General features: G+C 37.6%; 3 protein-coding genes across 3 annotated transcripts; 1 reads left to right on the top strand and 2 right to left on the bottom strand.

Moving 5' to 3' along the window:
- Positions 1–6111: 6111 nt before the first annotated feature.
- LOC121244007 (splicing factor 3B subunit 1-like) lies at positions 6112–10255 on the bottom strand. Its single transcript, XM_041142056.1, has one exon. It carries the CDS (start codon positions 10102–10104, stop codon positions 6295–6297), a length of 3810 nt encoding a protein of 1269 aa, XP_040997990.1. The 5' UTR covers positions 10105–10255; the 3' UTR covers positions 6112–6294.
- Positions 10256–20108: 9853 nt separating this feature from the next.
- Positions 20109–21988, top strand: LOC121243913 (protein ASPARTIC PROTEASE IN GUARD CELL 2-like). The gene has a single exon (XM_041141972.1). It carries the CDS (start codon positions 20308–20310, stop codon positions 21823–21825), a length of 1518 nt encoding a protein of 505 aa, XP_040997906.1. The 5' UTR covers positions 20109–20307; the 3' UTR covers positions 21826–21988.
- Positions 21989–23583: 1595 nt separating this feature from the next.
- On the bottom strand, positions 23584–59688 carry LOC121244752 (helicase-like transcription factor CHR28). The gene is given in 15 exon segments (XM_041142959.1): positions 23584–24789; positions 26041–26250; positions 26607–26644; positions 26647–27175; positions 28178–28399; positions 33830–33942; positions 33945–33959; positions 45456–46356; positions 46453–46530; positions 46602–46673; positions 53252–53617; positions 53696–53886; positions 53968–54084; positions 54266–54308; positions 59632–59688. Coding segments are annotated over 15 exon segments (3057 nt in total). The 3' UTR covers positions 23584–24684.
- Positions 59689–60085: the final 397 nt, after the last annotated feature.

The following is a 60085-nucleotide window of genomic DNA, read 5'->3' as shown; positions in this document are numbered from 1 at the left end:
AGATTCATAAACATGAAACAAAAAATAAAAATAAAAACATATATTAGAAATGTAAAAATCACGCACATTAAAAGTACTAACCAAGATGAGATTGGAATCAAGATAAGAGTAATCATTGGGTCCTTCGGAAGTTAGGATTATGATTCGACATATGACATTGAGATTATAAAAGCTAAAAAAAATACAAGCAAAATAGTGTAGGCTACCTCTCCAAGGACTGATATTTCACGGCATGACTCTTCTACCACGCTAATATATCAAAGTCTCGTGCAAATGGTTGAAGATACGCTGACATGTATCTGTCTACCTCCGACTGAGCCTTTGTAGAATGACGGACTATGAGGTTGTGCTCCAACCTCTCACCCCAGTTCAACCTATGTTTTTTCTCAACTCCAGCTTCTGGAGGAGGTAGAAGTAGGTGTACGTGTCAGAATATTACCACCCCTGAAAATGGTAACGGGTAAACTCATCAAATAATCTAACAAGGGCTTCCTTAACTCTTGTCGCAATAAGCTCTACCCATGCATTCCCGTGCACAATTCTCAATCCGTATACCATGCCATCAATCTTAAATTGGGGGTTAAGAACAACAACCACATATAACAAAATATTAGATCTACTGAAATCTCCCAAATACTTGTCATACTTCATCCTCGTCATCAATATCATCTCCCGCATCCAAATATGATCACTAATGCACATGTCATCCAATTCTTCTCTTACGCTACATATTTACTGACAAAAATGAGAAGATGTAGGGGACAAAGAACTAGATAGCATCGTTGTGACCTCATAGAAGCCAAATCTACAAAAGTAACAACCACCTCTCAATCATCATCAATAGGCTTCCCCAATCCCTTGTGCTCATCAAGATATCTGACATATTGAATGTCTTCATCACCCAATAATGTAAAGACTGACTGATATTCTTGGTAAGCCTCCAACATCAAGAAGATTGATTTCCATCTTGTAAGAACATCAATACAAAAGCCCTTCTTGGATGATATGCTTGCAGAACTCACAACAATCTTGAATTTATCTAATCTAGTAGGAGAAGGTCTCACAAATCTCACAGCAATTCTGACTCGGGCAATCGAGTCATCAATATCTTTCAAACCATCAGTCACAATTAGATTCAGAATATGTGCAGCACATCTGACATGCAAATACTCACCACCCATGATGTCTATTTGCCTCTCTAAGATAGGTCTTAAGATGTCCCAATGCAATATCGTTAGACGAGGCATTATCAAATGTAACGGTTACCACTCGTGCCAACCCCCACTCCTTTATTGCAGCCTACAAGACCCTTCCAATCGTCTCACCCTTGTGATCGAAAATTTGATAAAACTTTAAAAAAAAATTATGTAATGTCCAATCACAATCAACAAAATGCATAGTCAAAGACATATAATTAAAATTTTGGATCAATATCCAAGTATTGATGGTGAGGCAAACCATTTGACCCGTCAATTAGCCCATCAACAACTCTTTCTTTGACATATATTGTTTATTTTTATCATTTGCCACCATGTGGCGAGAATAAAGATTAAACCTAGGTTCCAATTACTTAGAATATGTTTGGAACCATTTTCCCTCCACAAACTGAAAATGTAACTCGTTAATGATGACTATACGAGCTAGGTGTCTCGTACACTCCTCGGGATCATACTTAGTATACCCCTTTAACGTTGCACCCTCAATACTCCCATCTGCCATTTTTTTAAGTTCAATTTGTAGTCTACATTGACTCTTCTCTTATAAAGATTTTAATATTGGACTTTTCATTCATTGTTCTTTTTTTTAATTGGGATGTACCATGTCTCCTATAGTGACATCCATACACTTTACCACAATAGTTACACTTAACTTGGGAGTCACCACCTTCTAATTTAGTAAAGTGGGTCCATACTTTAGAAACAAGTTTCTTGCTTTGTTGGGGCAAGGGGGCAAGGGGGCAAGCCCGGCAACCGCAAGGCAAGGGTCAGTAGGAAAAGGTGTTGGGGTAGGGGTAGGGGGTAGGGGTAGGGGCAGGGGTAGGAGAGCTAGCACTACAATCTGACGGATTTTCCATTCCCCAAAACTGACAAAAATCTGAAATGAAGCAACATCACATCAAGTTCAAACAATTAAAACTATGCAACAGACAACAATCACTCAAGTTCATTAATTAATGCAATATTTTCATAAAAGGATCAACATAGGATCAACACAAACCTGAAATCTGTGTACATACAAGTGGAAAACATGTTTGAATGCACTTAATTATAAAATGAGGTTTATAGATCTATTGGTTCAAACACTTAAGAACACATTGTGGTTGTAACAATCTGTCTATTCAAGTTAACCTTTAGTTCAAACAAGTTACCAAAAGTATACTGTAGGATTATAGGCAGCTTTTGAGGCGTACTGAACGCTTTATGATCACTATACTGTGCTGCTAAGAGTCTTTTATGTATTCACTTGTCAGAAAAATGACTTCTATATTCATTTTTGTGTTGATATGTTACTTATCCTCAAACTGCAGTTATTTGTATCATTAAATAACTCTCTGCAGTCGGCTTATGCATATTTATGTTGTCTTTACTTTAATCGGTGATAACCATGATTGATAAACAGATACATGGTGAAAATTATGAATCTTGTTGCTCAAAACTTGCCTGCTCCAGTTCTTCATAACTCTGGTTTTGCAGTAAGGACTTATTTTCGTATAAAATGATTTTGATTTTCTTCCTTGGCAAACAATTAATTTCCTTGGCAAACAAAAAGAAAATTAATTTTCTTTCAATTTTCTTCCCAGTCTTCCTTGGCAAACAAAAAATAAATTAATTTTCTTCTAGTTCTTCATAAATTAATTTAGGAGTTTCAAAATTGAAACCCCTAAATTAATTTAGAGTTTCAGATTGGAACCCTAAACTAATTTAAGATTCCAACCCGAAATCCTAGACTATAGAGCTTAATTAAAACTCTAAATTAAAACTCCTAAATTAATTTAAGATTTCGGATTGAAATCCTAAACTAATTTAGGACTCCAATATGAAACCCTCGAGAATTTCACATCAAAGAATTTACAAATTACAATCATATAAACACATACACAAATCAATCCTCCATAGTACATAATTCACAATCTCATCCTCCAACTCCTCAATTTAATCTCATCCTCCATAATCCATATCCCATAAGTAAAAAAAAATTTAAAAAAAAAAACTATTAATCGGGATTTAGGAACGAGCCACGAGCAAGGGGCACTTACCTTCGACGACAGACAACAACGACGACGGCGTGCGACGGAGCAGGAGGGAGAGAGAGCGATGCCGAGGTACTGGAGTCTGGGTAAGGTCAAAGGCGTTCCCTTTTACAGAGTAACATAGATGTGTGTGTGTGTGTGTGTGTGTGTGAGAGAGAGAGAGAGAGAGAGAGAGAGATAGAGAGAGAGGAGATGGGGATCACGGGACTCGGTAGCCAAGAAGGGGGGACTTAAAACCTATCTCAAAACAGAGTCGTTTTGCCATGGACAAAACAGCGCCATTTTTAGATGAATAGTTTTAAAAATAAACTCCAGTCATCAAAACGACGCCATTTTGTCCATGGCAAAATGACTCCGTTTGATAACTGGGGTATTTTTTTTTTTAATTATATATAGGGAAAAACTTCTTTGCCCACTTAGTTTGACCGCTGGTCAAAAAAATTTCATTTTTTTATTTTTTTACGTAGTGATTAAGGAAGTAATTTTAAGTGTATTAATATATTTTTTTATTTTTTAAAAATATTTAAATATATTAAAAAATGTGAAAATAAAAAAGCAAAAAAAAAAAAAAGCCTAGGTGGCACACCCAGCAGTAAATGCTGGGTAGCAAAGTACCCTTGCCCTTATATATAATATAGATGTCTGTTACTCTGTAAAAGGGAAGGGCAGGGGATTTGCGGGGTAAGGGTTGAGGTCATCCCGCCCCGATGGGGGCACCAGATGTGTACGGGGGCACCCACCCCTCGCATCTGGCGGACAGGGGATCATACAGGGGAGGGGCAGCAGGGTGTAGGGTCCCGCTGCCCACCCCTAGTAAGAGCATCTTCATTGGTTTGGTCAAATGAGAATGATAGCCAAAATTTGGATAATCTGTGCCAAAAAGACCCCACATTAGTTTGGGCATATCTAAAATAATTTAGATTTCAGCTACACTGCTTAGCCAAAGATAGAATACTACTGTTGGTTCATCAAATATTAAAATACTAATTTCTCACTCCAAGCAAACATTAAAATACTTGTTTCTCACTCCAAGCAAAAATACTATTTAGTTTGTAATTAATAAATTTAGATGGAATTTTATATAAGTTTATCAAATATTTGTTGTTATTAGCATTAAATGACTTTTGAAAATATGATTTTTTTAATATTAATTTAATTAGAATATAATTATTATTAACATTTAATTGGTAGAACTACAAAATGTGATAAAAATAAATTAAATAAAAAAGTTATTAAATTAATATTATTTTATTATTATATAGAGAGTGAATGGATAATTCAATGTGAAAATTAAATTTAAATGAAATAAGTAATTGTAAAAAGTATTATATTGATTAAATTTTAAATAGAAAAAAGCTACTTGCTCCCAGGACGGGGACACGCCACGTACCCGGGTTCCTAGTAAGCATTATTTAAACAGTGCGTTTGCACCCTTAGTTAAACGGTGTGCTTCTAAAATCGAGTATTGTTTCTAAAATAAAACTTCTGAAATCAAACTCAAAAGTAGCACGAAGACGAGACAATATCTTGGGTGAGAGAAAAAGAGAGTAAGTCGAGAAAGGGACTCACCGTAAGGGATGCGACGGGCTGGGGTGGCTTGGGTTTGTCCGGCGGCCATTTTCGTGCAGGTGGCGACATCTTGGAACGGCTGGCAAGGTGCGGTGGTTCAGTGGGTAAAAATCTCTGTTTTGAGTGAGAAAAACAGATGTGTTGGTGTTGCCGACGCTTTGGCTGGGTAGTGGCTTTCGGTGGTCGTCTGAGGGAGGAGCAGCGACGATGGTTGGCTTGGCTTTGGGGTGGCAAGGCAGTGGCTCAGGTGAAGGGAGCAGTGCTCTGTTTTCGGGAGCCAAAGTAGAGGAATAACGACTGGGCAGTGCAACGAGGCATCTCTATGGTGGTTCTCGGTTTGGTGGCAGAGTGGCAGCAACTGTTCTCGAGGCTTCTCTACGGTTCGGTTCTCGGGGCTTCTCTACGGTAGATGCTAGGGTGGCAACGCCTGTTGGTGCATGCATGCAAGAGCGGCGCCGTGGATCGGTTGTCGATGGCGGATTTGTTGTGATCGTTGCTGCGTGAAGCTTGTTGTGCATGCATGCAGACGTGGGTTGTGAGGAAGAATTCGAATGAGGGAGGAGTGAGACATGGGTTGGTGCTTATCGATGAGGTCTGTGCAGCATTTGGGCTGTTGACATTTGGTGTGCACGTCCAGGTGCTTTTGTCGACATAGTCAGTGGGGGAGTGGGCAGTAAAACAGAGCATACCCACGCCGTCACTCACTTGATGCCCGTTGCTCAGATAGCCAAGGAAGACAGCACGAAAACGGTGAAGACAATGTGAGACGATGAAGGCATCCTCGATTTTCTTTATGAGAACGCAAAAATTAGTTTCTGAAATAGAGTTTGACACCTGGGTGAGGTTTTTGTAATCAAATCTTTTCCTTCTTTTTTCCCTTTTTACTTTTTCTTTACTTCTTTTTTCTCTTTTTACTTTTTCTTTAAATAATAATATAAACTCATACGATTCCAAGGCGGGTACCTGTAGCAGAATTTATAGTCTAATATCATGATTTTAGCCTTAGATCAACTACATGATTTTAGCGACTAATTCAGTAAAATTTATAGTCTACTATCATGGAATACATACGTGTGTGTATACATACGGGGTTTTCAAAAAACTCGATCAGGCGGAAAAACAATTCTTGACACTTGAAATGTAGTACGACACAGAACAAACAATATAAAAAGAAAATCAAAGGTACAACAAACACAAAAATGGACACCTGACAAGCAAGTGAATTAAAACCATGAATTAGAACACCACCAACACAGCGGCTTACTTATAAACAAGGGGGAAGTAACCAAAGATAACAGACTCATTATTGTTTTTTATTTCAAGTATACATAACAGACTCATTATGGTTCAATACACGTACAGCCTTGGAAAAAGAATACATCAGCCAGAACAAGTAAAATACCTAACATCACGGAACAGTCCATATAGTCACATTTGATTCTACCTGCCACCTTAGTAACAATCTAAACAACATCTCAGACAAACATCATCAACTCAGGCCTACTGTATACGTTGTTCTGCTCGTCCTCCAGCACCGGATAAGCCGCCACAAGAGCATCTTGTGCTCCAATATAAAGCGAGTTATAAATCTTCCAGTACACCTCCCTAACCTTGCGAGCAGGATGAAACAGCCCCTGAAGGCAGTAGTTTAGCACAACAGCAGCACCCAAGGCCACCCTCATTCCTTCAATGGCTTCCATTACAGCATTTATCACGTGCGGTGAAGTCTCAAAAATGTTTGGCCACACATAGTTGAGCAAGTGGATTAAAGCATCCTCACAACCCAAACCAGCAACCCCCAAGGCCATGTGCTTAACAGCTGAAGCCGCAGTCTGCCTGTGAACCAAATCCCTATCCATGAGGGCATCCTCAAGTAATGGGGTCACCGCATAGATGTAGTCTTTTCCCATTTCCCCAATATACTCGAACAGAAAAGAGAGGGATTTCAGGACACCATTTTGCACATTAAGCTCTGGCACGCGATACTCATTCATTAAAGCTGGAAGAACTGTAAAGGGAGAACAGGTTTCAGCAACTATAGCAATCGCCACAGTTGTGCACACACGGTTCTGCCGCTCCTGCACCTTGAGATTATTCAACAGGGTGGCCAGGACATCCTGTGGTCCAATGGCTTTGGCAATATAGCCGAAGGTGTTCACAGTAGCTCGCCGTATACCCTTCTTGTGGGCCTTAAGCATCTCGAGAAGCTCAAAGCAAATCCTCATCCACTCCCTAGCCGGAACAAACTCAGCCCCACGGTCAGCAATCCGTCCAACAAGGTCAATGCAGTTCTCCTGGACTTTCTCGTGCCTATTCTTCAAAATTGGTGTCAGTCTAGGAAGCAAGTCCTTTATAGGAGGAGTCATCTTCGTCATACCAATAACATTGACAATCGCCTTGAGAGCTCCTAGGATAGATCCCAGGACCTCGGGATACTCCTCTCCCAGATACTCATACAGTACAACACCAAGGTGACCCATCAGTTGTTCCTCCTGGCACTGCTTCATCACCACAGCAATCCTTGATATCAGATCCGCTGCTTGCTGTCTCACCTTTGCGCTCTTGTTATTCAACCGCCATTTTATGGTGCCACAAATCTGGGGAAGGTACGGTTTCACTCTCTGCCCAAGTGCATTCACAACCGCACCAAAACCATTAAGCATCACGTTGGCATCATCACTGGTCTGCTCTTGGAAGGCATAAAGGATTCCATCAATAAGAAGTTCCTCCAACCGAGCATCGATATCGGATGCACCCAAGTTGGCAACTACCTTCTCAATGGTCTCCATAACCATTCGTCTGTACGGCTCACTCTCATCTTTAAGATCCTCCACAATTCTCCCAACTATATCAGCAACACCGACTTTGTTTGCTATCTCCACGGTCGTTTCCACGAGCTGCCTGTAGTTTCTCCTATCCAAAGCCATCCTCCTGACCCAGAAATTTTTGAAGAACTCCGGAAGAATATCGTTGCGAATGTAATCAGCCTCCACACCCTCCGTACTCACACACTGCTTCACCACCTTCAGAACAATCTTCTTCATTTCTTCATCGGGCGACTGGAACTCGCGAATCAGAATAACCATAACTTCCTTGGTGTAGTAACTGGCATATAGTGCATCCATGAGCGGGATGATAAAACCGATGGCTTTTAAGAATGCAGCCAAGACTTTCCCACGGTGCGACCTGATACCCTTCCACAACGGCTTCAACACCGAGTCAAAGCTCTCAATACCATAAGGGGCAGCAGCCTCGGCAAGAGCAGCCAGAGACAATGCAGTGATTGTCCTCACCTTCTGATTCTCGTCCAGCAGACCGTGCTCTATAATCTCCACAAGAGACCTCAGATGAGGAAGCACGGCACAACCAATCAAGATGGCAATCTGCTGAACAATCTTAATCCCCGTGTGCCGAGCTTGCCACGATTTCTTACTCTGACACACCGCCTTTAAGAAGGGCAACAGAGCAGGAATCCCGAGAGCAGAAGCAACAACGCTGAAAGCTCTGGCAGTGGTGTTCCTCACATACTCATCAATATTATCTATATCGGGACGCATGGCCGCAATCATGGTGGCCAAGCCAGCGGCTTTACTAAGATTGGAAATAATCTCTCGCCCTTCAACGCGCGCATAATAATCCTCATCAATCAACAACGGTTCAATCACAACAAGAATCTTATGCACGTAAGGACGTACCAGCTCATCCAACTTATAGAGCACCCTGTCGATCACCTTCACCAAGAGATGCCTCTCCTGATCTTCCAAAGTGGGTTGCATGAGAAGCGGCAGGATCCGGTTAAACAACGGCCCGGCCCCAAGCTCTCTTGCCTTATCCGTAAGCTGCCGCAATGCCGTTTTCCTCTGTGGGGGCGTCCCATTCTTGACCTTAAGCAGGAGCTTCATGATCTTCCGCTCTTTCTGTTCATCGGGGGACAACTCCTCCTCATCATCCTCGTTCAACAACGCCCCAAAGTACTGGTAATCCTCGGGCTTCATGAACGGCAAGCCACCTGGGGCTTCCTTGGGCACATCAAACTGCTGCCCGCGATTCTCTTCGGGGATGGAATACAGAGGAGTCCCCAAAGGAGTGGGGGTCGCGAGCAGCTTCCTTGCGGGAGTCCTAATGGGAACATAGGAAGCCGGAGGCTCCAAAATCTTATAACCCTCCTGCGGAAACATGGCGTCCAACTCCTCGTCCGTCAGTGGCCGGTTCCTCTCCTCGATGTCCTTCTCCCACCTCAGCAAATTGTACTGCTCCGGGGTGATGGCACCACGCAAATTGATAGCCCCTGGCGTCGGCGTTGCTAGCTCAACACCACCGACAGGAGTAATCCCCGGTGTAAACGACGCTGCAGCTGCTGGAGTGGCCCCTGCCATTGGGGTTGCACTGCCCATTGTAGCAGGCGTCTCGTCCCACCTCGATCTCTGCCGTTTTGGGGTGGGCGTGGCGAGGCCCGAGATTTTTGGGGTGGCGTCCCAGGTCATCCCCGCCGGGGTCGCTCCCGGAGTAACCCCACCGGCCGGGGTGGCATCCGCCAATCTGCCAGGAGTTGGCGTCTCGTCCCACCTATTTCTCCTCCCCACTGACGCGGATGGGGTGGCATCGCCCAACCTCCCAGGTGTGGGAGTCGCGTCCCACCGCCCCGGAGTAGCGTCCTCAGGTAAATCCCAATCCGACGTAGTTTTCGGCTTCTTCGCAGCGGCAGCCCCATCGTCCTGCGACTGGTCCCACCTATTCCTCCTCTTGGGACCCTTATCCTCCGTAGCCTTATCAGACTTGGCAGCAGACTCCTCCTCTTCCTTCTTCTTCGCAATCCTCTTCAGTGTCTCCTCCTTTTCCCTCTTCAAAGCCTCCTCCCTCATAACATCTGCGTAGGTTCTCACGGAGGGGTCCGGAGTCTTCTCCCCCGCGGCGAAGGCGTCGTGCCTCTCGGGTGAGATCACCCGATTGAGTCGCCTCTTGCGGTAATCGTCCTCGCGGTCGATGATGCGCTGCGGCTTCTTGAAGCCCCCAAATGCGTCGTCGTTGTCGTCTTCGGCTCCTGCACCACGGGGCATTTCTTTCAAGAGGGATTTGGGGGCGGTGTAAGAAGCGAGCTTGCGGGCGACCTCGTTGTCGATGGAGTCGAGGTTCTCATCGTCGTCGGTGACGGGGATGGAGGTGACGTAGGAATCGCGGTCGTTGACGCCATAGAGATCGGTGTCGAACGTGAGGGAGGTGATGGATGCCAGCTGCTGCTCCAAGCGCTTTCGCTCTTCCTGGGTCTTGGCGATGTCCGGGTCCATGGCGTGTGATTGCTCGATATCCAAACTGAATTTTTGGGTGTGGCAATCGGAGTGATAGCAATTAGGGTTTTGAGAAGAAATTAGGGTTCAGTGGAATCGGAGTGACCCCCCTTCCCGTAACTGCGCTAGAATGTGAGTTTTTAATTAATTAATTAAGTTACAAGGCTAGGCTTGGATGACGGTGCCCATGGTACGAAGTTTTAAATTTGTATGGGCTGGCACAGGAGGATGTGAGGGTCGAGTCGATCTTGTGGAATTTGATTTGATGGGTTAGGCCAGAACCCAACCCTTTTCTCTGATGATAAGGGCTCAGTTGTTGAGTTTCATTTTTGGGAGGTTTGTTAATGTGTGTTAAAGATGATGAGAAGGCCCAATCTAATGGTTTGTGAAACCTTGGTTGACTGGCTCACGTCCGGTTAATCAACGAATGCGAGCAACAACTACGCGAAATAAATTAATAATGCATGCAGCTGATCATGTCGGGGTTTGATTCGATTTTGGATAAATTTTAAAACCAAATTAGTATATTTTGATTTTATAATTTTAAAAATCGATACCGCACCAGTTACTCTCCTAAACCAGTACTTCCGATTTTATTGGTTCCGGTCCGAGTTTCTTGTTTTAATCAAGTGTCAATTTGTCATTAAAAACAAATCTGTTATAAAAAAAAAAACTGCTTTAAAAAAATATGTTATATAAAAAAATATGATATGCAATATAGAGACAGTAAAGAACGAGGCTACATACCTGTATCAAAGTTCTCAATATCATCCATTAAATTGAATCGGGATAAAAGAAGAACGAAACGAATTTTGTACACAAATAAGAGCTTCTGCCATAAGTAGAGATAAGCTACTGCGAAAAGGATCAAGTACTCAATTTGATGTGCTAAAAGTCGACTCAAAGGCCATTGTAGATATCGGAACTGCAAGAACATCCAGCGCAACTTTTGAAAGCATTAGGGTTGTACAGAAACCAAAGCCACCAGCCACCACCGATGCGAACTGACCAACCACGTCAGGAACCGGCTGGAACTTGTGGAGAACCGGTCGGCGTGCGATGGCAATTTGAAAAAATCGACGTTCAGCGGTTCGATCCCAGTTTGAGGCTAGACCAGATCGTTGAACCGACCAATATAATAAAACCTTTTTTTAATATATCCTTATCGAAACGACGTCATTCCACTTAATAAGTATTACAACAGATAATGGAAACGACGTTGTTTGACATTAAACCAAATGTCGTCATTTTATTAAGAACGTAAGAATGCGTCTTCTTCTTCCCAGCCTCTTCTTCCCAAATCCGATTTACTCTACAACTCTCTCTCTCTCTCTCTCTCTCTCTCTCTCTCTCTCTCAATTATAAATAATCGCAGCTAGGGGAATCGACGCCGACCGAGTACTACCAGAGAACTACATCGATTGGTTTCCTCCTCCCCATCAACCGATTACGATCGGTGGCTCAGCATTTTTTTAGACGATAGTCGGCATCGATTTTGCCAAAAAATCGCGCCGACGACGTCGGTTTTCACCCCTAAAAGCATGTGGTATCTAATGGAGTTAACCTTCCACCAAGTCAACAAGTCAAATTTAGCACCATCTTCTTTACATTTTTCAGAAAAATATCTCTCCATTTCAAATTTACTCTCCAAAGAGTTTTCTGACTCCAAGCATTTCTTAAATTGAACCGATTTAAATGACCAATATCTTCTACCTGACTAATTGAACTTGCAGTACTAGTCCATCCTTCGCTTAATTGGCTTATAGTTTGAAATTGTGCCCTAACATCACCTCCGTTATTTTCACAATAACTAGTATTGTAATACAAGTCAAGGCATCTTTAACCTGATCCACCAACATAACAATATTCGAACTATTATCAACATACATTTCTTCGAAACAAAATGCTAGACATCGCATTTTATGTCGAGGAGTACTACAATTTGCTAAGTACTTCGAGTTGGAGATTGTATTAAAATGGAGTAGCCAAAAATATAAGATGGTGGTATAGGCCCTCTCTCTCTCTCTGAGTTTTCTTTGAGATGGCCCTCTGATTTCTACCCAAAACCCTATTTAATATCATAATCAGATAGCAAAATTCATCAAGATTCAGGACAGTGACTCTTATTAGTAAAATTCATTGAACTGAACTTATATATACATTCTTATATATTAGCAAAACTCATTAGAATTCAGGACAAGTTGACTGAACTGAGCTTATATATACATCCAAACTATTAGCAAAATTCATGACTGATTCCAGATCCAAATATAAAAGTACGAGTGTTAGAGGCTTAGTTAAATGGATTTTCTATCGAGCTATCAATGACTTATATATAATACAATGAATCGTGATACTGATACCCAACATTTCCAATCTTAGTTGTTTATAATAATTTCTCACCAACCAAACAGACAATAAAAAAAAAATCATTGAAAAAATGAACCAAACAGGCTGTGCGAGAAAATATATATGTACAATAACAAAAAAATCATAAAACAAATATAAATACATCAAAAAATCAAAAAAATCATTTCCAAAGCCAAATCATCACATAGACTATGAGCGACGGTGCAGGAGAGAAATTTCCTAAATTTAGAGCAGAAATAATCGTCCAATATGAGGGAGAGAAATGTGGGAGAGAGGATTCAGGAAGAGAAAATACCGAAGAGAGAGGGGCTGCGTGGTTGCGCCTGCGTGCGAGAGGGGCTATATGCGACGGTGCGAGAGGTGAGGGGACTCAGGGAGGGCTGTGTGAGCGTGGCTGCATCAGAGACTCAGAGTGACTCGGTGAGGGAAGGACTATAGACTGGGAGGGCTACAAAGCGTCGAAGGTTGATTTACCCTAACAACATTGGAACGGAGTCATATATTAACCTAAAAACGACGCTGTTTCAACTAGCTGGGTATCTCTTTTGATGACCGATTCACTAAAACAATGTCATTTAGGCTACGTTTGGATAGTGAGAATACCTGAGAAGTGTTAAGAATGTTTATGAATAGTAGTAAAAAAGTAATGAAAAAGTAATAATAAAATATTAAAAAGTAGGTGAAAAGTAATGAATAGTAGAAAAGTAGGTAAAAAGTAATAATAAAGTAAAAAATAATAGTGAGAGTACCTCAAGTACTCTCACTTGCCAAACATATGTTTTGGGCAGCTAGGCTTTTTTATTTCACTAGGTTTTCTGGCACGCTGGGATTTTTTTTAATACATATACTTATATAAATATATACATATTTAATACACTTTATATACATACATATATGATATATATACTATATACGTACTAAAATTTATAGTATATTATACTACAATATTTATACTTGATATATATATATATTTAAATATTAGTAATACATTAATACTATTAGTAGATAGTAATACCATTGGTATAGTACTATATATGTTAGTGATAATAGTATTATTACTAATACTATAGTCTATAGTGGTAACATATATGCTACGAATAATATATTAAATGATGGTTAGACACACTTTTTTACATGAGTGTATATGATCAAATGTATAGAAATGTATTTATCAAAATTAATATATATTATAATACTAAATAACTATAGACTATACCAATATTAATAGTAATACTAATGCTAAATGCTATATTATAGTGATATTAATACTCAATATAGTTATATTGATATTGTCATATTAATACTAACATATTAAGTTAACTATATTATTATACATATATTATACTATAACTCTTATAATATATTAATATATACTAGTACTTTAAATTATACTATTATAGTGTTACTACTAGTACTACATATAGTATATATATATATATATATATATATATATATATAAATATATATATCTATATATTTATATATTATAGTGATATAGTGATACTAATACTATATGTTATACATTATGGAATATAATAATACATTAATACTAAATTATTACTAATACTATATACTATACTATTAGTAATAATGATATTAATACTATATATAGTTATAGTAATTAGTATAACTATATAATAGTATTAGTATTAATATAGCTATATAATAGTATTATTTATAGTGATTTAGTATAACTATATTAGTATAAGTTATAATGATTTGGTCTATTCATATTAGACTATTAGTATTAGTATAAATATTAGTATAAGTTATAACTATATCACTGATAGTATTAGTATACTAATACTAATAGTATTAGTATTACTATAGTAATATAGTATTAGTAATAGTATAACTAATACTATAGTGATTTATATAGTAATTTATATATAGGCTTAAAGTGAATTACTAATAGTATTAGTATTAGGCCATAAAATGTAATTAATATACTAACGTATTAGTATTATAGTATTACTAATGTATTTATCAAAATTAAAAAAGAATATGTTGAGAATTTATTAGGCTACAAAATGTAATTATATATATATTTTATATTTAAAACATATGATCTAATAAATGTTTATGTTTAAGATTAAAATTTTATGTTATAAATTATAATATAACATTATTTTATATATTATTATAATTTATTTATTTTATATATAAAAATATATGTAATATTAAAAATATTATATATAGTATTAAAAATTAATTAAAAATATATAAATATGCAAAATGGTCCGGTCCGGTCTCAGAAGACATAAAATCGAGATTGGACTGGTATTGATCGGTTTTAAAATAGGAGGAACCTATCCCAAACTGAACCAGCCGATCCGGTCTAGTTTGGGCCGGTTCATCGGTTTTTCGGTTAATTTTTACAGCCCTACTTACAAATATATTCAAATAAACAAGTTCCATACAAGCATTTTATAAATTTTAAAAAAAAAAGTTACACTAATAAAAAATAATTTTTTTACACTTTTTTTAGGTGGAGTTCAATTTTTTACAAGAGCTTGTATAGAATTTTTCTATTTGAAGTTTGTGTCAATCATTTCTCATATAATATATAACATAAATGAAATATTGCATATAAATGAAAAAAATAGTACTTATAATTAAACTATAATATGTAAAATGCAGAAACACTAATTACAGTACCTGATGATGTGATCAAATTCACATCTCAAGAAGGAAAAAGGAAAGGAAAAAAGAAAAAAGTAAGTTGATGATGATACGGAAGTATAAGTTTTTTTTTTATTTTTTTATTTCAACTATTTCTGTATTCATTTCATCAACTATTCACGTGTTACATCTTTTTTCTTTACAATCAAATTGTACACAGTTGCTGAAAATTCCTTTATCCAGCATTGTTCTTCATCAAACTTTAAGTCTAACTTTGCCAACTGGTGAGCCACTTCATTCCCTTCTCTTCTTAAAAAATCAACAGTCTACTTCTTCCTCTACTATAGTATATTCTTCATATCTTTAATGAGTTGTCCATCCCATGCTTCATTTCTCATATCAGCCCTCACAGCATCAATGACCTTTTTTACATCCCCTTCAAAATCGACCTCATGAAAGTCCAACTCATTACATAAGCACATAGCCCTCCATAAGGCATTACATTCAGCCATAAAGAAGACCTGTAATAATCTCTACTAGCACACATTGAAGCTAAAACATCCCCATTACAATCCCTTATCACAATACCTAGACCCATCCTCTGTTGAGTTAGCACCATTGCAGCATCGAAATTAGTTTTGAATCTATCACCATCTAGTTTCCTCCATTCCACCTTTTCCACAGTCCCATTTCTTCAGACCACAATCCCTTCTTTTCTTTTATTTGTCAGCTGAAATTCATCAATTAACCATGCAGTAGCATTCTGTACCACTACTCTGGGGCAAGAAAATTTATCTTCAAAGCAAAATTTATTCCTTCTTGACCTCACATTCTTCATTATTACCACCACTTTCTCTACTTTATCTTTTGGTAGATTTCTATACATGACTTCTGTCCATATATAGCTGTAAAAAATCCAAGCAGCTATTCTTTCATTTATTCACAGGACTAGCATTTTATGCCCACACATCATGACAACTCCATAGAGCATGTTCTTGACCACATATTACACCATGCGGTATACGTTGGATATATACAGGCCGCATGGTGTCTTGGGGTCCATATATATAAATTATGCATTCATGCATGTATCTGCACACGTACAGCATGCAAGCGGCTTTGCAGAAATATTATCATGAGCTAGCTTCTTTCGTTGTATTGCTTTCATGATAGAAAGAAAAGCAAAAGATTTTTCATGCTGATAGCTCGCAGCTGCTGGCTAGTGTACTCTGAAAATGACACCGCGCGCATGCACTAGCTTGCTAATTGCTAGCTTAATTATCTTCACGCCCGAGACTTAATTGAATGATATCGAGACACATGATATATATATATATATATATATATAATATATGTATTAATTCCCTCATGGAATTTATTGATAATTTGATATGAAGGTTTAAATTTGCAGAACTAATATGCAGAGAAAATTATATCATCGCTTGACATGATCTTGCTTAATTATTATACTATCAACAAACCTCTATCATTAATTATTAAGAAGTGTTTAGTACGTACGTGCACTTGCATGTATAGCAAGCACATATATATTAATTATTGGGAGAGAGGGAGATCAGAGAGAGAGGTAATTATTAAAAAAATAAAAATAATAATAATAAGATCAACTACTTTAATTTTAGGCGCTAATAATAATGGTTCAATTATTGGGCTGGAGGTCATGCAGTACATGCATGATTACCAGCTTATTAATTATATTAATGCATCGATCATGTACTAGCTAGCTCCCAACTACTCTAGTTTTTTATTTTGTTTGTGATATTCCCACTCAGTATATGTAATTACTAGTGTTCTAGATCCTTCCTCTTTTCTGATCTATCCTGTCTGCATTATGTTGGGTTGGTCTTGTCGTATTTCGGAGCATTAACTCATTTGAAAATCCTCCATATCTCAAGCTTATACGTACTGATTTCCCACGATCTCTGATATTTCATTTTTTTTAATTGCATAACAAACTATATACATTAATATATGTGTCACTATTTTCAATTATATGTGCGTACGGGACAAGAAGTGGGAATATTGGTGGAGAGAATAATTAATTATATAAGCTTCATTAATTGATCAGCTAGCTCGCTCTCTTTCCATCACATAATTATAAACCTTTTCATTTATTTCTATGGATTCTGATCATCTTCTCAGCTTGGTGCATCGTAACTTTATTTAATTTGGACTGATCTCCAGAAGCTAGCATTCGTTCGTGAACAAACAAATATATATATATATATATATATATATATATATATTAATCTTGCTTTAACACTGTGGTATCCATTAATTATGGCTTTTGCCTTAAGTACCCTATTAATATAAACTAGCTAGCTAGCTGCTAGGTGCATGCATATATGCAGTACTTGCTAGTCACGATCTGATTTTGTTCTAAACAGTGATCTAATTCCGGTCGATCGATCGAGTAAAGATGGACTTAATTAGCCATTGATCATCTGGTGTTGGAAGTCTGATCGATCAGAACCAATAATTAATTTATGGGACGCCGGCCGCCCGCCGTGCAACGTGTGAATGATCTAGTACTGCATGCTTTAAGTTTATGAGATATTTGATATTCCCGGCGGCCCGGCCAGCTCATGTATATATAAAGCCTTGATTACGTTTTACATATACAAATCTGATCTGTCAACTTAATTAATGTTATTATATATAAATTACAAGCTAGCAATTAAGCATATATGCATGCTGCATTAATATGTCAAAATGAATGAGCTCAGCCGCCATTATAGAGTTAAAATATCAGATTAAGCAATCTTTGCTTTTAAACTAACATCCCACTCATTGAGGAAAAAGGTAGCACGATCGATCTTTAGAAGTTAGTGTTTCCGCCACAAAAGAAACATAACTTTCCTTGAGATAAGCCGCCCAAATATAAAATTGGAAAGAGAACTATTTGCTAGCTAGTGATCATCATCGATCATTTCACTGGTTAATTTATAATATGATCAGAAATAATAATGTTTACATATATATTCAACCATGCATAGACACAACATAAAAAACCTGCAGGCCGAAACGTACACATGCCTTGATCATCTGCTGAAGCAAGGAGCTGCATGGAAAACAAAGAAAACCGAAAATCTGGATACTGGTTCTAGCCAGAGGTTATATAAATATATATATATATATATATATATATATATATATAGATATATAGCAATATCCTCTCAGTCAATAGACACCAGATCAGGTCATGTAAGCAAAGCACAATATCATGATTGCAGATGGTGCATGGTGAAATAACCTAAAAAGTAAATCCTTTATAAGGTACAAAGAAATTTAAAAACATATATATGTGTGTGTGTGTGTGTGTTCACGTGCAGCTTAATTCCATAATATGTTGAATAAACATATATAATATATATATATATATATATATGGTTTAAATTTGTAAAAAGGCTATTGATCTATTAAATATTTAAAAGGAGGTTATATCTTTTGGTTTATGACAAAAGAAAGAGATTACTTTTGCGAACTATATATATCTCACAAGGGTACGTACGTAGTTAATGTTACCTTTGTACCTAAGATTTCAAGGTGTTATTTGGGAAGGCTGGCTAGCTAATTTATAAATATCATAAACTTCAATACAATATATATATATATATATATAATATTATCTCTAGCTAACACTGATATATAAATCTATATATATATATATATATTTTATTTGGATCATAGAAAGCTAGCTAGCTAGCTTCTTAATTATTTGGATCCAAGAAAGGCTAAGATCCTAATTCAGTACCACTCGACATACAATTATTGCGAAAGAGTTTCACGTACGTCGAACTTGAACAGGAGTCAATCTTCATCATTATACCATGTTCATGTTGGATGCAGTTCACGAACAGTACTACTAAAGTCACATCTATAACTACGTACTACTATATATTAATATTAACCTTAATTAATTGCAGTGCTTAATTCTGATCATCGATTGATTGATCTTGAGACGATTGATCATCTCAAGGTCCAATTGATCTTGTGCAAAGTTTCATTTTGGTTTTGGCATCTTTATTGATCAAGATCAATTAATTGAGGTACTCAAGATCAATTAATCCTAGTTGTGCTATATATTTCTCAATTCATTCATATATATATATATATATATATATATAAGCTAGTACGCTTCAAGTATATTAATTAAATTGCATCTACCTAGTATTAATTCATTTCCAATTCAAGGAAAATTAGTAATCATGATATTGTAAAAATTAAAAAGAAGTCTGCATGCATGACAAATATGGATTTCTCAGCCTTAATTTTCTTTAATTCTTGATGGTAACATCTAATTTGTTTATCTTTAAAACATCTGAAACATATTTTAAATATTTTAAACAATGTACGTATATTGTTTTTTTATTAATTAATTAAGTATATTAAATCTCTACCATATATACTAGTTAACGTACAATTATATATATATATATATATATATATATATGATATTCATCTCCATCCCAGCTTGCTGCATGCACTTTATAAATGTTGAGACGACCCGGCACTTTATATATATATATATATAAAGGGGTCATATATAGCTTCATATATATATATATATATATATATATATATGTTGGAGTAAATATAATATTGGTAGTGATCAATTGATGAGAACTTATATTTACGAACCAATTAATTAAGTGGCCTGGATGCATGCCAGGTGGTGGCCGTGGTTGAATCATTTCCATCTATCCTCTTACGTACATTCGAATCTGATCTAATTAAGACTTAATTGGAAGACATATAAAGAGACATAAAAATACCTTTTAAAAAAAATAAATAAAAATTGGTGCATGTATGATTAATATACAGACCAATTACTCCATTTCATGCACCCCCGTGGTCAACATTAATATCATTGCTGTTATAAAGTGAAAAAGGATATATATATATATATATATATATATATATGAGATTATTAGCAGTACTACTAGTACTGATCTCCTAAAAAAGTTGAAGGTAGGAGAGCACGAGACATTAATCCAAAAACTAGATTAATACAGATTAAAGAAAAGAGAAACACATGAGTCAGAAACCATGCTGCAGTGCCCGGCCCCTCGAACCTTTTTTTTTCTCTGTATATTCCAAAACCACAAGTCTATAAATCCACCCCACCACCAAAACCCTAAGTGCCTGCCCCAGAAAAAAATAAAAATAAAACACACTTAAAGCTAGCTAGCTATGGATCAATCCTCACCAGCACTTCTACTCGTGGTGGTGGTGGTACTGTTGTTTCTCCACCTCCACCTCCCAACTGGCATCGCCTCCACCGCTTTCACTTCCACCCCCGCCTCTTCAGCAAACCATGGAAACACAATACCTGATGATCATCACTCTGATAATTCCCAACACTTGAACGTAAAAGAAATCATGGCCGACACCAAAGTTATTTCACAACCCCAAGAACTTCTGGAAACCCATCATGAGACTAGCGACGGAAAATGGAAGCTGAAACTACTTCATAGAGACAAAATAACAGCAGCATCCCTCCACCACAACTTCCACGATCGTTTTCGTGAGCTCATGAAACGGGACGTCAGTAGGTTCACTAGCCTTATCCGCCGGCTGACTATTAACGGCACTAGTAGTACTAGTGATGACCCTTATCATCATGAGGTACTGGAAGAGAATTTCGGGTCCGATGTGGTTTCCGGGATGGACCAGGGAAGTGGGGAATATTTCGTTCGGATAGGAGTTGGTAGCCCTCCAACAAGTCAGTACATGGTCATCGATTCTGGCAGTGATATTGCATGGGTTCAATGTCAGCCTTGCAACCAGTGTTACCGCCAGTCTGACCCGGTATTCGACCCAGCAGATTCAGCTTCCTTTGCCGGAGTGTCCTGCAGCTCCGCTGTTTGTGACCGTCTTGAGAAAGCTGGTTGCCATGGGGGTCGGTGTCGATACGAGGTGTCCTACGGTGACGGTTCCTACACCAAAGGAACGCTAGCACTTGAAACGCTGACGTTCGGAAGGACAGTGATTCGGAATGTGGCGATCGGATGCGGGCACACAAATCAGGGAATGTTCGTAGGAGCGGCGGGGTTACTGGGACTTGGAGGTGGGTCTATGTCGTTTGTGGGTCAGCTTGGTGGTGAGGCAGGAGGTGCCTTTAGTTATTGTTTGGTGAGTCGGGGAACGGAAACATCGGGGTCGTTAGAGTTCGGGAGAGGAGCGATGCCCATGGGTGCAGCATGGGTGCCTTTGATCAGGAACCCAAGAGCCCCCAGTTTCTACTACGTAGGACTATCGGGTCTTGGAGTGGGAGGCATGCGGGTACCCATACCAGAAGAAATGTTCCGGTTAACAGAATTGGGTTATGGAGGGGTTGTAATGGATACGGGAACTGCAGTGACAAGGCTGCCAACAATGGCATACGAGGCGTTTCGTGAAGCCTATATTGATCAAACCCGAAACCTCCCTCGGGCAACTGGAGTGCCCATATTTGACACATGCTATGACCTATCTGGGTTTGTGTCAGTCCGGGTACCAACAGTATCATTTTATTTCTCGGGTGGGCCAATCCTGACCCTTCCAGCAAAGAACATTCTAATACCAGTGAATGAGGGGGGAACTTTTTGTTTTGCATTTGCTCCATCTTCATCTGGACTTTCTATTATTGGGAACATCCAGCAAGAGGGCATCCAAATAACCTTTGATGGGGCAAATGGATTTGTGGGATTCGGTCCAGATGTTTGCTGATGATGATCGTGATCAAGTGAAGACAGGCAGCTAGGAGTACGTACGTACGTACTAACTATATGAATTTTGCTAGTTTTATATAGTTATGTTCGTGTTAATTTAGTGCCTGCAGGTACGTAGTATATATATGTACATCTACACGATCGATCGAGTATTATTATTACTATTAAGGTCATTAATTAATATCTAATGTGTTTGTGAAAATTTTGCTGGTCATGATCATCGGTACGTAGTATATTAATTCCTAGCTAGCCTGTTATCATCAAGGGTAGTGATCAGTGTGTACATCATGAGAATTATATATATATATATATATATATATATATATATATATCAAGGTATTATTAATTAATGCTTGTTTGTCGCTAACTACCAGCTTTCTAGTTAATGATATATTTGCATGTGGAGTACTACTGTGCTTTGCTCCTTTTTCTTTTTTCTTTTTTAATTTTTCAATCCGTAAGATGTAAAAACAATATTCTAAAGTTATAATAATAATGTTGATATTAATTCAGACGAGTTATTCAAAGTGGTAGCTTTGATTAAACGGCGGTATAGTCAAAAAAGACCTCATGAACACATGATTCCCAGCTGAAATCAGAAATCTGAAGACAAGCCAGTGCCCAGGCCAGAAGAGAGGCTGATCAAAAAAGAGGAAAGGAAAAAATACGATGAGGAGGATGGTCAAAAGAATATCCAAAACAAAAGTTATTTACTTGGGTATTAAAGCACCCTTTAGGTGCCATGCGAGGATCCAATATATCCCTTTTACCCCAGAGTAAACAGTCTTTATTTATGGGTGGATATGACCCTGACACTAGTCATTGCTTGCCAAGGCCAACTCCACCTTTCACCACCTTTAATCTTTTCTTTATATTCATTCCCCTAAAAGAGAGAGGCGATCGAGGAGGGGCCTCTCTCTCTCTCTCTCTCAATGCTGTTCATGTCTCTCTGTAGTGTTTGAATCATGAGACGGGGGAGCCACCACCAAATGTGGACACGCGAAGCCATCAATAGGGGCTTTTTACAAAGGCATTCGCTTTGTCCCATTTTGCAAGCTTGATATTAACCTACATTTACTTCTCACCTCTTCCCTTTTTCTAATAAAATCGGGAGAGATTAGCAGTCTTTTCTAAGAAAACGATGTACTTCATTTAACCGGTGAACACTAATCTACCTTTTAACCCATCTTGGGTATTGCGAGAACTTTAGCAGTCTACAAAAGTGGGAATTTGTTGATGAAATTCGTAAAAAGGGAATCGATAAAAGCAAGGTAAGCTTTGCTCAGCAATTTGGCATCATTAGAGATGCATATACTTTCCGGTTTCTGACTTTAGACCATTGCCCATAACCATTTGCCCCAACTTTCCTTGCCACGCCAGAGCACTCGGACAAGATCATTAAGCTTTCAAGTCCTTTCATCACTGTCAATTTATTTCTCGACCGCATCAAACCCTTCAAGAGGATAGATTACCAAAATATAACAAAAGTCCTTCTGAGGACGACTCAATAATGCTTTAACAAATTTCAGAGCTCATTCTAACATATCTTCGAAAGATACAATTTGTTTCAATGAGTTAGAAAGCTCAAAACGGTAAAAGCAAGTCGTCTAAGAAATGTACACATTAAGAGGCTACAGCAAAAAACCCCGTATATGCAATACTTTTCTAGAATGAGCCTAGAATTTACGCACACTAACGTTAGATGCTTAACTCATGCAGACTGGTATGAACAAGATCTCGAAAATTGACACATTTCTGCCTGATGTGCTTCATTTTCTTTGAAATATATTTCCTGTATTCCACACTAGAACGGCTCCATTACATTACCACAGGGAGAGAGAGATTATATACAAATGGTGGAAACCGTAACACACTCGGTCAAAGAACCAACGATAAAACTTGGGGGCAGATGTGAACTTCGATCTGAGAATATTACATCTTGATCAAAGGAATAAAAAAAAATTAAAAATTAAAAAAAAAAAAAAAAACATGAAGAGCCAGAGGAAAGCTGGGAGTGCCAGTGAGTGCAGGTTCAGAGTCTTGGGCGTTTTCGCACTCTCATCAGATGGAGACCAACCTTCCAACTTGGTAGAGCCCACATCCCCCTTTACCCCACTCTCCCCCATACATAGATGTGGGCACTGGGCATCTCGTAATTTTCATAGACAACTAAAAAGTTGCGAAGAGAAAAATGTACCTTGACCGAGGGGACAGTGGAGACCACCAGCCTTCTTTATTTTCTCTTCCCTCCCTTTGGGTCCTTCAAATTTCAATCCAACCTTTGAAACAAAGCTGTAAATCCCTTGAAATTATACCCATCAACGGCATCCCTGAGAGTTCCATATTTTCCGCAAGGCATTAAGAAAACAGCAGCCAGATTGGAAACCCTTAATATCACTAGCCACTTGGAAAATCACAACTTGTGAGGGAGAGCAAACCATCTGAGCGCCTTCCTATGCCTTCGTCATGTGCAATACAGAGGCAACGAGATTATACAATATTAACATTAACAAATAGAAGAGATTAACTACATAATATAGATCTTTGGTGTGCTGATAAATTAGTTTAGAATATTTACAGGTGGCTTTAACTCGCAATGTTTACCATCAATTGGAACAAAAATACCCTTCATGGGCCTCAAAACTGGTGTAAGTTACCATCAAGATGCACCAACTCATTAAGCCGGATGAGCCACAGGATAAGCAGGACCTATAAGTGCAGCCATATGTCATCTTGCTGTCACGTTCACCGATCAAGATTCAAACTTGACTCTCTTGGAAACTTTGTTTCTTCCAGACAAATGCCAAGAGAGAATAATTACCAAAATCCAGAACGAGGAGGAAACAGGAACATGTGTTCAGACCATGAAAAGATACTTAAGATCCTCCACCGTTAGGCGAGTGGCAAAGCCCCCACTTTGGTCTTCACCAAAAGCAGACGCAACCATTTTTCTCTTCTCTTCCTATAAAGCAAGGTTAGAAAGAAACAAGTTAGAAAATTTATCAAATGATTAAATTCAACATTTCTTATTGTCTTAGACTTCTGGGTAAATGGCAATTTAACAGGTATTAGATCACATGATCAAGAATTCAAACCCTTACACCCACTCCACCTCCATTCAAAAAGTTAAAATCTCACTTGTTAAGCCCATTCACTAAAAAAAGTCCAGAATCACACACAAGGGAGGGTGTGCAAATATTGATCAAACAAATAATTCACCATTCCCTATCTACTTCAGCTTTTGGAATAATCAGAAATGCAACATATGAAGATAATCACTTCATCTCCCTGCTTGTAATCATGCACATGTTTGACCTTCTCACACCTACCAACCCAATATCTGACTCCGAGCAATGTCAATTTACCCAACAACAGAGGCAAGAGTATTTCAGATTGTTGTGCCTGCACACATAATCCAATGCAAGAACCTTATTCCATAATTAAAATCTAAGATGATGCGGCAAGTCTGGTATGATGAAATATTTGCCATATTGACCTATATTTGTCTCCAGTAGGGTAAATATGATGACTTATTGAAAGATTATGTTATGCTAGAGTGATGAGTTCTGGTGAGTTCAGTTCTTAAATGAGATTGGTCAACACAAATTTTTTTTTTATTGATACTGTTTGTTCGGAAGAAAGTCCCGACTAATCCCATGGGTGCATAGGCCCTTAGGAAGGAGTTTTTCGTAAGTGCACCTCGGGTAATTCAAGAGGAAATTCCTTTAGTCTTGAGAGTGTGAATGCAGAATTTTGAACCCAGGATGTCCGGTTTATACAGCTCGCCCAAGACCACCACACCACTCCTTGGGGTTAAAACTTCTTTTTTAAATCAGACCACAATGGCACAATTTAAACTTCTAAATTCAATTCTTGCCTCAGTTCAGTGACCTCACTAATTAAAACATCTAGGCCATTCCAACAGAATCATTTCAAAATATGAACGGCAGATACAACCAATGGAATTTCTAAGGCATACCTTCTTTACATACACAACGACTATGTAATCACCCCCTCATATTTTAGAGCTACCCACTTTTTTATCACATTTAGATTGCTACTAAATAGGAATGAAATTTAAAAAAAGAAAAAGAAAAATTCCCAATTCTGCACCTTTACGACTTTTACTGAATCTCTCCTGAATCAAACCAACACTAATAAAAGAAATCTAATAGTTGGAGACATGATGAATAACCAGTACATCATGACATACCTGGAGAGCTAATATTCTATCTTCCACCGTATCTTTGATGGTGATCCGCGTTACAGTAACAGGACGAGTCTGTCCAATCCTATGTGCTCGGTCAACAGCCTGGTCTTCGGTAGTTGGATTCCACCAAAGATCCAAAAGAATGACATGGCATGCAGCAACCATGTTTAACCCAAGGTTTCCTGCTTTTAATGACATCAGCATAACAGTCACCTGCGACAAATTATCAGTCATTCAGCTACTGATAAGTACCACTCAGGTTAAGGCAGTAAGAAACAGAAGGGAAACAACCAAGTATGAGATCAACAATTTGTGATACTGATTTCAGGGGAAAAAAAAAAGGAAAACAATTTCTGATACCAAAGTACCACAGCAATGCACATTTAACAGCAGTATTGCAGTAATCCCATACACCTGAACAGAATTTTGTTAGCGTTTAGAACTGCCAGATAGATCAACTATACCCACCTTGCCAGAGAAGACAGTTGGGGGGGGGGGGGGGGGGGGGGGGGGGGGGGGGGGGGGGGGTGTGGAGGGGGGTTGTGGTGAACACGAGTTAGGGGCCAAACCTCTGGGTCAGTGTTGAAATCCCTAACAGCCCTGTCCTTGCACCCAGAGTCATTGTGCCATCAAGCCTCCTGTATTGTATACAAAACTGGTTCAGAGAAATCTCCACCAAGTCCAACATGCTAGTCCACTGGGAAAACACAATTGCTTTTATTGCTCCTTCAGCTGGTGCCTTTGAATAAACTGTTGTGTGCTTTACAGCACTAACACTTGAATGGAAATTCTCTGCATGTGCCTTTTCTTCAGACAATGAACTTCCATTGCATTCCATGGAACAATTCATTTTACAATGTGTCTGCAGAATCTCAAGAACAGCTCTGATTTTAGATGAACTATACTCATTCTGCAGAACTAGTGAACTCTCGGTGAACTGAGAATTCATGGGACTACCATCAACATTGTCAGAAAGACAACTGCTCAGAGTAGCTTTGGAAAAAACAACATCCGAACCAAGTTGTTCCTTACATGCAGATGCAGGACACGTATTATCATCACCTGTCAAATACTCTGATACGCACTGATAGCAGAAAGCATGGCCGCACATGGTAACAACAGGGTCCTCGGGTGGATCCTGTAAAAGCATCAGATACAAGGAAGAATTAGATAGGAATGACAGGTGATGAAGTAGATTAAAGACTTTTAGACATACATATATATAGGTATATAAAACATGTAAATGCATATAGGTATATAAAACATGTAAATGCATATAAAGATGTCTTCGTCACATCTAACTCAAGTTCACTTAAAATATGCTAGAAAGAGAAAAGACTGATCTACAAGGGTTGCTTAGAGACCATAATCTAGAAAATAAGTGAGTTTCAATCCAGGACATAAACATTAAAACCCTAACGCCAATCATAAACTAGTCATGATTATCACCAATACTTATTCACCAAATTACCTAGAACGCTAGTTAAACCCCTAAATAAACAAGCTCAAACCTTATAAATTAAATATAAAACTCATTGTAACAATAGACCAAAAATCGGTTCTCTCCATATTTTACTAGGTTGCTAAAATTCCTTACTAAAAATAGAAAGAAAATTATAGACCTGTGAAAATAGTCAATAATTAGCTAAGCTTCTTCATTCTCCTTGTAGCTCCTGTGCCACATGTTCCTTGAAGTGCTTCCATGATGGATATGGTCAGACTATGTGTTTCTTGGACGAACTCTAATCAATCATAGTTGATGAAAACAACCCACTTTCAATTCAAAATTGGAGCACCCACATATCTCTAGTTATTTATATATCCTTGAAAATAGGGCACTCCTTGCCGAGGGCCTGTGCACCCCTGAGATTAGTCGGGACACTGTTCCTAGACACCCGGTGCCGATCAAAAAAAAAAAATATGGCCCTTTGAAAATAGGCAATATCAATCTACAAAAACCTTTTTCTGATAAGTCAATCTACAAAAACCTAGTATAAACCATAGCAACAATGAGAACATTCCAACCTTGTGTTTCCAAGTGGATGCAAAGAGTTTCATCAATAGACTCTTACAAGCCACATTCCACAATTCACAGAAACGAGTAAAAAACCAATGTATTTTATTTTAAGAAAAAACTCACATTGCATACTTGACAGATGGCAAATGAAGTTTCCAGGCAATTCAATAGATTAATCAGCATGTCCCTAGGCAGTTTCTTTGCCATTTCAAGAGAATCTTTTCCAACAGAGTCAGATTTATAATCTTTGACAAGAAATGGATGGTCACAGGCCTGACGGAGGCGCAAAAGCATCAAAAGAATATTTGCGTAATTCTGATTCACTGTGCCAGCAGCAGCATATGCCTGCAAAATGTAGATTCATAATTTCAAGTTAAGTGGAGATTCAGCAACGGGCATCACATAAACTAGAACCCATTCTTTACAAAACCAGAAAACAGAAAGTTAAAGGACTTCATAGCATTGTATTGGTATTTAGTTGAAAAAGAGTCTAGCACCATTTAAAATATTCTGACATTAGAAGCCTCATTTGAAGACCATGATACACATCAAAATTGCAGTAAGTATCTAAACTAAAATGCCTGTGTTACTTCATTCAGAATAGTGTGTTCATTTAACGACATCATAGTCTCTTCTATGACCCTTTCTACAAATTTCTTTCTTGACGTATGAATGATCTTACCACTTGCTAAAAATTATAAAATCACGTGAGAAAATAAGCTCATATAACTAATCCAATACTCCTTTAAAAATGGTTCTTACATTAACCTTTACAAGCATTAAACTAAATCCAAAACCTTTTTTTTTTACCCGGCCTAAAATCCAAAACTGTACAAGAATATTGATTAGAGAGCCCCTAAAACTATAGAAAGGCATAGTTAGACTATAAAGGGGGGTATACAAGAAATACACCTAATGACAGAAAGAAAAGAGTAAGAAATCACAGACATTAAAGCTAGAGAGACAGAGTGGCTGCCATCCACTCGTAGAGTGTATTGAACAAGAACTCCTTGAGGTGATCTATTATTCTCAGAGTCTTGGAAACTCCAGTGATTCATTTCCCTCCATATGCACCACATCAAACAACACCGGATCATCTTCCACAATGTCTCACCGTGTTGGCTCTCAAACCGCCCCTTCCAACATGCTGAAAGATCTACCACATTTCTAGGAATTACCCAACTAAACCCAAACAAGTTAAGAACAGCTTGCCATTATGTGCTAGCTACATCACAGTTTAATAAAAAATTATTGACAGACTCCACATCCTGCTTACACATAGAACAGCACTCCACTACCGTGACATGTCGCTTCCTAAGATTGTCCTAAGTAAGGATCTTTCAAAATGCAGTCATCCAAACAAAGAAAGCAGTTCTCAAGGGGGCCTTGCTCCTCCAAATGGTCTTCCATGGGACGATATTGTTGTCATTGGGTAGTAGTGCATTATAAAAGAACTTGATTTGAAACACCCCTCTCTGATAAGATCTATCGCATATTGTCCTCGCCACCCTATCCTAATAGAGAGTATACAGCCTAACATAGGAGGTAAAGGAATCAACCTCCAAGTCTTCAGCCACTCAAACAAACTCTAATTTTTCTGAAAAATAAATGCCGCTCAAACAAATTGCAGTACTTGCCATTGAGGAGAACCGTTTGAAATCCGTAAGTTGTTTGCCACCAATGTATTCTGTTCCCTAGCAATGCTAAACAGGCCCAGGAAACCTCCAAGTCATGAGCCACTTGCTAATTTTTTTTTCTATTTAAAAAAAAAAAAAAAAAAAAAAAAAAAAAAAAACCCTCCACTTCCCATTGAGGAGAGCCATTTGAAATCCGTAAGTTTTCTGCCACCAATGTATTCTTGTTCCATAGCAACGTTGAAAGGGTCCAGGAAAGCCCTTTTAATAGGCTACTTGCCGTAACATACATCATCCCTTAACTTAATCCTAGTTCCATCCCTACCACATTTAATGTACCTCGAAAATTCTTTTATCTCTTATTCCCAAAAAACCAGGGGTGGTTGAGGTGAAAGATTATCACCCCATGAGTTTGGTGAGTGGGATGTACAAAATCATCTAAAAAGTCTTGGCGAACAGATTAAGCATGGCGGTGGAGAAAGTAATATCAAAGCCCCAAAATGCCTTTGTGAATGGGAGGCAAATACTTGATGCAGTGCTTGTTGCCAACAAATGTTTGGATCATCGACTCAAGTCGGGAGAGCCAAGGCTTCCTTGCAAGCTAGATATGGAAAAGGCATACAATCAAGTTAATTGGAGCTTCTTACTCTATATGCTAGAGCGATGTGGGTTTGGGGTGAAGTGGTGCTCATGGATCAAACATTGCATCTCTACTGCACGCTTCTCTATTTTGATTAATGGCATAACAAGCGGTTTCTTTCAAAGCTCACGGGGATTGAGACAGGGGGATCCCTTATCCCCATTACTTTTTTTTTTTTTCGTAATGGAAGCAATTAGCAAAATAATCGACGGTGTGGTGGAGGGTGGCTTTATATCCGGCTTTTCACTGGGGGAAGCCAATATTGGCTCTCTCAATATTTCTCACCTCTTATTTGCCGATGATACCTTGGTATTTTGTGAGGCCAGCCGTGATCATATTCGTGCATTGAGGGCTCCCCTTCTATGCTTTGAAGTCGTTTCCGGATTGAAGGTGAACTTGGGCAAATAAGATGTAATTCCGGTGGGACAAGTGCAAAATGTGGATGGTATGGCTTCTATCTTGGGATGTAAGATATCCCATTTACCAATGAGATATCTTGGCCTCCCGTTGGGTGCTCACCACAAATCGTTATCCATTTGGAATGATGTCCTAGAAAAGATGAAGCGGAAACTCGCTAGTTGGAAGCAGATGTACTTATCCAAAGGTGGCAGAGCCACACTCATTAAAAGTACTCTATCCAACCTACCGACTTATTTCTTCTCTTTATTTCCACTTCCATCACTGGTAACTTACTGCATGGAGAAAATACAACGGGATTTCCTATAGGGAGGGATGAACGACGAGTTTAAATTTCATTTGATAAAATTGGCCACCATTTGTTCCCCAACTTATCAAGGAGGCTTGGGTATCCAAAATTTGCAGCTTTTTTTTATGTCAGGGAACCTCTCCAAGGCAGAGCCTTTCGGACCTACCCCTGCAGAGTAAACTCCGGTCCCGTGCACCGCACCCGCGGAAGAAATTTGCAGCTTTTTAACAAGGCATTGTTGGGTAAATAGCTATGTCGATATCCCTTAGAACATCGAGCTTTGTGGAGATCAGTTTTAGACTCAAAGTATGGTACAGCATGGGGAGGTTGGTGCTCAAATTAGGTGATTGGACCCTATGGGGTAGGGCTCTGGAAGCACATAAGACGTGGATGGAATATCTAGCTTTACCCATTTTGAGGCAGGTGACAGGTCCCGCATCAAATTCTAACATGACATATGGTGTGGTGACAGGACACTTAAGGAAGCCTATCCAGACTTTTTTGGTATAGCAAGCATGAAAGAAGCCTCGATCGCAGACCTCCTTCACTATTCTAACGGCACCCCACAGTAGAGTGTCACATCCCTTAGAGTTGTCCATGATTGGGAAGTTGACGCAATCTCTGAATTATACACCCTAGTCTATTCAGTCCCTATGAGGGGGGTAGGTGAAGACACTTTCTTGGCGCCCTCGGCGAAAGGGAAGTTCACAGTACGTTCCTTCTACCAATCTATCTAAGCGTAATGTAAATCCATTTCCGTGGAAGAGCATTTGGAAGACAAATGCATCATTTTTTATATGTACAGCTTCTTTGGGAAAGATCCTCACTATTGACAACCTAAGAAAACACCATATCATAGTATTGGATTGGTGTTGTATGTGTAAAAAGAGCAGAGAATTCATCAATCATCTACTAATGCATTGTGAAATTGCCACGACTTTGTGGAATGACTTTTTTACTAGGGTGGGTGTAGCTTGGGTGATGCCAAGAACAATGATTGACATCTTAGCTTCATGGAGAGGTCTTCAAGGCACTTCTCAAATTGCTACAATTTGGAAGATGGTTCCAATATGTCTATGGTGGTGTCTTTGGAGGGAGAAGAACAAGCAAAACTTCTAAGACCGTGAGCGGTCATTGGATAAACTTAGAACTTTCTTTTTTAACACCTTGTTCCAATGGTCGATTGTAATTGATTTTAATGGCATGACCATTCATGAATTTCTTGTATCACTAGAACATCACTCCTAGGCGTTACTCTTGTATATGACCCGTGTACTTGGCTTTGCCTATTCTTATGATCAATAAAATTTTATTTACCAATCAAAAAAAGAATCGTTCTTTCATAAACGAACCCCACAGCTCTCATTCATTTCATTAAAGCACCAACCACCCCACTCACTGCCATTACTCCTTAGGTAACCTTTATCAATCGCATAGTGCCAGAGCCACTATCCCCAACTAATGAATGTCACCGATCTTCTAACACCCAAACCAAAATAAGGGAACAAACCTTGGGCCAATTCAGCAGATGAATTTCATTTCCCCCTTTACTGCCCCATAAGAAATCCCTTTTATAGTTTCTCAACACAAAACACAAAGTATGTGGGGAAGTTTGGAAGAGTGCTCTTAACCATTGTTACTTTGCCTCCCCTAGATAAATATAACCTCTTCCATCCAACCAAACAGCGTTCCAATTTCTCTAATATACCCTCCCAACTAATCTTGGCCTTAAAATAAACTCCCAATCTTAGGCCAAGTACATCACAGGCAACAACAGGATACCGGATTGAGAACCCTTAAGGCTATGTTTGGATGTTGAGATGAGCTCAGCTGAGCTCAATTCTTTATGAATAGTAGTGAGTTGAGTAGTAGATGGAGTTATGTGGGGCCCCTCTAAACTGAGTTTAAAGTGTGTTTAGATGTTGAGATGAGTTTAGTACTTTTTATGGGAAGTTGAAAAAGGTTGTAGGTCTCACGTATAAAGATGTGTTAAGTTGAAAAAGGTTGTGGTCCCACATATAAGGAGGTTTTGAGTTGAGATGAGTTTAGTAATTTGAGAGTTGAGTGTTTGGATGTTAGACTCAGCTTAAAATTAGACAGAGCTCAGCTGAGTCTTACAACCAAATGCAGCCTAAAACTCTAACTTTAAAACTTCTCCAAAAAATAATTTTTTTTAGTAAAAGGAGAACTTTATTAATGAGAGAAGTAGGCATAGCCCAAGTACATGGGACATATACAAAAGCAACACCTATGTATGATTGTCAAAGATACAAGAAAGTCATGAATGTTCATGCCATTAAAATTGATTACAATCGACATCCAAAAATTAAATTTAAAAACTAACTACCTCAATTTGCTCAACATGCATCCTAACTTCAAGCATAATGGTGAAGCAATCACAATTTAGAGATCCTAAAATTTCATAGAGATGACCACTATTACTTCCTAAGTTTCCACATGCATACCATAGCATAATGAAACAAAGGTATGGTACAAGTGCAATGATGCAAACTCACCAAAATGATTCAATATAAAATAAATTACTTATTAAAAATAATTACAAAAAAAAATCTTTCTAATATATATTTTACTAATAAAAAAAGTGCATATTAGAAGATCAATTTCATTTGCTTCCACAAGCAAACAAAGTACCTTTATTTTGCTAGGCTTATAAGCTCATTGAAAATAGCGTACTTGCTAATTGAAGTATCCAAAGTTAATTCAAAAGAACATAGTCCAGCACAATCATAACCTATTCTATAAATAGGGAATAAACAAAATGGAATGAGAAAAACCTTGAATTGAGAGCGTGAGTCAGCTTCTAGCTTGGTGTAGAAGGCCCGTTCCTCGGTTGAGAAGTTCACCTTCGTCAAGTGTACTGTTTTTGGAGGTAATTTAATTATAGGCTCCCATCAATTAATGACCCTAGACGATAAAAACTAACAGGGATCAGCACCAAACAGAAAAGTTGTTGGTTTAAATTATATATAGCACATCAGCAACAAAATATGTAGAGTATAAACAATGCATGCAGTTCTTTCCTCATAAACGCCTCCCTATTCCCTCATTTACCCCTCCACATAATAGGGTCGGTAAAGAGAGTTTTGAATATGTTGGCGTGTTTAAATTATTAAATGACATTGATAACTGAACAATGGCTATAGGGATGTAAATGAAAGGCTACTCAACTCAGCTCAGTTAAACTCGAGCTCTGCCCAATGCAATTATAAATACTCCACAAAATTAGGCTCATATTAAATTATACAAACTCACAAAGACTCACTCGACTCTAATACTATAAGTGAACAAGCTCATATAAAGCTCAACTCGACTCGTTAATTCATTCATTATATTACTATATTTATACATTTATAGTAATAATATATAAAAATGAGTTATATATGTATAAAGTTTATTAGAAAACAAACACAAACATATAACTTACTAACAATGCATATTATTGTTATAACTCATAATAAAGTATGCGTCTATTACTTATAAAAAAAAAATAAAGTACACGTATACAAAATTAATAAATGTTATATAAAAATGTAATCGCAGAACGTTATATATAAGTATTAACATACTAATTATACAATTAATATATCAATATCAATATATTAATCTAATTTTAGATAACATATTCTAAGTTTTTCAATACCGGTTTACTCTATCAAAAATTGAAGTTTGTGTATTAAGGCCTTCAGTTGATTACAGTTGTTGTCCACTAAATGATAAAATCCTTTTTCTTTTATTTTTTGATAAAAATGATAAAATCCATTTGATTGTATTTCTAAATTATAATTGTCATTACATAGAAAAAAAAGTGTATTTATCTTTGTATAATTGATTGTATATTTTAAATAATTAGTACCATTTTACTATTTTTTTTAACTTTATTTCAGTTTTTTCTTAGAATTGAGAGATTAAAATTCTAAAAAAATGCTAAATGAGTAGAATCAAGTCATGGTGTATGGGATCCTGGAAGGGAGAAGTTGTTGCTTGTTATAATGATTCTAATAGGACTTCAACTGTACTATTGACTAGTCCTTTTGGAGTATATGCCTAGATGTGGCTAGGGCACTATCTTAGAGCGTTACACCATATATAAGCATCACCTAGTCTAGCTCAAAGAGAACAAATAGAATGTCACAAGGCGCTAGCTATTGTCAATGGACAGCTTTGTTGTCCATATTTGTTTCCATACTTGTTTCCATATTTGTTTCCTTGATTTACTCTTCAAAATACAGTTTATATAATAGAGAGAAACCACAAGGCCAACGATTCGGCCATTCACACAATATTTTGACATGGTATCAAGAGCTGGTTGCTAGGGTTCTTCTCTCGCTTAAATTTTTTTCTCGATTTCGTATTTCGGCGTGTGTTGTTCTCGGTGCAGACATGAAAGCTTCCTTGTTTTCGGTCTTCTCCTTCTAGGTTGGTGTTGTCAGCACCCTCTGTTTCTAGTTTGAGCATTCTTAAACACAAGTCTCTCCTGTGTTCCGGTGAGGTCTGTGCTGTTTCTTGGTGAACCCGACGTGAAAATCTCTTTTTTTTGCCACTTTCTCCGACTTTCGGCACGTCCGGTTTGCTCAAGTCTGTTACGTATATAATTTAGGTCTTACTATATTAAGAGTGTATAGCAGAGATATTTAGAGTGTATAGCAGGGAAATAGACTAAATTGACTTAACGTGTATAGACATTTAACGTGTAATAGAGAAATTGGCAGGCTAAAATTACGCTGAAATATCTAGCAAACGTTGTAACTCTTTTTCTATAAATAATGAAAGAAACCTAATGAAAGAGGTATTCAGACCAATATTGACATGGTATCAGAGCCACTTACTCTGATTTCAGTCTCTGTAGTCTTAATCTTTGGTGTGCGATTTCCATCGCTATTTGTGAGAATTTTGTGAGTTGGGCTCTTCAATTTCTGGCAAATTTTCTTTCAGAAATAGCCTCTTGTGGTTGTGTCGGCACCTTCTGCTTTCGGAGAAGTCTCTTGTGGCTTTGTGTGGTGATTTCGCCACTTTCTGAATTGATTGGTGCCTATTGGCACTTTCTGAGTTGCTTGTGGAGATTTTTGGCACTTTCTGAGTTGCTTTCTCAGAAAAGTGTTTTCTCTTTCAGTTGTTTTCTATTTTCGGCACTTTCTAGGCTGAAATTCTGAGCTGTTTCTGCGTTGCTCTCTGGGTTGCATTTTGGTTGCTTCTCTAAGGATTGCATCTCGCGTGGGTTTGTCTCTCCTGGGTAGAAGTGGGTCATTTTGATTGCTGGGTTTCTTTCTGCAATTTCTGGGTCATTGGGCAGCAATTTTTTTTCCCTTTCGTGGGCAGAAGTGGGCAATCTTTTGTATTGCCGTGGGTCATTTCTTCTCATCAATCGTGGGCCATTTTTTTTCGTGGGCCGTGGGCCATTTTTTTATCTTGATTTATTTTCAAGTGAACAATAGCATTTCGTGGGCCATTTTTCTGGGTTTCCGTGGGCCATTGGTTTTGGCACAAAGATTTGATAGTTCTGCTATTTGATTTTCGTGGGACATTTTGCCGTGGGATTTACTTTTGGGTTCGATTTCCTACTTATTGATCATGTCTATTGAGAATACTATTGTTCGTTTTACTGGAAAGAATTTTCCTACATGGGAATTTCAGTTTAAAATATTTTTGAAAGGAAATGAATTATCAAATCATATTGATAATTCTGCTAAGGTTCCCACTGATGAAAAAGAATTTGCTAAATGGGAGGTAAATGATGCTAAGGTAATCTCTTGGCTATTGGGGACGATTGAGTCTCACCTTGTGACCAATCTTCGCTGTTTTACTACAGCTCAGGCTATGTGGGATTATCTTCACCGTATTTACTACCAAGATCATAGTGCTCGGAAATTCCAATTAGAATTGGAAATTAGTAATTATAGTCAAGGCAATTTACCTATTGCACAATTTTATTCCGGTTTTATTAACCTTTGGAGTGAATATTCTGCCATTGCTCATGCTAAGGTTCCCACTATGGCCCTCGCGGCTCTTCAAACAGTTCATGCTGAGAGTCAACGTGATTAGTTTTTAATGAAGCTTCGACCCGAATTTGAGCCCGTTCGCGCTGGTTTATTGAACCATGATCCGGTTCCTTCTTTGAATATTTGTTTGGGAGATTTGCTGCGTGAAGAACAGTGGTTATCCACTCAGATGGGAATGACTTATGGAAAGGACTTTTCTGAGACTGTGAATGTAGCATATGCAGCACAATGGAGAGGGAGGAACAAGTTGCAATGTTTCAGTTGCAAGGAATTTGGTCATATTGCTCGCAACTATTCTAAGAAAGTTTGTAACTACTGCAAGAAAGAGGGCCATATCATCAAAGACTGTCGAATAAGGCCTCAAATCGCCAATCCCAAGCTTTTCAGGCTGCTGTTCAGTCCTCTGCTTCGTCTTCTGCGCCGCCTACTGTAAGTTCTGATTCATCTGTTCTCACACCAGCAATGGTCCAACAAATGATTGTGTCTGCTTTTACGGCCTTAGGCCTACAAGGTATGAGTACTAACTCAACTTCTTGGATTGTTGATTCTGGCGCTTCTAATCATATGACTGGTAATACGACGAGTCTTCATGGTGTTCGTAAGTATAAAGGCACGCAAAATATTCAAATCGCTGATTGCAGTACTCTTCCCATTACTGTTGTTGGTAATTTGGGCTCTTCATTTCACGATGTTTTTGTCTCTCCTGGATTGTCTACCAATTTGATTTCTGTTGGACATTTGGTAGATAATAATTGTGATGTTCACTTTTCTCGTGGTGGTTGTCTTGTGCAGGATCAGGTGTCGGGGACGGTGATCGCGAAGGGGCCTAAAGTAGGACGTTTATTTCCCTTACAGTTTTCTATTCCTAATGTTGTTTCTCTTGCTTGTACGGCTACTGCCAATACTAATGAAGTCTGGCATAAGAAATTAGGTCATCCTAATTCTGTTGTCTTGACTCATCTTATGAAACATGGTTTGTTGGGCAATAAAGACTCATTTTCTTCTTCTCCTGCATCTTTTGATTGTGCTACTTGTCGTCTTGGTAAAAGTAAAACTTTACCTTTTCCAGCGCATGGTAGTCGTGCTTCTAACTGTTTTGAGATTGTGCATACTAACGTTTGGGGTGTGAGTCCTGTTATTTCTCATGGTCAGTATCGTTATTTTGTGACGTTTATTGATGATTATAGTCGATTCACCTGGATATATTTTCTTCATTCTAAAGCTGACGTATTTTCTGTCTTTCAAAAATTTGTTGCGCTTGTTGAGACACAGTTCAGTACTTGTATCAAAACTTTACGCTCCGACTCAGGGGGGGAGTACATGTCTCATTCTTTTCAAACTTTTCTTCAGCAAAAGGGGATCATTTCCCAGCGTTCTTGTCCTTGTACTCCTCAACAAAATGGAGTCGCTGAGCGTAAGAATCATCATCTCTTAGATGTCGTCCGTACTTTGTTGATTGACTCTTCTGTACCTTCTAAGTTCTGGGTAGAAGATTTATCTACTGCTGTTTATTTGATCAATTGTTTGCCTACTGCTACTCTAGATTATGATTCTCCCTATTTTCGATTATTTGGCATATCTCCTAAGTATCAATCCTTTCATACCTTTGGATGTGTTTGTTTTGTTCATCTGCCACCTGTTGAGCATCACAAGCTTGCTGCACAGTCTGTCACATGTGCCTTTATGGGATATAGTCCTACTCAAAAAGGATTTGTTTGTTATGATGCTCATGCAAAGAAATCCCGAATCTCACGAAATGTGATTTTCTTCGAAAATCAAATATTTCTTTCAGTCTCAGGTTATTTCTGATCCTCCTATTACTCTCCTTCCCGCTTTTGATGATGTGTCTTCTTCTATCAAGCGTTTTCAACCAGGTATGGTGTATCATCGTCGTCTTCCCCCTTCTTCAACGCCCCTTCCAGACACTGATCCATCATCTGATTCTGCGGTTCCTATACCTCAGCACTCTACACGAGTTACACATCCACAGATAGGTATGGTTTTCCTCACATCTCGCTTACTGCCACTCTCGACACTATTTCTATTCCTCACTCTTATACCCAGGCATCCATCCAAGCATGTTGGCAGCAGGCCATGCAAGAGGAAATCCAAGCTCTTCAAGACAATCACACTTGGGATCTTATAACTTGTCCCTCAGATGTCAAACCTATTGGTTGTAAATGGGTGTACTCAGTCAAGTTTCGAGCTGATGGCTCACTAGACAGATATAAGGCCCATCTCGTGGTTCTTGGGAACCGACAGGAGTATGGTATTGATTATGAAGAGACATTTGCACCTGTTGCCAAAATGACTACTGTGCGGACTATTTTGGCACTTGCTACATCGCAAGAGGGGTCTCTCCGGCAGATGGATGTGAAGAATGCTTTTCTACATGGGGATTTGAAGGAAGAAATCTATATGTCCCCACCTCCCAGCATGTTTGCTACACCCTCCTCAGAGGTTTGTCGGTTGCGCCGATCCTTGTATGGACTGAAACAGGCTCCTCGTGCATGGTTTGATAAATTTCGCTCTAACCTACTTGATTTTCATTTTACTCAAAGCCAGTTTGATTCCTCTCTTTTTCTTCCCAAGACTTCTGCAGGAATCGTATTGCTTCTCATATATGTTGATGACATTGTGATTACTGGCTCAGATACTGAGTTAATTAAGCAATTACAACAGCACCTCAAAGCCTCCTTTCACATGAAAGATCTTGGTCCCCTGCAGTACTTTCTTGGCCTTGAGGTGCAGTTTACTCCAACTGGTACATTGTTACACCAGCACAAATACACATAGGACGTTATTTCATTGGGTGGTCTCCAATCGAGTAACTCTGTTTTTACTCCCTTGGAAGTAAATCTTAAGCTTCGTCAGGAAGAAGGAGAGTTTCTATCAGATCCATCCGTGTATCGGCAACTTGTTGAGAGTTTGAACTACTTGACGATTACTAGTCCTAACATTTCTTTTGCTGTGCAGCAAGTCAGTCAGTTTATGCAAGCTCCCCGACATCTTCATTTAGTCGTTGTCCGCCACATTCTCCGATATTTGAAGGGCACCTCTACATGCGGGTTGTTCTTTCATAAAGAATCTTCCTTACAGTTGGTGGGGTACAATGATGCTGATTGGGCCGGATGTGCGGATACTCGTCGCTCTGTTACTGGTTGGTGCATGTTCTTAGGCAATGCACTCATTTCTTGGAAGAGTAAGAAGCAAGATAGAGTTTCCAAGTACTCTACTGAGTCTGAGTATCGTGCTATGTCTTCCGCATGCTCTGAGATCACATGGCTTCGTGAGTTATTAGTTGAACTTGGTTTTCCACAGCTGCATCCCACTCCTCTTCATGCTGATAATACTAGTGCTATTCAGATCGCCGCTAATCCTGTCTTCCATGAGCGCACAAAACATATCGAAGTCGATTGCCATTCCATACGTGAATCCTTTGACAAACATGTGATTACTCTCCCTCACATTTCCACTGAACGTCAAACTGCAGACATATTCACTAAAGCTCTTTCTCAGCACAAGCATCAGTTCTTAGTTGACAAATTGATACTTCTTGATCCACTAGCATCAATTTGAGGGGGGATGTTACGTATATAATTTAGGTCTTACTATATTAAGAGTGTATAGCAGAGATATTTAGAGTGTATAGCAGGGAAATAGACTAAATTGACTTAACGTGTATAGACACTTAACGTGTTATAGAGAAATTGGCAGGCTAAAATTACGCTAAAATATCTAGCAAACGTTGTAACTCTTTTTCTATAAATAATGAAAGAAACCTAATGGAAGACGTATTCAGACCAATATTGACAAGGTCTAGTTTCTCTATTGTCGCAGCAGAGATTTGTGGGATTTTTTTGGTTTTTCTGTTGTCGCAGCAGCCTCTAATGGGTTTTTCGGCTTTGTCTGTTATCTCTGGTGACTTCCCGTGGGCTTCTCGACTTGGTCTGGGTGCAGCAACCCTCACGTGGGATTTTTTTTTCTCGGCTTGGTCAGTATCTTTTGTGCTTTCAGCTTCTTTGTTGATTTTTTTGGTGACTTCCGAAACTTCCAGTTTATTTTTTGGTCTCGGTTGATTTCCGTTGCTTTTTCTGTTTTGCTTTGTCTTGGATTCATTTATTTGCGATGGACTTTGCACTATATGTGTCAAGTTTATGGGCACAAACTACTCTACTTGGGCATTTCAGTTTGAACTTTTCCTCAAGGGAAAAGATCTTTGGGGTCATATTGATGGCACGAATGTCGCCCAAACATCCGATACTGACAAATCCAAAGATCTCAAGGTTTCTCCTTCACGGGTTGTACTTGATGCTCGAATTATGTCTTGGCTTCTTGGTTTGGTGGAACCACATATTGTTATCAACTTACGGGCTCATCACTCCGCTCAATCCATGTGGAATTACTTGAAGAAGGTTCATCATCAAGCTAATGATGCTCGTCGCTTTCAGTTAGAACATGCAATTGTCATGTTTCAACATGGTAGTCTTTCCATCCAAGACTACTACTCAGCATTTCTGACTCTTTGGCATGAATATACTAATTTGGTTATAGCGGATGTTCCTGTTGCCGCTCTTTCGACTATTCAAACTCTTCACGAGACTAGCCGACATGATCAGTTTCTTATGAAACTACGCCCGGAATATGAATCTGTTCGCTCCGCTCTACTGAACAGATCGCCTATTCCTTCTCTTGACATTTGTTTTGGTGAGTTACTTCGCGAAGAACAACGTCTTAGTACTCAAGCTATTCTGGAGCAATCTCATGGCAGTTCTGGGACGGCAACTGTGGCTTATGCTGCCCAAGGACGAGGATCACCTATGACTTCTAAAAATTTGCAGTGTTTATGTTGCAAGGAATATGGGCATATTGCTGCCAATTGTCCTAAGAAATATTGTTCTTATTGCAAGAAAAAGGGTCATATTATCAAATAATGTCGCATCCGCCCACAGAATCGTCAGGCTCAAGCATTCCAGACTTTTGTTACTATTCCTCCTACAGCGACTTCTGTAGCACATGGCTCTTCCTCAGATGCTTCCTCTGATCTTGCACCTCCTGCAGCAAATTACTACACACCAGAAATGGTGCAACAAATGCTAATTTCGACATTATCTGCGATGGGATTTCAAGGTAAAAATTCTCCTAAACTCTGGTACGTAGACTCGGGTGCTTCTGATCACATGACGAATACTCCCACAACTCTGCGTCATGTTCGACCCTATGCTGGTCAATCTACCATTCAGGCTGCTAATGGCAGTTCTTTGCCAATAGCTGTTGTCGGAGATGCCTCTTCTACATTTACTGATGTGTTTCTTGCTCCTCAGCTTTCCACGAATCTTATTTCTGTTGGTCAATTAGTTGATAACAATTGTGCTATTAATTTTTCTGGTGATGGTTGTGTTGTGCAGGACCAGGTCACGAGGGAGCTGATCATGAAGGGACCTAAAGTGGGGCGCTTGTTTCCACTATTTTTATATGTTCCAACACTTTCTCCAGTTTCTTCTATTAAGTATTTTGCTTGTAATAATATTCCTGATCTAAGTATGGTGTGGCATTGTCGTTTAGGTCATCCTAATACTCAGATCTTTTTTTTTTATAAGTAAAATAAGTATTATTCATCCATTCAACTGTCAATTACAGAGTCAGAATATGCCCTATTTATGTAAGAGCATTAGAAACTAAGAAGTCATAAAAATCCATGCCATTAAAGTCCTCAGCAATGGCCAAAGTACAAAGAGTCCTAAAAATAACATTTTCAGCTCCGCCCTAGATCTCTCTGTCTTCATCCCAATACTCAGATCTTATCTCATGTATTACACTCTGGCTTTCTTGGTAATAAAGAACGTTCTTCTTCTTTATCTCTTGAGTGTGATTCTTGTAAACTTGGTAAAAGCAAAACTCTTCCATTTCCTTTGCATTCTAATAGAGCTTCTCACTGCTTTGATATTATCCATAGTGATGTTTGGGGACCTTCCCCGGTTAGTTCACATGAAAAATTTAAATACTATATGACTTTCATTGATGATCATAGTAGATTCACTTGGGTTTATTTTCTTCGCTCTAAATCTGAGGTTTTTCGTACTTTCACTGAGTTTTTAGCGTATGTCAACAATCAATTTTCTGCGACTATTAAGACATTACGCACAAATTCTGGTGGTGAATATTTGTCTGCTGAGTTTCAGGCATTCTTGGCTTCTAGAGGTATTATCCATCAACGTTCATGTCCCGCGACTCCCCAACAAAATGGAGTAGCCGAACGCAAAAATCGTCATCTTCTTGATGTGGTACGTACTCTCTTGCTAGAATCATCTGTTCCATCCATGTTCTGGGTCGAGACTCTGAAAACTGCTACTCACTTGATTAATCGTTTACCTTCCCAATGGTTTACCTTCCCAATCTTAGAAAACTGCTACTCACTTGCTTGTTTGCTAAGCAACCTAGTTACGATAATCTCCGTATCTTTGGTTGTGTATGTTTTGTTCATTTACATCCTCGTGAGCGACATAAATTAGCTGCTCAATTTGTTAGATGTGCATTCTTGGAATATAATGTGTGTCAAAAAGGATTTGTTTGCTATGATCCTACATTACATCGCACACACATTTCTAAGAATGTTATTTTCTTTGAAAATAAACATTTCTTTCTTGTGTCCTCTGTGCCCTCTTCTTCTACTGTGGTCCTCCCTTCCTTTGAGCAGCAGTTCTCAAATCTTCATCAAGTCAGTTCTCGCTTTAAACCACGTATAGTGTATACGAGACGCTCCCGCCCACAGTCTCTTTCGGAGACCTTAAAGAGTGTATTTATATGAAGCCACCCCCGGGATTGTTTTCCTCTCCGACCTCCAATGTGTGTAAACTTCGTCACTCTCTTTATGGTCTCAAACAAGCTCCAAGAGGCTGGTTTGATAAATTTCGAACCACTTTATAACAATTTTCCTTCAAGCAGAGCAAGTATGACACTTCATTGTTTCTTTGGAAATCAGACATGGGTATTGTTTTCCTTTTGGTTTATGTTGATGATATTGTGATCACTGGTTCCGATTCTGCTTTACTTGTCCAGCTCAAGACTCGTCTCTCAGAATCCTTTCATATGAAAGATCTTGGGTCTCTCACGTATTTTCTTGGTCTTGAGGTGCATCGTAATCCCTCTGGTATTTCACTCAATCAACATAAGTATGCTAGTAATTTGGTGGCTACAGCTGGACTACAGGAAGCTACCTCTGTCGATACTCCCATGGAATTAAATGTCAAGCTTTGCAAAGAGGAGGGTGACTTACTTGCTGATCCCAGATTATATCGAAAGTTGGTGGGTAGCCTTGTCTATCTTACTATCACTAGACCAGATATTTCTTTTGTTGTACAACAAGTCAGCCAGTTTCTTCAAACTCCTCGTCATCTTCATTTGGCTACTGTCCGTAGGATCATATGCTATGTTCAGGGCACTTCTACCCGTGGCTTATTCTTTCCTGCAGGCAATTCTCCTCGTCTTGTTGCTTGTAGCGATGTTGATTGGGCTGGTGTGCTGATACACGTCGCTCCATCACTGGTTGGTGTGTGTTCTTAGGTGATGCGTTGATCTCTTGGAAGAGTAAGAAGCAAACAGAGTTTCTAAGTCATCTATAGAATCTGAATACCGAGCAATGTCCCTCGCTTGTTCCGAAATTATTTGACTTCGAGGTTTGCTTGCTGAGTTAGACTTCTTTGAGACCGATCCTACACCTTTACACGCCGATAATACAAGTGTTATTCAGATCACAGCCAATCCTGTTTATCATGAGCGCACAAAGCATATTGAAGTAGACTGTCACTCTATCCGTGAAGCCTTTGAAACTCGTGTTATCACTCTTCCACACATTTCCACTGAACTACAAATTGCTGATATCTTCACCAAAGCTCTCACTCGTCATCGACATTGCTTTCTAAGTAGCAAATTGATGCTGGTTGATCAACCCGCATCAATTTGAGGGGGGCTGTCAATGGACAGCTTTGCTGTCCATATTTGTTTCCATACTTGTTTCCATATTTGTTTCCTTGATTTACTCTTCAGAATAATTAGCTTAATATTTGACAATTGTATAGGAATAGAATTAGCATATACATAGTTCTTTCCATGTATAGAATTCTTTGTACAGTTTATATAATAGAGAGAAACCACAAGGCCAACGATTCGGCCATTCACACACTATTTTGACAGCTATATCACAATGGACCAAGAGGTGATTCGTGGTTTCTCCATCCTTCTTGCATATGCCTACTCCATTATTATGACATGTCTCCATAATGAGGCATGGATATTGAGGCACATCCACAGCAATTGATTAAAAAATGCAGAAAATAAATGTTTACAACCCCCCCCCCCAACAAAAAAAAAAGACAATTTAATATATAGGAGAGAAAATGTTCACCTTTTGTACGACGTAGCATTATAGCCCTCAAAACCGCTTGAAGCTTCTTGTACCCATGTAGTGAATTTCGGGATATTGGTAACTTTATTGTATTGTAAAATGATTTGTACACAGCATATGGATCATATTTTAGGAACCTGAAATAACTGTACAAGTCATCAATAGCATTTTGAATAGGTGTTCCAGATAAGCACCACCTTCTTTTGGCTCGAAGGCTGCAGCACGCTCTAGCCACTTGAGTTCGGTGGTTTTTTATCGTTTGAGCTTCATCTAGTATCACCCTGAACCAACCCACTCTTGCTAGCGGACCACAACCACAATCAATAGAACTATCCATTCCTTTTCTTCCCTTCTTTCCCCTCTTAGTTACATTAGTCGTTTTTTTCCTCTTTTTATCAGTGGAAAATTCAGCGGATAACCCATACACCTCATTTTTTTCATCAGCATCATCCTCTTCAACTAAAGGTTGTTTTGGAACTTCGTTAGTTACAATTGCGTATGTAGTGAGAACAACATCATATTTTGCCAGTGCAACAGGATCTTTTGTCCTACTGCCTCCATGATAGAGTAAGACAGAAAGTTTAGCTTCATCTGCAACTTTTTCATCCAGCTCCCTTGCCCATTGTCGAAGAACACTTGCTGGGCACACAACTAATGTACCAGCTGCTGGCCTCTGCCTTCTAAATGACTGCGTAGATGTACTCACTTCTGGAATAGGTTTTAAACCATCAGATTCTTCAGAATTCTTGACTTCAACCACACCACCACTGCCATTATCATCATCGTCATCAAGATTCAATGCTTCAGTTTTGCGATTGCATAGATCTTCTGATGTTGGTTTTGACTGCAAAGACTTCTGCATTTGTATAAGGGCAATCATAGAAATGGTCTTGCCAAGGCCCTGTGAGAGATAAGCACAATGTGTAAAAAATTCAAAAGAATTCCATGTCCTGGATAAAGCGGGATATTGATTTCAACTAGAATTTTCATGACTAACCTGATCATCAGCTAAAATTCCACCCATACAATGCAAACTTCTAGTTTCTTTTTGCAGCATCCATGCCAATGCAATTTTCTGTAATACAATGTTCTAAGTTCAAACCATACAAGTCACACCTAAGAAAGATAATAAAGATAGAGAAACACCTGATGTCTGAGAAGAGAAATAGACAAAAGACCATCAGGTAAAGTTGCTTCAAACTTGGGTTGATTAAGATCCTGCAAGAAAAAAAGTCAATGAAATCTTAAACTAAAATATCAAATCACTGATCATGTTCTAAAAACAGATGTAATGACAGTCTGACAGTGCCAATCTTCATTTTATACTCAAGCTCCGCACAAGTACATAACATCTAGTTCGTGAGCTCCCTCAAATCTTAAGTATAGAGTTCCAAGAAACCGAGAAGTTCCAAACTTTAACTTTATTTTTAGGAGCAAAAAATGGCCATTCAGAAGATGAAGTATGGAAACATCATTCATATCGGAACAATAAGTTATCGGGGAAAAGATTATGAATATCACAATGCATCTTGCAAATAAAATATGCCAGAGTTCATTTATCAACACAGAGCTAAGATTGTCTGTTAAAACAAAGAGGGAACTTTTCTTTCTTAAGCATGATATGATAGGAATTGCAGTACCATTGAGCATGGTTAATAACGAATCAGACACCATATAGAGACTATTCAGTGAAAAAATTAAGTAGACTTGCCACACTGCCCAAGAGTGAGACATTGAGGGCATATTATTGAGGTTAAATGATCTTCAATGAAAGCTAAACTCGCGACTTGTGTCTCTAAATCCATTACACATGTCATACTTATGGTTGGTCGATTATAAACATAAACAAGGGACCATTAATGCTATAAAGCATTATCAACTTAAAGAGAATCTTCTTTCGCTTAATATCTCAAGATGGCAACTTTTTGAAATAGCTTCTTATATTTGAACAAAGCCAGCAGTCCACCATATTTTAAACCCACCCCTTTTTCCCTCATTTTTGTAAGTATTAAGTGACAGAAAACAGAACAAAGTGCATATGCATATATAACAGAATCTCCAAATGTTTTTTTTTATTGGCACCGAGTGTCCGAGAACAGCGTCCCAACTAATCACAGGGGTGCACAGGCCTTCGGCAAGGAGTTTACCGCAAGTGCACCTCGAGTAATAGAATCTCCAAATGTTACAACTAACATTTACAAGATCAACAAACTTGAATAATAAAGAGCACATGCCACTGCCTGTAACGCCCCAACGGAAGACCCAAACCACATGGTCTATACTCCAAAATGACTAGTTAATGATACAATTGGAGCCCCATTAGAACCTTATAAAGAGCAAGAATTTTTCATTCCCAAGCAATGTGGGATCTCATTCACCACATACTCTTATCCTTATCATATGGGGTATCACAATCTACCCCCTTTAAATTCCCGACGTCCTCGTCGGGTCTGTCCATTGTAGGTGGCACAGCTCAAATCTCATATTTCTAATTGGGATAGTGATGCAAACCAAGGAGCCGAACATGCTGATCATACGAGTGGGAATGTAGCTGAATTTGCACAAGACCCTTTGTCACTTCCTAGTGGCCCAATTACAAGACTTAGAGCCAAACGTTTCAAGGAAGCACTAAATGGGCTAATCCAAGAGAATTGGGCTGATTCTAAAAAGACCAAGATGGGCTCAAATAATAATCAAAGCTTAGTCCATGTTATCAAAGCAATTGAAGAGGCTAATTAGCAAGTAGAAACATGATGCATGGTCTGACCATTAAAGGAAGTGAATTTGTTGAGTTTCAAGGATATTAAATAGGAGAATGAACAAGGTCTTGGCTGGGTATGTTAAATACATTGAATCTAGTCATTTAGTTATTTTTGGCTGCCTCTAGAAGTCCAAGAGGCCCAAAAAAACGTGGGGCATGTTTATGTTAATATTTGTGTTGTTTTTAAAGCTATAGTTATGACTTTTCCTATTCTTGGAGAGTTGTTCCAAGTATATAGAATGGCATTTCGAGTTTTATTATCAGATTTGGAATTTCAAAAGCTTATTGTCTATGTGAGGTCTTGTGTTCCTCTTGGTTCTTCAAAGAACTCTTTGAACTTATCAAGTTAATCTTGTGGCGTTCAAGCTCCAAACTTATCACCTTGATTCTGGAGAAACTCTTAAGATTTCTTGGTGTGGCGTTTCAATCCTTCGTAGTCTTGGTTTTCATCTAATTGGGTGACTGGTCAAGGCTCAACAAATCTTGTCTATACGATCTTGGGGTTCCAAGCCATCATTGTTATCGGGTTTCATCACAGTTGTTGGTGGAGTTCATATCATTTTGGTATCAGAGCCAAAACCGATATCGCCGGGGGGTAGTAGGGCCACTCCTGGCAAGGGTCCCTTAGTTTGGTAGGCGTGTGAGGCCGCTGCAAGGGACCCCCGAGGGGAGGGTCAAGTATGCGGGCTGGGATAGTCCCACAACAACTAGTAGTGATCCTGCTAGTGGCTTTATATTGAGAGAGGCACCCTCTCTTGCACAAGCGCTTTTGTAGGATGAGTTCTACCCACTGTTTTGGATACCGTTCCGTACCGGCCGGTACGGAAAATATGCTATTCAGTACCGGTTTAAAAATCGGGTGTATTGGCCGGTACCGGCCGGTATTTTATGTTTCGGCCGAAACAGAAATTTCGGCCGGTACATATTTCGGCCGGGTCAGTCGAGTTTAAGGCTGATGGCATTTTCGAAATTATGGCAAATAGTTAGGGGCAAAGTTGGAATTTCACCTCAAAATTAAAACCTAACACCTCAGTTTCTCTTCTCTTCTTTCACTTTCAGACTGAATTCTTCCTTCAAGTTCACACGCAGCTGCAGCGTAGCACCAGCCCAGCACCCGAGTCCCAAACCGCAGACGGCCAGCCAGCTGCCAGCGTCCACCGCCCTCCATCTCGTCGCACCGCACGTCACCGACCACCGCCCTCATCTCGGTATTTTACTATTTTTTTTGTTTATTACTTAGTTTGATTTTTTTTTTGTTACTTTTTTTATAAATAAATCATAATTGTATTTTTATAGATGTTTTAGATTATATGTTTGTAGATGTTTTAGATTATATTGTTATAGTGTTTATTTTTATAGATGTTTTATATTATATTTTTATAGATGTTTGTTTATATTTTTATAGATTATGTTTTTGTAGATGTTTGTTTATATTTTTATAGATTATATTTTTGTAGATGTTTTAGATTATATTGTTATAGTATTTGTTTTTATAGATGTTTTAGATTATATTTTTATAGATGTTTTATAGATGTTTATTTATATTTTTATAGATTATGGTTTTATAGATGTTTGTTTATATTTTTATAGATTATATTTTTGTAGATGTTTTAGATTATATTGTTATAGTGTTTGTTTGTATTTTTATAAATATTTTAGATTATATTTTTATAGATGTTTGATAGATGTTTGTTTATATTTTTATAGATTATATTTTGATAGATGTTTGTTTATTGTTTATATTTTGATAGATTATATTTTTATAGATGTTTGTTTATATATTTTATAGATGTTTGTTTATAGTTTAGATTTGATTGAGTTTCTTCTTAATGGCTTACTTATAAGTGTTAATGTTTTATACTTTAATAGTTATAAATGTCTAGTTGTCAATCAACCGGTAGTATGACTTCAAGTTCAACTCCAGCACTTGCTCCTGTAAGATCAGAAGATCCAGCTTGGGCCCATGCACGTGCAGTGCCAGGGGCAAGAAATAATACCAAATGTTTATATTGTAATAAAGTAATTAGAGGTGGCGGAATCACTCGGTTGAAGTATCATCTAGTTGGGATTCCAGGCGATGTAGAAGCATGTAAAAAGGTCACTGAAGATGTAAAATGGCAAATGAATGAATTGCTTAATGAAATGAAAAAAAGTAAAGAGAAGAAAAGAAAAATAAGTTCAGAGATTGGAGGCGATATAGATTTAACATCTGATGATATTGATGATGGTAATAGTATAGAGGGACAGTCTCAGCTTTCAAAAGGTAAGGGGAAGTCGAAAGAATCTGGAACTGGAAAGTCAGTGGGTGGATTGAGTAGATTTTTTGCTCCAAGAACAACTTCTGGGGCCCAACCTTCAATTAAGAGTTCTATGTCTTCAAATGAGATGATTGTAAAAGCAAAGATGGCTGTAGCACGTTGGTGGTATGATGCTAATCTGCCTTTCAATGCAGCTCAATCCAAGTTTTATCAACCAGCTATCGATGCCATGACTGCCATCGGGTCAGGATTCAAAGGCCCATCTTTATATGAGTTGAGAGGAAATTTGTTAAAAATGGTTGTAGATGAGATTCAAGATTATTTGCAACAAATTAAGAAGGTTTGGAATGAGACCGGTTGTTCACTAATGGCAGATGGTTGGACAAACCAGAAGCAACAATCAATAATCAACTTTCTAGTTTATTGTCCGAAAGGTACAATGTTTTTGAAGTCTGTTGATACATCTGACCTTAGAAAAGATGCTGAAACATTGTTTAATATCTTTGATGAGGTTGTTCAAGAAATTGGAGTTGAGAATCTTGTGCAGTTCATAACGGACAATGATGCAAGTTATAAAGTTACAGGAAAATAGTTACAACAGAAGTATGGCTCTTTCTACTGGTCCCCATGTGCAGCTCATTGCATAGATTTAATGTTGGAGAATTTTTCTGATTCAAGATGTTTTCCCCTTATTGATGATGCTATAAAAAAGGCAAAAAAGATAACAAAGTTTATCTATAACCATGGTTGGATTTTGGCATTGATGAGAAAAGACTTTGCCAAAGGTCATGATTTGTGTCGTCCTGCAATTACAAGATTTGCGACAAATTTTTTAAGTATCCAATGTTTGCTATTGTTTAAGAAAGAACTCAAACAAATGTTTACTTGTGATAAATGGATTGCATCAAGTCATTTTAAGAGTAACATAGGGAAGGAGATAGCTGAGATCGTTTTAGAAGATAAAGAGTTTTGGGCTCAATGTCAATTTATTGTCAGAGTTAGTGAGCCTTTGGTTCGTGATCTACGACTTGTTGACGGGGATGAGAAACCTGCAATGGGATACTTGTATGATGCAATGGAAAGAGCCAAAGAGAACATAAAAGCAAGATGCAATAATAAAGTTAGTTTATTCAGTCTATTCACCAGGATCATTGATTCAAGATGGGATAGGCAGCTTCACAGTCCATTACATGCGGCGGGTTGTTTTCTTAATCCTGGAATTTACTATAGCCCCAATTTTAAAAATAAAAATGATGTTGTAAGAGGCTTCAACAGTTGTGTTATGAAGATGGAACTTGATCCCGATAATCAAGATAAGATCATTGCAGAACTTGACTTGTATAAGAATGCAATAGGTGAGTTTGGACATTCTTTAGCAATCCGCCAGCGTGATAAGATTAATCCAGGTATTATCATTTATCAATATCATTTGTTAAATAATGTGACTTTGTACTTTAAATTTTATCTTATTTTATTTTTACTGATTAATAATTTATAATTGCATTATTGTAATAGTTGCATGGTGGACCCAATTTGGTTGCGAGGTTCCAACGCTTCAAAGGTTTGCTGTTCGAGTGCTAAGTCAATGTTGTAGTGCAACTGGATGTGAGAGAAACTGGAGCACATTTGATTTTATTCATTCGAAGAAGAGAAATAGATTAGTGCATAAACGTTTGAATGACTTAGTATTTGTTCGTTATAACTTGAAGCTGAGAGAGAGGTAAATTTTGTTAATACTAATGTTTTCACTCTTGAAAAATATATAATATTTTCACTTATGTTTGATTTTATTTTTATAGGAGCATAAAAAAGGGAAGAGATGCTTTAAATCCAATCAATCTTGAAAACATTGATTTGATGGAAGAATGGGTGGGTGAAGAATCTGAGCTTCTTGATGGAGAAGATTTGGATTGGGCAAATATTGAGGAGCCATTAGCCTCACTAAATGAGGAAGACAATGATAATGTTGGTATTGATGTTGATGACAGTGATGACGTTGATGAAAATATTTTGATTAACATGTCGAATCCTGATCCTTATTGTCTTTTTGATGAGGATGAGTATCTTTGATGACGTGGTGACGTTAATGACTTTATCATGATAATGTTGATGTTTATAACTTTATGTTAGTTGTAACTTAAAACTTAAGACTTGTATTGAGAAGTATTGAGTTTATGACTTATTCTGTTGTTATTTTAGAATACAGTTAATGCTTGTATATATATAATTTATTCAGGTATAAATTATTCCGAAACGGTATACAAAACGGTACCGGTACCGGTACCGGTATCGGGACCGAAATATTATCCCGAAACGGTACACGAAACGGTACCGGTACCGAAATATTTCGTTCCAGTGCCTTGACCGGTACGACTTCCGGTACGGTATTCAAAACTTTGGTTCTACCTCAATTGGTATGCTCTGATACCCTTTGTAACACCTCAATGGAAGGCCCAAACTACACGGCCTATACTCCAAAATGACTAGTCAATGATCAAATTGGAGCCCCATTGGAACCTTATAAAGAGCAAGAACTTTTCATTCCCAAGCAATGTGAGATCTCATTTACCACCTACCCTTATCCTTATCATATAGGGTATCACAATGCCTAAAACAATTCGTCGGTCATCAAGTCTTGGGGAAAATGGACCTAAGGGAATTACAAGGGAGCCCAACAATATGGAACGTCCATTTTAATAACTTGACTTAACTAAGAGTTAAGGACCAGAAAAGATATTAATAAAAATAAAACTATGTAACATAACTGCAAGGAATACCTCCAATGCTGCTTGATAAATCAATCTCTCATCATTTTCAGTTTGCCTTTCTTCACCAACCATGGGACGGTACGAGGCATCACTTGAACTAACAAACTGGCTGGAGGAAATGGCCTTTCCATGCATCAGAGATGGAGGCAGCATCCTAGTTCCACTGTTTTCGTACACAGCAACTTCATCATTTTTGCCCCTGCTAAACTGATCCCGCAGATAGCCCTTGCTTTTGGTTGCACTAGGCCCTGCTGAATGGTAAGAGCTTTCATAAGTATCATGAACATGACTGCCTCCCATGTTCTCTGATAAATTTCTTAATCTAGTACTTGGTGTAATCGGCTGTAAAGATGGTGGAAGAGTTCTCTTCAAAGCCTGTTGAGATGAAATTTTCTTATAATCATCACTAGAAAAGTTAGCAATACAGGAACTAGCGGTCCAAGGCTGACTCACATTTCCATTATTCGTAAAGTACTCAGAATCATCCAGTTGGGCACTCTGATGATTTGGGCCCCCAGTACTGTCACTTGAACCAGGATGAAAATGGAGTTTGTCCCGTGAATAATTATTAGCATTCGAAGACTTCCCATTTGAAGCAGATGCTCCTTTAGGAGAATTAACATTTTGAGATTGTACACTGTAACCTGCACATTTAATAAGTTGCTACGTGATTAATCAAACATAAGATTTTCAGTATGAACCTTGATTTATAAAAGCAGTCTAACCTGTAGCTCTTGAATTTGTTCCCTGGGTAGAAGCCCATAAAGGAAGAGCCCTAGAAGCAGTAGACCCCCTACCATCAGTTTCCCAACTCTCCAAATCTTCATCAGATGAACTGATATCTATAAAATCCATCACCAACAGAGATATTGAATGGTGCCTTTCCTTTTCTTCAACCAACTAAGAAAGACAATTACCAAGATGAGCCAAACTGCCATTCAGAAGCATAATCAGCATCCCATTTCAAAAAACTGAAAGCGCAACATCCCACATCAAATTATCAGGTGTTATATTTGAACTCACCAGCTCTGGGCAATGTCTTTAGATTGGCTGCAAACCCAAGCACCTAAAACAAAGCAACATCTACATTCTGAATCAATGAAATCACAAAGATGATCCACATGATCAATGAATTATGCCCCCACTTCCTTTAAAAACAGTAGACTGATGAGATGCCAGCTTAATAAAATACATCACCAAAGAGAACAAAAAAGTGAAAGCATAAGAAAAATTAATTCAAATCAAAATGCGATTCGGATTTCATTTTGGAAGTCCATTTCTTAAAAATTGAGTCTCAAAATAAATCACACCCCCAATTCCTTCAAAAGCAGCAGATTGATAATCAAACCAACCCATAAGAAGAAGTATCAAGAAAGGAAGTTCTGAGTCTAAAAAATGTCAACGCTTGACAATTCATGAAAGAATTTGTATCAGCTACAAAGTGTTACATTAACACAACTATTTCAAAGGGAGAAAACAGATAGGAAGAAAATTTGCAAAGACAAAAAAAAAGCACGCAAAGGAAATTCGGATATAACGCCAACTGTTTTCATTGCAAGCTCACGATACCATGAAAGAGAAAATGATAAGAGGGAAGTGGGGAGGGCGAAAAAGGGAAAATTAAAGTTTCATACTTGCCATTTACAGAGCCAAAAAAAACACAGAGAATCTGAAACCCCTTAAGAAAATTAAAGTTCCATTCTTATCGTGCCCAAATTAAAATTGCAAGACATTATAATTCTCTCAAAACGTGATCAACGGCATCAAAATGTGCACTGTTTGTATTTATATTTATGATAACGGATTGGGTAATGAACCGCACCCATCACACAACCAACAATCAAGTACAAACTTGAAAGAAGACTCTAAACATACAACGCAATTCGCACCACCATGTGTGAAAGGGAAATAAATGAGAATTACCTAACATATTTTACTACATTAACCCAAAAAAGAAAGCAACGAAATTTCGAAGGCAGAGCTAAAGAAAAAGTGCCAAGGACACTACACAAGGTTACATGAAAGCCTTAAGAAAGAAACCCACAAGAAAACGTTGCAAATTTTTAGGCTTGAGAGGGACATTTAAGAATACTAAAGGAAAAAAAAATTCGTGTACGAAAGCAGATATAATAAGAGAACTTCAGTTGTATAAGTAAATGAGACGCGAACGAAGTAGAAGAGTAAGAGAGAAAGACCGACATGCAATAGCCGATCCTCATTGAATAGTTCATAGGGCTTGCTTTGCGGTCACCGAATCAGGAACGCGGAAAGAGAGAGAACCGAGAGGGACCAGCGGCAGCGTTGGGAACAAGGAAGGAGATCTGCTGTAATTACCGAAAGTTTTGAATATAAATACCAACAATAACATTTGGATTTCATTGTGATGATATTTTATTCTTTCAACTCCAGAGACGGATGACATTTTATTTATTTTCTTTCCTTTTTTGTTGAGCCTCGACTACTACTAATCCACTCTCGAGGAGTTCAAAGACCTAAGCCCAATTAGAGTAATTAATAATTGAGAAATCAATTTGCAAATCCTTATAAAAATTAATGCATCTTCAAAATTTAAAAAAATATAAATAAAATCATTTATATTGACTTCATTAAAATATAAAAGTTTAAATTTTGAGCTACAACGATTTTAAATACATCTTTAAATTTGAAGATATACTGTTTATCATCAAAAGTAATATTTTATTATGAAAACCAAAATCAACTTCTTTCATGCGTAAACAATATATAGTAATATAATAGTTTGTTTTTTAAATAATAACTCAATTAAATTCGTATATGGTTAATACTATAGGGTTATAGCTATAGTAATTTTTATATTGTTATAATATAATATAATATTATTAGCTAAAAGATCCGATGCTCCAATCTAATTTCAGGCCAGCAAAAAAGTTGTCAATGCTATTTGGAATGTCTTCCGTTTAATCTTTGATGAGCAATGTTTTGTACAGTCTCCAAATGGGATTTGCATTGTAAGTTTAGTTAATTTCATCTTTAAATTTTTTTAAAATTACAATAATATCCTTATAAAAATGGTACTTTTTTTCATTTAATGAAGGGCTTGTACATTCAGTCCCTATTTGGAGACTAAAAATATAATTTCTCATCTTTGATTATTGATCGTTGGGCTTTCTTTGGATAGTGTAATTGCAAAATATAAAGAAAAAAATTAAAAAAATTATTATTAAAAAATAATATTATATTATTATTTTGATGAATCTAATGGTTAATCCAATATAGGGTTATGGATAGGGAGACTTTGGAATTATAAAAAATATGTATTTTTCATCAAATTTTGAAGATAATTTTAATGGAGCCAATAATGCCAATGCTCTTACCCAATTAGAGTAATTAATAATTGAGAAATGAAATTTGCAAATGTGAGTCTGCAATTTCCACGTAATCATTTTGATAGTAGACTCTATTTTTATAAAATGATTGTGCAGCGCTTATACACTCCATGATTATATCCTAGCATTACTCTTAATAATTATATACCTTTAAGAGAAAAAACACATGTAGCTACAAGTGACCTCGTTTGGTTTCACACACATCATATCTCATCTCAACATCGAAATATCATTCAAACACAAAAAAAATTTAATTTCAACTTTTTAACTTTTTCATCTAATCATTACTTAATTATTACAATTTTTTCAAACTTCCAGACAAAATACAAAAAATAATTATACTTTTTTAAATTTCAAAACAAGAATTATATTATAACAATATTTTAACTTTATAATATTTTTATTCAATTTTTTCTCTCTACTTTCTCAAAATCCTATAAAATATATGAACTCAAATTATTTCACTATTATTTACAAACAATTTAACTATTATTCACATATTTTTCATCTCATTTCATCTCATTTATATAACCAAACGATACCTAAAAGGGGACGTGTAAATGTAAAACTCTATTTTTCAGCCTTAATTTTAACACACCATCCAAACTTGTCACACTGACACAATGAAAAAGACAAAAAACCTACTCATAAATGAAAAGTTTTGAAAGGGAAATCTCATTTCCCCTTTCCTTTCCCCTTCCTTCCATGGGGGAGCTCAAGGTCTAAAATGTGGACTTGGCCCATGTTGAATGCTCATTATTCCAATCATTGTTAATATGTTCTTTTATAAGTGTTGATCAAGGCTCTGTAATTTTTCTTCCAGAAGCGTAATACAGAAAACTTTTAGTTTCTCTCTTCTTCTCCAGAGACAAGGTCATACTCGAATTTGACCCAATTTTCTTGCACTTTCTCGTGGTGTGTTACAAATGGTATCAGAGAGACATCGGTATCTGTGCTATAAATCCATGGAATAAATTATTGTATCCATCAATAAAATCAAAGAATTGGTAGAGCAAACACAGCAAGGTCACAAGGTATTACAACAACATTTAAAGGAAATGACGAACAATTTTTTGGAAACTTTCAAACTATTGTAAATAAGACCAAGTGTAACCTCCATTTCCCTAGGGTTAGGAATGTCACGTGCTTTCCTAAATAAAGTCAGGCAAGAGATTTCGTGATTAATAAATTAACTAAATAAAAAATAAAGCCTGAAACTAAATTCAACTGTTCAAACTAAGTATGGTCAGTCGGCTTGAATTGATCATCTTCCTCGCTTGGGTGGTTAAAAACATAAATAAAACTGAAATGAGTTAAAGACTTAGTAAGAAACTCATCACAACGTAAACATAATAAATGTAAGAATTTTCATAAAAATTTTCATACTGAGAGTTTAAAATCATGACTGACCATATTGATGATTATGTCATGCATAACGTGTCTTGATTTATCTGAATTAACTAACTGGATAACATATTTAATCTTGTGTGCAAGGTTGTGCAGCAGCCCTACATCCCGCGGTCGCAAGGAGAGCCGTTGAGTAGTATTATGGCATACTACAGTGGACCATGTTTGAATTCGTGGCTTACACATCCACCCTGAAACTGCATTGGTATTATGCATCTAAATGGTCATTTGATTAAATTAATCTGATATTATCTTGCACTTGGACTTAAGAAAGCTTATATGTCTTATGCATTATGAGATGCATGGCATGATACATACATAATTATAATTGCCGAATCTGAACATGATGCGGAATGACATGATCGCGTGTTATGTTAGATGACATATTTGCATATATCACGACATTCGTGGTACATAAACATTGGCTTTCAATAATTAGTTTTAATAATTATTTATCTAACTAACTAATGTTCTACTCCTAATTTATGATCAAACTATTTATCTCGTTGTGTTGCTTATTGAATCTTGCTCAGTAACTCATTACCTATACGAAGTATAAATCGTCACTAACGCTTCTATAAAAATGTGTCAAATATTCTACTTAATTAAATACATACTAGAGAATAAGTTAATAAATATTATGGTTCATACAAAATTATTGAATACTAAATATCATATAATTAATTAAATACTAATAACATATTTTCACTTTAAATATATAATTTAGTAGAATAATTAGGCTTTATACAAGTGGTTAAAATAAGTTGCAAAAATCTTAATTTATAAAACAGTTAAATTTTTTTCTTAACATTAACAAAATTATTCGAATTTACTAATAAATGATAATATCATTTAAATATTCTTAACACATTTCTTTATTTTCAATTCACAACTTAGTAATATAATTATAACAAAATCTATCAAAGTAAACAACAGAATTTCGTTTAATAAAATAGACATAATCATACTAAAGCGTTCAAAATAAAATTAAACACTTACTATTGGCTTTGAAATTTAAATACTAATATAAGATATAATCTTTCAAATATCATTAAATGTATATACTTATCTATATATAGACTTAATAAAATTTAATACTAAAATTATTGTTTTTTTTTTTTTGTAAAATTATTGTATGGTATTACTATAGTTCAATCTTAATTTAATACATTATAACATAATAGGATTTATGAACTAATGTATTTAGTAGAGTGGTTTGGATTCAGAGATGGGTTGAGATGGTTTGTGAATAGTAGAATAATAGTTGAATTATTTATTATATTTTGTGTAAAAATTTGAAAAAGTTGAAACGATAAAATGAGATGAGTTGAGGTGAGTTTTGAATGCAAACGAAGCCTAACTTAACTGTTAAGCCCAACGCAACTTAAACAATATAATAATTTCTGAAATGAAATAAACCAAGCCTATCATAAAATTAAGCCCAGCATGTAAATAAAGCCCATGTGAATTTAAATAAACCCAATTGAAACAAGAGATGTAAGAACATCCCCATTGGATTCCCCATATGGGATCCATCCCTATAATTTGGGGATAAATTTAGGGTTTTGGAGAAAAATCCCTCCCCATTGGATTCCTCATTTTGCGGTTTAAATTTACGGGGTCTGTATATAGGGAACCACTGTAGATCCCCATCACATTCCAGAGGCCTTCCATCCCGCGTCTTCTTCTCTCTCGGTGTTGACCCCTCCCTCGAAACACCAACGATTGCTGCCCCTCTCCATAGGCAGATTTTGTAAGTTTTGATTTCGGTTTCCCTAAAATTTTGTGAATTCGATTTCGCAACACCAAATTTCGCCCCCCTCTCCCTTATTTTCGAAATTTTTTTCTGCAAATCATACATCTCTCATTCTCTGTTTCTCTCTTCCCCTTTTTCTTTCTTTCGAGACCATGATCAAGGTAAGTCTACGATGGAGAGCCTACAATTTGGTGCTCTACATCGACGATCTCTTCGTTGTTTGGCTACCGAGAATGTTTCAGTGCTTTTAGATTGGTTCATTTTTTTTTTTTTTTTGGTCACTCTCATTTTGTCATTCTCATTTTGGGCTCTGTT

Source organism: Juglans microcarpa x Juglans regia, chromosome 8S (genome assembly GCF_004785595.1).
Source record: "Juglans microcarpa x Juglans regia isolate MS1-56 chromosome 8S, Jm3101_v1.0, whole genome shotgun sequence".
NCBI classification, from domain to species: domain Eukaryota; kingdom Viridiplantae; phylum Streptophyta; class Magnoliopsida; order Fagales; family Juglandaceae; genus Juglans; species Juglans microcarpa x Juglans regia.
The sequence above is the reverse complement of the archived record's forward strand: the minus strand, read 5'-3'. Positions and strand labels throughout refer to the sequence as shown.

Excerpts from the sequence above, each read along its gene's own strand:
- LOC121244007 (XM_041142056.1), bottom strand. The coding sequence starts at position 10,104 with ATGGACCCGGACATCGCCAAGACCCAGGAAGAGCGAAAGCGCTTGGAG.
- LOC121243913 (XM_041141972.1), top strand. The coding sequence starts at position 20,308 with ATGGATCAATCCTCACCAGCACTTCTACTCGTGGTGGTGGTGGTACTG.